This window comes from Copadichromis virginalis, linkage group LG13 (genome assembly GCF_057382275.1).
Source record: "Copadichromis virginalis isolate Kocher_CV1m ecotype Utaka linkage group LG13, C_Virginalis_male_GT1.1, whole genome shotgun sequence".
Taxonomy (NCBI): domain Eukaryota; kingdom Metazoa; phylum Chordata; class Actinopteri; order Cichliformes; family Cichlidae; genus Copadichromis; species Copadichromis virginalis.
Window position 1 is genome coordinate 29342085 of NC_140630.1, and position 72089 is coordinate 29414173.

The 72089-nt window shown below is 41.6% G+C and overlaps 1 long non-coding RNA gene across 3 annotated transcripts; it reads right to left on the reverse strand.

Annotated features, from left to right (window-relative positions):
• Positions 1 to 21550: 21550 nt before the first annotated feature.
• LOC146695920 (uncharacterized) lies at positions 21551 to 49681 on the reverse strand. Of its 3 annotated transcripts, none has more exons than XR_014923473.1 (5): positions 49615 to 49681; positions 40614 to 40674; positions 26421 to 26498; positions 25925 to 25995; positions 21551 to 21860 (listed from the first exon to the last, which is right to left on the reverse strand). It is a non-coding gene; the product is annotated as an uncharacterized LOC146695920 (long non-coding RNA). The 3 variants fall into 3 exon arrangements; XR_014923472.1 differs by having other exon boundaries at positions 25925 to 25998; XR_014923474.1 differs by lacking the exon at positions 21551 to 21860 and adding an exon at positions 25061 to 25773 and having other exon boundaries at positions 25925 to 25998.
• Positions 49682 to 72089: the final 22408 nt, after the last annotated feature.

Here is a 72089-nt window from a genome sequence, read left to right on the forward strand (position 1 = left end):
GCATTTTGTAACATCAAGACAAAATGCATCAATTATCTGTCCACATGGCAACACAGAACAATTTAAATAAGCATAATGGAGTCTTGAATTCCTTCTCATTTGAGGGTTTCCTTTTGTTCTCAGTGGTCAGAGGTTTTTTATTGTTGGAGGAGGCCGACCACTTGAGATGCAAATAGGGACGAAAACAACATTTGAGGGAGCTTTGTGTAAGTTTCACTGCTTAAACCCACAGAATAAACCGTTGTACAGTTTGGTCCAACTTGTCCACTAATTTCCTGATAATGAGTCAGACGTCAAGGTAGTGAGTCAGTGTATCGGCTAGTGTGTGGGTGGGTGGTACACGTGGGTGTACTGCTCCCACTCGGTTGGGTATGACTAAGGGGCATCTTATGTGTGTGTGTGCATGTGTGTGAGAAGACAGAGCAAGAGGAGGGCGTGTTTGAGATGGCAAAATGTGATTGGTCAGTTCCTTGCTGAGCCACAAACTATGCAGAGATTGGATATAGCACAATAAGATTATTTCATATCCATCATTTCAGCCTTTATGTGAAATGTGGGAAACTGTTTTGGTGGTCATTCAAGGAAATATTTGGGGAAACACAGAAAGCAAAAGTTAGAAAAAAACAGTGTGTGCTGCTGTCATGTTTGTGTGTTAGCAAGACGGCTATTAGAAAGGAACAGCTCAAGGCAACCTTAATAAAGAGAGCAGGGAGAAATAATTCAACTGTGTTGAACTTATTTTTTGTTGAGAGCAGAAGCTACCCCCAGAAAAAAAACACAGCCACCAAGTTTCTAACACTGTCTGTAGGCAGAGTTTATTACTTTTTAACAAATTAGACTAGCATCCTCGCCCCTGATTTGTTTTTATGCTAAGCTAATCGTCTTTTGGCTTAAGAATTTTGATTGCAAAAAGCAAAAATGGAGCTACAGCCATGCGACTGTGGCAGTATTTGCTGTCAGAGTTGCTATCTCAGAGTGAATTGTTAACTGAATATACAGGTATTTGGAATAAATGACAGAGTTTTGGAGAATTATTAAGCTAAGAATAATATGGGTAACTGTGAGGTGCAAGCTATCCATGTGCAGCAGTTTCAGTGAGTAAAATTTCTGTATTCTGTTTGCATTAATTAACAGGCATGTTTGTCTGTTTCACTCATAGGCTTTATGGCTGCATTGCTAACCAAGCATGCTAACTTTAGCTCTCTCTCAGCACTTTACGTTCTTGTCCAAATGCAATAGCATATCATTAGCCAAAACACTGTCTTCCAGTTACCTCTGAATTTGGAATAATGCCTTTTATAATAGTTTTTTTTTTTTTTTTTTTTGCACTTAGTAATATGCCGCTGCACATTCACGAATAGAGCCTGGTCAGTATGTATGTATATGTATCTATGTATGGCTTATTTAGTGAGTCCAAAATACATGACTGTGGCAGGACAGATGAAGGGTTTTACAGTTTATTACTGTTTACTTTCACTGTCACTATCTTGGATTGTTCACCTGGGCTGGGTGGGGCTGCTCCAACTTTGCAAGAAGGACTGGTTCCTGAATCTGTCTGATTACTTCCAACTTAATCTCGAAAACACCATAATGTTGAGACATCAGCAAGTTGCGTCAGGATACCAGTAAATGATATCGTGGTGGCTGCATACATCTTTTTATATATAGTCTATATCAGGGGTCCCCAATACCAGTCCACGAGGGCCGGTGTCCCTGCAGGTTTTAGATCTCACCCTGGGTCAACACTCCTGAATCACATGATTAAGTCATTACCAGGCCTTCTGGAGAACTTCAAGACATGTTGAGAAGGTAATTTATCCATTCAAATCAGCTGCGATGGATCAAGGACACATCTAAAACCTGCAGGGACACCGGTCCTCGTGGACTGGGATTGGGGACCCCTGGTCTATATCTAGAGCCTGAACTGGTAAAGTTCTCCTAGTGGCGGAAAAAAGGCTTTCTTACCTTCCTTGTCATTACACCAGAATGAAGGATTGAAAACAAAACATATTTTTTCACATACTGAGGACATTTTATGAATTTGAAACCTCTACAAATGATATACTAATCATGAAAAAGGTATAAATCCATTTTATTTATGGTACTTTGTGTCTTCACAGACATTTTATTAATTTTTAAAGTCTCTGTGAGAAATAATGGACAATGGGCAACTGGACATTTAGGGGTGACTGTAAATAATTGGCAGCAGCCTGAGCGGCAGTGCTTTACTGAAATATATACACAAACCAAAAAACTAAACAAAAAAACAATTAAAATAAACTTAAAAAAAGCTATAGACTAGCATGTCGTTAGCCAAAACACTGTCCTCCAGTTACCGCTAAAACTAAACTGCTATGTGTCAGTAACTAGGCAGCTCTTCTGAAAACCTTTTCTACCTGTTTTCCTCGTGTAATCTTGTTTTCCCTGTGTTCACAGACTCACCTGGAGCCTCATTTTCTCTCTCCACCAGAACACGTCTTGCCTCCTTGCCTGCTTGCTTGACTTCCTCCGTGATCCAGTTGCCTAAGGGCCATCCTTCCCTGCTCCAGTCGCCAATTCCCCGTTGCCGTATCAAACCCGAATCACATTCCCTAATATTTTCTGCTGCTTAATAAAGACTCTTGTAAATAGTTAGACTACGCGTTTTGGTGTCTGCATTTTGGTGTCCACTCCTTGTGCGAACCTTGGGTTCATGACAGCTGTGCTCTGATGTCCCTCAAGAACACACAGAGCAAAAATACAGTGTTTTGTTAAGTGCTTAAAAGGCAGATACACACAGGAGAAAACTTGACCATGATTCGTGCACTTATTTGATCTCAGTTAAAGTTGCAGTGTAGTATTCACTGAGTCATGGAACAAACTGTATTTTAGCTCAAGTGTTTCTGTTGCGACGGAAAATCGGACAACAGCATTCTGGCATGAATCAGCAGCTGCCTGCTGATGCTGCCAGTCTAGTGGGGCCTGCAGACTTCAGTGACCTGTAAACACACAGACATGCATACACACACACACACACACACACACACACACACACACACACACACACACACACACACACACACACACACACCAGCAACAACAGCAGCCAGAATGATTAGTCACGGGGTCCGTTCCCTCTCTGTGTTTATCAATTAACACTGAGAACGTGGGAAAAGGAGGCAGAAAAAGTCCAAGAGGATTAAAAGACAGACTGACAGCAACACATGTTTCTTGACTCCTTCCACCTCTCTGTCTCTTTCCTGTCTCCTTGCTCTTTATCCATTTTTTCTTCTCTTTCTGTATCATCTCTCTCTGCACACCAGTGCAAATCTGTCACTGCCATCTCTGTCTTCCTTTTCATTGATTTCAGCCAATCTACCGCGGGTGGATAAAGTTTGTTTTGTCCAACTTCTCCTGGCAGTTTGGAAAAGCTATCTCACATGAGACCCCATAAAGATTACTAGAAAGCGTCAGAGGCACTCATTGGAAAACAACGGTATGGTGTGAATGACAACTGCAACCACATAAACATAAGATTTGCAACACAAGGAGAGAGACACGGACAGTTTTACAGCGCACACGCTGTCACCGCTGGATTAAGCAGAACGGGGTTTGGCTCCACTAAGACATCTTTGTTTCCAAAAGTATTTCGAAATAAAATTATTAAGTGAGAATAAATGTGTGCTGATGGACTTGTCTAAACCCAAATGAGGTTAAAATTAACAGAAGTGGGAATATATTTGGAGCGCAAAAGGATCCCTGAACATTAGATCATTTTGGAAGTGCTGGACAATCATGGATAAGAGCACAGTTCTCAATCAGCTTGTGCTTTGTGTTTTTCAACTTGTGTGCGAAATGTCCATTAGGATATATTATATAAGAAGGTAAGTACTTAAAATGAACATGTGGCATAATCTTTTAGTATGGTTCGCATAAAGTATTGGCATTAACTTTGTAGCTGGATAAATTAAATTTTTGCATGATTATGGTGTGAGATGAAAACATGAACTTTCATGTCAACACAAATGCCAAATAGCCAAACTACAATCTGTCCACCAATCGTCCTGACAGCTCCGCCATGGGAAACCGCTTCACCCATTTAGGAACAGAATAACATCTCCGTGTTTACATTTCAAATATCCAACTTTGGGTCGACTGAGCTACGTCTGTGGGAGAGGAATGTGTAGGGTAGTTTTGCTGTCGCTACCGGTCAGCCATTTTGGATCTGTAAGCCCCCACATGTAAGCCAGCTGTTTCTTCAAGCCCAACTAAGCTCCTTGGTATTGGAGCTAATTTGACCCATGGAAGGCCAATTGAGACCAAGCTGGGAATTTGAGCTTAGATCAGTAGAGCGAACCACTGGCCAGTAGTGAGAGCGTAGGCCATGAGGGTAATACAATTAATTCTTTCTTTTTTACATTTTGATACAATTTGTTTCACTATAATTTACATCACAATTTTTTCTCCAAAGGTACTTGGGTTGCTGAAAATTAATTTCCACATAACATTCATCACCCAGTTTTTAAATTTTTCTGCAGTATGACTCTCTCTTTCCTATTCTCATTCTCTCCTCACAAAGACTAACACCAGCAGCATAGCAGCCAGCAAGCATGTTCTGCTCCAAGGGATGACGGTGGCTCAGAGGCCTGTTGTCTTGGTTGCTAGTGTCAGGGAGATGGAGGGTCATGCATACTGATGGTGTTTGAACTTCTCCTAAAGTGATTATTTATGCACAGCCGGACTCGCTTGGTCAAGTCGGAATTAACTTCATGAAAATGCAAAAGGGCACACAGGCAGGCACACACAAATGCACGTATGCACACACACACACGCACAGTGTCGTGCTTTCATGGCCCAGTGCCTAGCTTTTGCCTACAGTCCCAGCCTCAGCAGTTTGAGGACAGGGCCCTGCTAACCCCCACAGAGCCTGCACACTAAAGTCTCCATGGAGATTCTAAAGAGATTAGCACACTGTGTTCTTGAGTGTACGTGTGAGTGTGTGCATTTGTGTCACACGTGATGCAAGCATTTGCAAACCTGCACAAATACTTCAACTTTTCCAAATATATTTTTTTCTTCTTTTTTTCAAAAGAGCAGAAATGAAGAAAACAGAAAATCACGTGTCCCCAAAGAGTCTCTTTATCTCAGAGTAATCTCTCTCTAACTGACTCATATACTAAATGAGGTGCACCTGTACTGTGGATAGAGCATTAACACTGCTTGCGGTTACAATCCTACCCACTGTTACAAGTGCTAAATATGTGTGTTCAGATCCCCATAACGTAGTGGTTAGTAAATTAACTGGCACTATGAGGCAAACAGAAATAAACAGATGAATGACTGAGCCTTGGGTGCACACTGTTAGTCAAATAAGGCTTACTAAGTTCTTTATATTACCCAAATGTTGTTTCTGTGTGCTGCAGTAATATAGCATAACCTTTTTTTTTTTTTTTTTTTTTAGAAGGAAGTCAGGCTCATTTTCAGTGTGACTCGTCACTTTTCAAAAACTTCAGGGTTCATCCTCTTCAGGACCTGATACTGTATCTTTTAGTTCTAATGGACAAAGTGGTTTTGCTGTTCTTAACAATGTGACTAATAATGTGACTTTCAGAGACCAGTGGAACTAGAAAATATTTAATCTCTTTACAGCTGTAAGGGTTAGAAGGTCATTGGGGTTAGCTTTAGGGAGCCACTGCAAGAAAAGGATAAGTCTCTGCTGTTAGTCTATCACTGGATCTGAATGGAAAGAAAAATGTTGCATCATTTATTTAACTCTCAATACATTCATTATTTTTTTAACCTTAAAATATCTGAATTTAGTCAGTAACACCTCTTCGACTAGCCAAAAGGACGAACTCCACTGTTCGAGTATGACATACTTGCGAGTTTTCTTATCCCTATCAGAAAGAATATGCGATACTTGGGAAAATGTCCATTTCAAAATTCTTGCTTACTTGTAACAATGTCTTAATAACACACATAACATTTGCTGTGTGTGTTCTAAAAACTGCAACCCTTCCAAAGTTGAAGAAATCAAAATGAAGCACAGCAATGCTAGTCATAGTGCCAAGTTACTTCCTCAATTAATGTGCCATCCTTAGGAATCTCGACATGCTGCTGGTTTCATCTTTTGGATTTGAACAGCAACATCTAGGCTGAAACAGATTAACCCTCTGAGGTCTACATCGTCATGTAACAATCATAACCATAACTCCTAACCCTACACCCTACCCTTATCCTAAGGGGTAGGGTGTAGGGTTTGGCGTTATGCTTTCAAAAAAGAATAAAGGACTTTTCTGTGCCAAAAAAGGTTTTGTTGGTTGTTCCTGATTGCAGACTTGGGAGAACAGCAATGAAAAGAAATATGCATATATTTACCCAAAGTGCTGAGTTAGGGACATCCCCAGTGATTACTTAGAAAAAAGTCAGAAAACCTAGCAATTTACCTACTCTCACTCAGCCCTTTTACTCTATATGTGTCATCTATAACACAAACCAGAGTATCTTATCTATGGACAATTTGAGCCACATACTAAACCACCAAACATCTGATTGGTGAACTACCGATATACCTACTGAAACACAGCCACCCAGAGAGATCTGAAGACTGCTGTGTTGTCATATCTAAAAATGCTGAGATGTGGTAGGTCACGGTTCTGAAGCCTATTTTAAGTCTTCCAAGAAAGTCCATCTGTAAGCATAAACCAAGAACATAGTGATGTAGCCAAATACATGGCTAGGGAGAAGAATGTCAAGGATATGTTTTTTACCCTGTTATTCCTTCACCTCTACTCATATTAAAGTGGATGAGAATAGTGATTGCACCAATAAATCATTTACAGTCATGCCATATTAGATGTACTTTGTTTTTCTCCTTTTGCTGTTGGTATGCATGGCTTTGTACTAATGCTTGTTAAGTGTGGTTTCAAACCTCTTAAGTTCAGGAGCCTCAGGAAAGAACAATGAAGGCACCAAAGCATAAAAGCAGGAAAATATTTAAAAATACTTTCCCACCACAAACGCACCCTCCTGTCCTTCCACGTCTGTACCGCCTGTCCTCTGAAAACACAACATTCTGTAACACTCAGCTTCTTACCCTCCATCTCCAGAGGGTTCAAGGGCAACAGTTTTGTCCTCTCTCAAGACTCAGACAGTGTTTCCTGAAGAGGCGTTAAGACTGTACACACACATACAATCAGTTTGGGTAAAACAGGCAGCAAATCGCATGAGTTTTAAGGCAGCTAAGTTATTATTGTAACCCCAGGGAGGCCTTCCTCTTTGCACTCCCTTCCCAGCTCACCTCAGGGTGCTTTGAAATGAGAGAGGGAGTGTTAGCATAGATAAACAAGAGATGAAGATTATGAGCCGGATTAAGGTAGAGAGTGGAAGGTGGGCCGTGAACAGCATGCAGCCTCCCATACTGAAGAGGTCTCCTACTTCCCCTCACAGAATGAAAACAAAGCAGGGAGAGGGAAAATAAAGGACAGGATACAGAAGAGGGGAAAACAAGGCATATTGGGGGGGGGTTGCAGGACACTTTAAATTTAAATTTTATACCGTTTCAAGATTATTAGCCCTGTGGCCAATGAGCCGTAAAAGGAAAAACATGATCACATAACATTACATAAATCAGATACCAAATGCTCTATTTGAACAAAGCTACTTAGCTCTAAGCTGGGCTCAATGTATCCCATGGTCCAGTCCTGCTTTACAGGTGAAAATAGAGCAACAGGAACGCTGAGTCTTTGACTTTATTTATTTTCTGCTGTGTTTTACTTGCATCTATTTGAAAGAGTGAGTGTAAACACAAAAAATATTTTATTTTATGTGCTGGAATGTGCAGAGAATAGGTTTAAATATTAAACAAATTTCTTCCAGTGAGAGAATGTTGCATATATTAAAGTTTTTGCTTGATGCATAAAGTTAAAAGATTAAAACTGATAAAACAAGTTAAAAAAAAAGAGACTTTTCCATTTGATTACATTGTGTATGATGGATTATGTAGAAAAAGTAGAATTGGGCTGAAAGATCTATCGCTTTATCGCCTCTTCAGGTTGTAAATCGTGTTTTTAAAAAGTAACTAAGTAACTAAGTAATTAATTACTTTTGAAAATAAGTAATCAGTAAAGTAACAGGATTACTTTTTTGGGGAAGTAATCAGTAATTAGTTACTGATTACTTTTTTCAAGTAACTTGACCAACACTGTTTATAATTCTTGAGTTGTTGTTTTATTACGTTAGTTCACCTTTTGTGCCCAGTCTATATTAGTCTAATCTGTGTTCTGGCTTCAGTGTCTATGTGTTTGTTTTCCTCGGGTCTTGTCTGGTCTGTTTGTGTTCTGTATCCATGGTTGTCTGCGTATATATATATATATATATATATATATATATATATATATATATATATATATACATATATATATATATATATATATAAAAACACCCAGCACGCCCCTGCGGGCGGTTTATCCTTCAAGCTCGGGTCCTCTACCAGAGGCCTGGGAGCTTGAGGGTCCTGCGCAGTATCTTAGCTGTTCCCAGGACTGCGCTCTTCTGGACAGATATCTCCGATGTTATTCCCGGGATCTGCTGGAGCCACTCGCCTAGCTTGGGAGTCACCGCACCTAGTGCTCCGATTACCACGGGGACCACCGTTACCTTCACCCTCCACATCCTCTCGAGCTCTTCTCTGAGCCCTTGGTATTTCTCCAGCTTCTCGTGTTCCTTCTTCCTGATATTGCTGTCATTCGGAACCGCTACATCGATCACTACGGCCGTCTTCTTCTGTTTGTCTACCACCACTATGTCCGGTTGGTTAGCCACCACCATTTTGTCCGTCTGTATCTGGAAGTCCCACAGGATCTTAGCTCGGTCATTCTCCACCACCCTTGGGGGCATCTCCCATTTTGACCTCGGGACTTCCAGGTTATACTCGGCACAGATGTTCCTGTACACTATGCCGGCCACTTGGTTATGGCGTTCCATGTATGCCTTGCCTGCTAGCATCTTGCACCCTGCTGTTATGTGCTGGGTTGTCTCTGGGGCATCTTTACACAGCCTGCACCTGGGGTCTTGCCTGGTGTGATAGACCCCAGCCTCTATGGATCTTGTACTCAGAGCTTGTTCTTGTGCTGCCATGATTAGTGCCTCTGTGCTGTCTTTCAGTCCAGCTTTGTCCAGCCACTGGTAGGATTTCTGGATATCAGCCACCTCCTCTATCTGCCGGTGGTACATACTGTGCAGAGGCCTGTCCTTCCATGATGGTTCCTCGTCTCCCTCCTCTTTCTTGGGTTTCTGCTGCCTGAGGTATTCACTGAGCACTCGGTCAGTTGGGGCCATCTTCCCAATGTATATCTATCTATATATATATATATATATATATTAGGGGTGCAACGATATTCGTATCGATATTGAACCGTTCGATACAGTGCTTTCGGTTCGGTACGCATATGTATCGAACAATACAACATTTGTAATTTATTTTATCAACTTTCCTTCCGACGATGCTGTCTGTGTTGAGCGCTCAGTGAATCTGCGTTCGACTACTCCGCCTAGACTGCACTGTCGAGCGCAGATCCACTGAGCGCTCAACACAGACAGCATAGTCAGAAGGAAGAGCGCAGGGCAAGCTAGCAAGACACATGGACCTCCCCCACCCTCATTCAGATCTGGCGTCTGGAATTATTTTGGTTTTCATGTGACGTATGACCCTGAAGGTAAGCGAGTCATGGACTAAAGTAAAACAGTATGTTGGATGTGCCATGCAATGCTCAATTACATGGGTGGGAACTAGTGTGTTAGCGCAGTTAGCTCGTTAACGTGTTGGCCGTCTAGCCCCACACACGGGGCGATCGGCAGTAGCTCGTTAACGGAGATTTGCCGTGTTGTGGCGTTAAGGTCATTTCAACGAGATTAACCTGAAAGCACTAGTGGGAACACAACGAATATGACTGCACATTTACGCCGACATCATCCTAGTGCAAAGACAAAAACAACAAGCATGCTACTAACTTTAGCCGAGTCATTTAGACAGCTGTTAGCACATGATTCTCCTTATGCTGCTGAGAATATAGCCCAGAAGAAGCGGATAGTATAGCTTTTATTTTGGAAAGAGACATTTCTCTGTAATAAACTCTCTTTTCCAAAGATGAGTGATTCCTCAATCAGATACAGGGCTCGCAATATCGCTAGCCCGACGTCCTGGAACTAGCGATTTTTTTCAGTCGGGCTACCAAACTCTATCTCTGCCCTGCCCGTCGGGCTATTGTAGGAAAAATATATGTCAATGCTTTTGCATTCTTTCAGAAATGTAGCTGGGTAATTATGTCATTGGCATCGGTGAGCCACTGTCAATATGTGACATATTGAAATCGCGTTTGAATTTGCGCTTGTTTTTTTGCTTTCACTTTGCAATCGTGCGAACTGTGTATAGAGAGCGACAGCACTGATCTGTGAGTGATGATAATTTGTGCACCAATTCCTCTGACATCGTCTTATTAATCGTTAGCTTACTATGCAAACATGACAAGTGAAATCTCCCGCAGCTTACACATGTGAGAGGTTGATGCGCAGAGAATCGCTGAGCTTATGTGTGTGTGTGTAAAAGCAGCAGGATATATATTTTAGTTCTGCTGAGCCAAATAAGACAGGTCAGGGTGAAGAAGTGACAGCCAAAGAAAAGCTTACCACAAAACGGAGAAGTTATGACAAATCAGACTATAAGGCAAAAAGAAAGTGCAGCTTTATGGTTTCATGGACAAAATAATTTCTGTGGCTGCAATATGACGAGCTAAATAACCAGGGCTGCACATAAGTGGTCCGCAGGTGCGCATTCACTGTCAAAATAAAAAACACGCACAAGGGTTAGGGTTACATTTAAAAACTGTACTTTTGAGTTAAAATATATATTTATAATTTTAATAAATGACAAATTAAAAAGGCATGAACATTTTTTTTGTATCGAAAAAATATCGAACCGTGACACCAAAGTATCGAACCGAACCGTGAATTTTGTGTATCGTTGCACCCCTAATATATATATATATATATATATATATATATATATATATATATATATATATATATATATATATGAAGGCTACATCAGCATAAACTGTCATTTAAGCACTTGAGAGGAGTAAATATGTCAGCTTTTTTCTGCTTAGGCCGGAGGACCTAAGCAGAAAAAAGCTATATATATATATATATATATATATATATATATATATATATATATATATATATATATATATATATATATATATATATATGAAGGCTACATCAGCATACATCAGCATAAACTGTCATTTAAGCACTTGAGAGGAGTAAATATGTCAGCTTTTTTCTGCTTAGGCCGGAGGACCTAAGGCTGCAAACCAAGAGCCCTGTTGTACAAGCAATGCTAATGTTAGCAACACTTGGCAAACTAATGTGATACTGTGTAAAGCACAAAGGGCCTCATACTTTCAGCAGCATTGAAAATGTGTTTTGGAGCAAAATGAATAACACTTTAAAATAGCTCTTAATCACTTAAATAATTAGTTCAATTTTTAAACGCTTCATGCTCAGTTGTGACTGTTTTAGTGAGTATTTTTTTTTACTTTTATACCAAAAACAGACATCAATTAAAACAGACCAAACATATCTACTGTTGTCTTAAACACTGATGTGTCATGGTCCTGGGTCGTGTGACCCAGTGTGTTATGCTTAGCCTATTTTGATGTTTATCATTTGTTTAGGTTCTCTAAGGTAGTCCAGCCATTTGTATATATCACCCCTGCATTACGTCTCCGTTGCCCTTCGTGTGTTTATGTCTGTGTGTCTTGTACTGTCAAGTTCATGCTGTCAGTTATGTCACCTCCCCCTGTACTACGTCTCCCCGGTTCATGTCTCATGTTTCCTGTTTTACTTTGAAGGCCTGCATTCACTGTCAGTGTATTCAGTTTTACTCCTCCTGTCCTGTCGTTCATGTGTGTCAGCTGCGTTCCCATGTGTGGTCACTTCCCCTGATCATCCCTCATGTGTATTTAGTCTCTGTGTTTCATACAGTCTGCGTCGCGTCGTCTGTGTTCCCACCCTCCGTGTTTCCATGCCTGGTCTGTTGTCTTCCAAGCCATAGCCTCACCATCGTTTGTTCCCAGTTCAGGTTTCTGTTTAGCCACGTTATCCCTGCTGTATTTGTACACCTTGTTTTCAGCCATATTAAAGGCTCACCTTCTGTTAAAGCTCACTCCCGTCTGCTCACTCGTGTACGCACCTGGGTCCATTACACGCATTCTCCACTCGGTCCGTCACAGCGGACCGTGACATGATGATGCAAACCGTGTTTATTTGCATCCATCCTTTAAATCACTGCAAGTTGAACAGATAGACCAATGTACGCCAATGCTTTTAGATTAACATCTCTCAAAGTTTAACTCACTGTTTTACTAATACACCAACTTCATTTTTCATTAAGAATCAATGTTTAATCCCACCTTGGATATTGGCAATTAATTGTACAGTGCAGCCTTTTATTTTGTTTCTGAGCTGATTAAAAGATGTTGTGGTCTTTACAGGATGATTTTACTGAATATGATGCATTAATGTAGAAGTGTTTAATAGTCAACCTTAAATGTCTGCAGCAGAAATATTAATCCATATGAAAGTGATGGGAAATAGTTAAATTTTATTTTTAATATTTTATATAGACTTTGACAATAGCAATAGTTCTAAAAGACATTCCTCTACCACTCATTCTCAGCAAATAGTAAATAGTAGATACTTTTCAAAAGGATGATCTTTACTGGGTCAGAGGATACATGGAAGCAGTTAAAGAAGAGTTGAAAGTGAAAATTACAGACAAAAGAGGAAAGCTGAGAAAACAGGACGAATGAGAAGAAAGAAAGTGAAGAAAAATAAGAAATGACAACCAGAAGAGAAGATGAGAGAGCAGGTGGTGGTGGGCGGTTGTTGTTGTTCTTTCCTGTGTGTTGATAAAGCAGGACAGGAAGGAAGCATCCCAGTGAGCAACAGTAAACTCCACACACCGTGCCAGAACCATTACCGCTGCATTGTTCTCCATCAGCCTCTGTCGCTCGCTCTTGTCTTCATTATCTCACCGCTATTGTCTCACAACCCCTTAGGTGATGAGCCCAATGACCTGACGACTACCGCAGACACACACATCCTCCTGCACACACACACACACAGATACTTGCACAGGGAGGCAGAAGACACTGAAAATAGGAAGAATGGCAATTACCTTATTTTTGTGTCTTTGTCTTTGTATGTGTTCGTGGTTACTACCTTTCATCGAGCTACAGCAGAAAAACCAAAGCAGGACAGATGGCCACTGTCAAGTCCGTCTTTTCCTGATGTAAATCTTGTTTCCTTTTATGTCTCCTTGGGGCCTAACTCCTTCTATCTCTGTAAATCTCCTTTAGGGTCAGAGGAGAACTTGCAAAATACACCACTAGTCAATAATTTGGACACACCTTCTCATTTAATGATTTTTTTTTCTACGTTCTACAAAGTAGATAGATACTAAAGACATCAAATACCTGAAGCCAGATATATGGAAATATGTAGCAAAGAGAAAAGTGATAAATTAAACATGTCTTATATTTTGGATGAAAGTAGCCACCCTTTGCTTTGTTGATGGTGCTGTAAACCCTTGGACTTCTGTCATTGAGCTTCATGTCACCTGAAATGGTTTTCAGGTGTGCCTTGTCAGGGTTCATTTGTGGAATTTCTTGCCTTTTGTCAGGTTGGTACACTGCTGAAAGCCCTTTTTAACAACTGTTAGAATTCATATTATGGCAAGAAGTAAAGAGAAACAACAGTCCATCATTACTTTAAGAACTGAAGGTCAGTCCGTCCGGAAAATTGCTAAAGCTTTGAATGGGTCCTCAATTGCAGTCGCAAAAACCATCAAGCGCTTTGATGAAACTGGCTCTAATGAGGACCGCCCCAGGAAAGAAAGAACAGGAGTCACCTCTGCTGCTGAGGATAAACTCATCCGAGTCACCAGCCTCAGAAATCACAATTTAACAGCACCTCAGATTAGAGCCCAGATAAATGCCACACAGAGCTCCAGTAGCAGACACATCTCTACATCAACTGTTCAGAGCAGACTGTGTGAATCAGGCCTTTATGGTCAAATAGAAACCACAACTAAGGAAAAGCAACAAGCAGAAGAGATTTGTTTGGACCAAGAAACACAAGTGGAAATCTGTGCTTTGGTCAGATGACTCCAGATTTGAGATCTTTGGTTCCACTCTGTGTGTCTTCATGTGACGCAGAAAAGATGAATGGATGGTCTCTACGTGCATGGTTCCCACAGTGAAGAATTGAGTGCTTCATGGTGTGCTGCGCCAGACAGCCTGGCCTCATTGAGATGGTTTGGGATGAGATGGACCGCAGAGTTAAGGCAAAAGTGCCAACAAGTGCTCAAGTGCATCTCTGGGAACTTCTTCAAGACTGTTGGAAAACCATTTCAGGTGATGACCTCATGAAGCTGATCGAGAGAATGCCAAGAGTGTGCAAAGCAGTAATCAAAGCAAAGGGCGGCTATTTTTTGCTTCTTTTTTGTTTACTTCATAATTCCATATGTGTTCATTCATAGATTTGATGCCTTCAGAGAGAATCTATAATCTAAATAGTCATGAAAATGAGAAAATTGTTTAAAAAAAACCCCCAGTGTGTCCAAACTTCTGACTGGTAGTTTATACGCCATCTTCATAGAAAGAGCTGAAATGCAAATTTTTTACTTTCATTGATTCTATAATTCCAAAGTTGGAAGAAGGACTGAAAAAAGCATATTATATATATATTTTTTGTTTAGCTCTGTGTGTCGATTTGGTATTGATTTAATGTTTTAAACATTACTTTTTGGCTTGGATTTTTTCATCTCATTTTTCATGCTCATTACAGCTGCTTATCATACTGCAGAATGTCAGGTAGGTAAACACAGATTCTTTAATTGTCACAGATCCCTGTGAGCTATGTTCATGCAGATAGTTAGTGTGTTGCAACAACCCTGATGAACTGTTACTAAAGAAGAAACTGGATTTGGTCTGGGGAACCACAGCATGCGTCATCTGGCACTTGACCCTGGTATGGACAGTGTTGGGAAGGTTACTTTTAAAATGTATTCCACTACAGATTACAGATTACATGCCCTGAAATGTATTCTGTAACGTATTCCGCTACGTTACTCAATGAGATTAACGTATTCTGAATACTTTGGATTACTTAATATATTATCATACTTTTTATAACTACATGAATGTACTATTTCTGTGTGATTTATTACTATTACTGAAGGTTACTTGACATAGCAATACCAACTAGATATTTAAATCTTAATATAAATGAGTAACAGTAGGGTGGACATTAGGTAATGCTGCACTTTTTGCAGCGATCTATAGAAAACTATTCTGCGCGTATATAAAACAGGTCTGCTGCTCCGAACCGTAGCAAAGGGACCTCTGGTTAATATGTCGGGTTCGTGTCGGGCTCGTAGCTGAAAACTAGCTTTACTTTGTGTCTGGGTGAACTTTGCTAGCGAGAGACAGAGAGAGGCGTTGAAAGGCTGCTCCAACGGAACTTATTGTTTTGGAGGAAAACATGAACACAGTGTACAGTCGAGTCTTAATAGCTCACTTACAACTGGGCTACACTGCCCATGAGGCTACATTCTTTAGGCTATGCTTGCAACACTCTGCCTATTGCCTTCATATTAAAAAATTTTTTGAACAATAATTTAAAAAAATATTTCTTCATGTCATTATGCGGCCGCAAGTAGAGGTTTTGTTGGGGTTTCCACCGGCGTGGAATTACCAAAAATAGAGAGGAGACAGCCTAACATATGAAACAGGAAAAGACTGCTGGGTAATCCCTTTATTTTAACAAAGTAACTGTATTGTGAATACCACCTTTAAACGGTAACTGTAACAGAATACAGTTACTCATATTTTGTATTTTAAATAGGTAACGCCAGTACATGTACTCTGTCACTCCCCAACACTGAATATGGATAAAGGACTGCAGCACCAGATACAAAAGAGAGGATATTTTATCGTACTTACTGGACTTCTTTTGTCCAAAGATTACAAACAGCTTATCTTTCTAGTTTAGCCTTAGATGAGGTAGCTGCAACAGGACTCACATAAGCTACTAAGATAATTTCTCAACATGTGAGTGCACAGACGGAAGAACTAATCACGTGCTTCATTTTTGCAGTGTTATGAATAATTGCATCAAAATTGGTCATATTTATGCCAGGAATAAAAGAGCACTAACTTTAGCAATAATTTATTTCTTTGAATCAGGTTACAGTCATAATTTTTTTCTGTTCTGTGAATTCTTACACATCAACTTCCTCATGAGTCCGACCTCCATCCCAGCTGTGAGGAAAACTGACTTTCCTTCAGTCAGTCCATCCATCCATTTTCTTAAATGCTTATCTGATTTAAGGCTAACCACCTCACCACTAAGCAGTCCCTGTTTTAGCCCTCCTTACATTTAAAGTCAGTATTTAGAGTAGATAATATAATACATTTGCGTGCACAGAGTGTGACCTCTCTAAGCATTAGTAAATAACATGGCAGCCTGGGAATTCATTTATTTTGGGGTGTCATTATTGTGTTGTGGGACGTCGGGCTCCGACATGTGGTGCCGCTCTCCCTGAGATGTTAAAAGGACAATTCATCCAAATGACTAGAGCTGTTCTTGTCTCCCTGCTTAAGTTTACATTGACCAGAGAAAAATGCACTCAAGTAGCCAACTAATATAATATAACATGAAGCCAGGGGGTGGCTTTGTGCTTGTCCTCCTCAGCTTTTCACCACTGGAACAAACACAGTTGCACGGTTGCCTAACACCGTGACTGCAGAGACACTGCACAGGAAACAGATTATAGTTAATGTTAAAAATATCAGAAACGGATATGTAAGAAAATGAAACCCACAGAGTTCAATGTGTATGTGTGAGTCAGCCCATGACTTAATGTGCACCAAACAACAAAATGGCCCTGTGCCTTTTAGCAGGCAAACAGCATGCCATTAGTTTCTGTGGTCTAAATCAAAACCACTTCTTGTCACAATACCCCACTGTTGTACTGTTTTGCTCTCACATGGCTTTCCTTTACTGGTTCAGTTTGTGGCTGACACAGTTTGACTGTTTAAAATCTCCCTGTTTTGTTTCCTTTTTCAGTGAAAGTTTGAGGACCCCCTCCTCTGAGAGCCTTTGAAATTAAGTTGTTGGGACAGGAAGTAGAGAGAACCAGAACTGCTTTTAGAGATCATTTCGCCCTCTCCCCTCCCTCGCTATATCCATATTTCCGTCAGCGAGGGAGCAGAACGGACAGGAAAGGAGGTAGAGCAGGGATTTGGGTTGTGATGTTTTCCCCGCAGCCATAAATAAGTCTCATGCTCATGCTTTATGGAATCCAGAGCCTCTTTATCCCTTCCATGTGTTCTCTATGAACTAGGGCTCTGACCTCTGACCCCGGGGCTTTTGACTCAGTTATCTCAGGTCTAAGACAGCCAGTGTGTGTATGTGTTTGCGAGTGGAGTTGATCAGGGGTTGATTATCTCATGACCTCGTTGCCCCTTCTTCTCTGCGTCACCTTACCCCCATCTTCATTTCACAGGCTATAAAGCGCACAAATACTCAGACACACACACTCCAGGTGGAATGATTCAGCTGTCACTCCAGAGATCACCTCCAGGCCAGGCTGACCTCAACCATTTCACACATATTTCTACATGTCATTTTAGATACACACACACACTGTTCTCATATTTTTGCATTTTGAGTGTCAAAATATGTTTGTCATATTCTGCTTATTCTGCTGTCAATGCAAAAAAAACAAAAACCCCTTGTGATTATTTTAAGCAACTCTGCAGCTCTGATGCCATTTTTAGACAGCTTACATGCCGAATATTTGTGGCTGGAGCTAATGCAGTGAACATGGATGCCGGCTCCAACTGATGACCGTTCAAAAGCAAACAGCAACCTCTGGGACTGAAAAATAAACGTGAAAGTTCCTCCAGTGTCCACTTGAGGCTGGTCCCAAGACACAATCCTTGAAGACTCTTATGTTAATGCCCAGCTTCAGCCATAAAAAATAACATTTATGCAACCTGGTGCAAAAAAATCCTTTGTGTCAATATAGCTAAGAGCTTACCTCTTCATAACAGCTCTATAGCAGGTGATTTATTTTACTATTAAACAGTTTGAATTTTGTTAAGGTATGAGGCTCACAGGTTTATCCACTTAGGCTTCACACCTGGTAACTCGAGTTACTAAACTCACATTAATACAGTTACAGTTTTTGCACAGTTTCTTTGAATAAGGCTTTTTCTAGTATTTTATTATGCTGTATTTCATCTTTACATTAAAGTGAATGCACAGGTTCTAACTAATTGGAGAGGTTGCTAGCATTAGCTAGCATTAGCTTATACTGTCCTCCACTCTGCCATCCAAATATTCAACTGAATTGTATTTTATACCACCAAATCCAATGTTGGGTAATCACATTGCATTTTTCCAGTAATGCAGTAATGTAATGCATTACAGTCACAATTATTCATTAATTACTAGGGTTAGAAAAGCTCTTCAGTTATCTGCACGTAGAAAAAAAATCAGAGAAATATCCTTTTGCCTTCCTGAACACTGAACACACTACAGTCAGGGGAGGGGATATGGACATTTCTTTTTAGTGCACAAAGGAAAGCACTAAAAAACTGGTTGCTTCACAAACTGGAAGCACAAGCATCCAGGACAGAAACTACTACATTATACTGCTAACAGAACTTTGGGACTTAGCATGCTGTCTGTGCAGATGTTTGCTAACACAAAGCGAGCTAACTAGCTAGCTAGTTATGATAACTTTTACTGTTAGTGATCCCAGCCCAGTTGGTATGAAGGTAAGCTGTTAGCCAGATCATGAACTTGAACAGGTAACAGTGTAACAAACTGCCTTCTCTGGTGAGTAATCAAGTAAAGTACTGCATCAAGAAAAGTAACAAGAAATGTGTAATACATTACTTTTTTGAGTACCAACCCAAACCCAAATTGCAACAATCCCCTCTAAAGGGAAAAAGAAGAAAGAAAAACCCCAACAATCAAAATGACCCCTATAACCAAGCACTTGGTGACAGTTGAAAGGAAAAACTTCATTTTAACAGGAGCGTGTGGTGAGCGGCTTGCTGACGTCAACGTTGTGGATCATGGTGGCGGTGGGGTTCTGGTATGGGCAGGCGTATATTACGGACAACAAACACAGGTGCATTTTATTGATGGCATTTTGAATGCACGGAGGTACCGTGATGAGATCCTGAGGCCCATTGTTTGACATTCATCCACGACCATCACCTCATGTTACAGCATGATAACGCACGGCTCCACATTACAAGGATCTGTACACAATTCCTGGAATCTGAATACATCTCAGTACTTGCATGGCCAGCATACTCAACAGGCATGTCTCCCATTGAGCATGTTTGGGATGCTCTGGATCGGCGTATACGACAGCGTGTTCCAGTTCCTGCCAATATTCAGCAACTTCACACAGCTGTTGAAGAGGAGTGGACCAACATTCCACAGGCCGCAGTCAACAACCTGATCAACTCTCTGCAACGGAGATGTGTTGCCCTGCGTGAGGCAAATGGTGGCCACACCAGATACAGACTGGTTTTCTGCCCCTCTGCCCCCCCCATAAAGCAAAATTGTGCACATTTCAAAGTGGCCTTTTATTGTGGGCAGTCTGAGGCACACCTGTACAATATTCATGATGTCTAATCAGCCCCTTGATACGCCACACCTGTGAGGTGGGACGGATTATCTTGGTAAAGGAGAAGTGCTCACTAACACAGATTTAGACAGATGTGAGAACATTTGCGAGTCGTGGGTCTTTTGTGTATGTAGACATTTTTTTAGATGTTTGAGTTCAGCTCATGAAAAATGGGAGCCAAAACAAAAGTGTTGCATTTATATTTTTGTTCGGTGTAATTATATAGTTGTTTTTTAAAATGTTTTTCTACCGGTAAGGTACAGTGTCCACTCCAGAGAAGCCGCTTCCATGTAATTTGTTTTTATAGATATCATTCTAATATTATTAGCTTGACCACAAAAATAATAGACTAATACATTTGATACTGTGACAGGCCATATTGGCGTCACCCTTAGTCAAGCATATTAAGCAATCTACAATGACAGAAGATTTTAGGAGTGGCTGTTACAAGTGAGCAGGTGGGTTTGTAAAACTGCAGTTGAAACGTTTCTGCGGTTGTGCAACAAGGACCACACATTTTCTAACCCAATAAAGCTTAGACGGAGAATTTATGGAGGACTAAAATCACACAACATGAATCTGATTTATTTGTACTGCAGACAGACCACACAGAGTGAGTCATTGAACATTTCTTTTGTGCTCGGTAGTAAAACTATTTGCATCACAAGGTCTAAATTCTGCCTAAATTTTGTCAATATGATGAATATCTTTCAGATCTACTTTCCCCCCCCCCCCTATCCAGCTCCTCTGATGTTGTTGTCCGTTCAGTCATTCGTCTACAGCACATGTTCCCAGAGAATTTGTGCACTGATTGCATTTATATAATCCCACTGGCCGTATCCCCACATATTCCCTTTTTTTCATGTCATTTATATTCCCTGATGCAATAATACAATTTCCCAACTCGAATCATTAAAATTTATCTTACCCCAGTGTAAGCATTATGTCCCGTGGTGCACTTGATGTTTGACATACTTGCCTTGCCAAGAATAAGAAAGGGGAGGGGGGAGGGCATGCGATTGTTGTTAAAACTAGCCAAATGTCGATGTACTGGGACGCAGTTTCTGCAGTGAGACGTGTCAGCCTTCAGAATACTTTCTGGGCTTTTACGCTTGCGATTTTGAACATTGAAAAGTCCTGATTGCATGGCGCTGTATTAACAACACATGGGAACTCTCTAAAAGAATGATCCTGTAAACGTTCTCTTATGAGAGGGAGACTTGGTTAGCATACACGACCATACACGAGTGTAGAAGGGTGTGTGAGCTCTGTCCTAAGAGTTAAAGCAGCAGGGAGGCCAAGCCTGCTCTATGTCAAAAGGACACAATCACAACTCATCCACCTATGTACCAACACACACACACACACACACACACACACACACACACACACACAGCAGTCTGGTTATTTTATTGCTGCTTCCCAGGTTTCTCACATCTAAGGAGGAAGGGGCTAAAGCTCAAAGGTGAAAGGTCATCTTTACAAGGACTGCTCTCCTTTTCCATGTAGTTCCTAATAAAGCTTTAATCAAGCCAATTAAGGTTCATTAACTGGTCTTTTGGGGGCTGGGACTGTTTAACCCAGTACACAGCTGACCCTATTTGGAATCTATAGGAAAGCACCAGAGTCGGGGGTTGATGGACTGAGTAGGAGAGAACAAATCTGTCGTTTTTCTGACCCAGGTGAGTGTTTCTTACATAACACTCCAAAGCAAGATTGTGTTAAACATACATGCATATGTGGACGTGCAACAGCTGCAATAAAGCAAATATAGCAAACATGAATGGGTGTATTTTTTTTTTATTGTTATAGAAAATCACTGTTTCCGTTTCAGTTCAATTCAATTTTATTTATACAGCGCCAAATCACAACAACAGTCGCCTCAAGGTGCTTTATATTGTAAGGTAGATCCTACAATAATACATACAGAGAAAAAAATAACAATCATATGACCCCCTATGAACAAGCACTTTGGCGACAGTGGGAAGGAAAAACTCCCTTTTAACAGGAAGAAACCTCCAGCAGAACCAGGCGCAGGAAGGGGCGGGGCCATCTGCTGCAACCGGTTGGGTTGAGAGAAGGAAGACAGGATAAAGACATGCTGTGGAAGAGAGACAGAGATTAATTGTGTGATTCCATGCAGGGAGGTCTATTAACACATAGTGAGTGAGAAACTGGTGACTGGAAAGGAAAAACTCAATGCATCATGGGAATCCCTGGCAGCCTACGTCTATTGCAGCATAACTAAGGGAGGATTCAGGGTCACCTGGTCCAGCCCTAACTATATGCTTTAGCAAAAAGGAAAGTTTGAAGCCTAAAGTAGAGATAGTGTCTGTCTCCCAAATCCAAACTGTCTGTGTGTCCTGGTGTGTGTGTGTTCGCTGTCCGTTTTATGTGTGTGTCAACCTCACTTCTGAAATCTGACATCCTCAGTGCAAATCCCGGGCCGCCGCAGACCTGCGGTCCACAGAATGGCCTCTTTGTATCAGTATGGGACCGACTGACCACTTCTGCACTCTTGGCTCCCCCTCAAGCCCTGGCTGACCTCCAGATCCCAGAACCAGGGCAGGCCTTGCATCTCTGTAGTCCACCCCAGACAAAGAGGCCTCTACACAGGGCTGACTCTTCTCTCAACTCCCTCCCCCCCAGTATTTCCTCCCCTTCATCACAAACTGGGTTACAACAGTCAGGTTAGCCATTAATGTTGACATCAATACCTTCCATTGATCCAAATGAAATTTTCCCCCAACTAATGCATGATTTCCTATTGAATTATGTCATTTGCTTGTAAGCTCATGAGAGAATACGGCTCTTAATGATTTATTCGAGACACGTTGCTGCGTGTTCGCGCTTTGCTTTTCTTGGAAATACACTTTTCTTAAACACATTTTTGAAAAGAAACCCATAATCTTCAAATTTAAAGGAGACTTTTGAATGTTTCCAGCAACTGGAAACTACATTTTCATTTAAATTAGCTCCAGAATGTGTTTGTGAATTTAATGCAGATACATGCTACACAGATTTAGAAAGCTGCACAGGTGCACGTTAGTATCATGTCATTTTTGGAACTATATTTAATAAGCAGTGAGGCTTGCCATGCTGACCACAGAGAGCTGGACACCTGGGGACAGAGGGGACAGCTCAGGGTCCTCTTCTTGCACTGAGGCATCAGATGTTCCAATCACTGTAAACATCCTTATTAACTGAGCTATTTAACAGAGGTACTGTGTTATGGGTCAGGGAGTAAGTGTGTGTACTACTAGTGCCTGCTGTTTTGTTCAAATTCAAAAAAATTTACAAAAGTGTTGTACAAGAGTCAGATTACAGTGTTTTGGAATATGTTTTAAGGATTTCCTAGAATTTTTTCTAATTTTCTCAGAACCCCAGAGAAGCATCCAAAACTATTTTTTTCTCTCCAAAAATAACTTTGCATCAGTGAGAAAAACAACTGTTTGTATGTGAGGTCCAGTTGGTGCAGCACAATCTGTTAAGGGTTTACATTTAGCCATCATAACCCTACCCAGTCTCCCAGGTGAAATAATTTTACTCTTATATTAAGTTTAGCTTTGATCCATTATCAGTGATGCAACTGTATTTCTTTATTCCATGCAAATTCAGACCAAACTACAACCTTTGTTTCAAATTTTGCATTTTGCCACATTTGCACATCTGGACTGAAGCACAGCTGGTTCAGTACAAGTTGGTTGGAGTGCTTGCTGTAGCACGCACTTGCATTTACAGGGTGGATTTCCCCTCTTCGAGTGCATGTCGAGCCCCCCTTCCCCCTGCCAGACGAAATCAGCCTGCTGGTGGTTTTACCGCAAATTGTTCCACCTCAATTATCCGAATCCCAACCAGTAATTACTGCACCATTCACTTTTTCGTTTGCACGGATTCACCTCTCAGGTGTGGAAGCCTTGTTTCCCGCATGGGCACCATCCTTGGCTTCATTAGGCCGCGGCGCTCTCCACCAGGCTTTTGGCTTCAGTTTTCGGCACACGTATATTTTACACAAACTGACAAAAAAGCTTATAGATACATTCAGATTACATGAACCTGAGGATCCTGATGACGTGCCTTTGAGAGAAAGGAAGTGCTATAACCACGTCTCTGTGCAAAGGTTTTGCAACAGTGAGTGGCAGACGCATTAAATCTACCCGCAGTTGGCAGGACACTGTGCTTCCTAACACTGATCCTTAGGAATGTTGAGGAATTCAGGGACACATATAGAGATAGATAGCAGAGGAAAGCTCAGGAGAGTCTCCTGGGGAAATCATTTTATTACACCCTCTTCTTTTTCCAACAGAAAATTTTGATCCCTCTTTAACCCCTTAGTGTGGCTTTCTCTGTGCAGGCAACACATGCTGTGTGTGTGTGTGTGTGTGTGTGTGTGTGAGGGGGTGAGGGGTTTCCCCACAACTGCATAGCAGTTATCTATACATGTGGTTTGTATATGCTGTTGTAGTATATCAAATCATACATTAAATCATAAGTGCAGACACATGCAGGCTTTCTCACAAGTTTTCTGAAGGCACATGTGCACAGGCCTCCGGCTCATGCACGGGGAGTGTGAAGGCATGGAAAATTCCCCCCTCACAATGGCAATTCTGCACCTTTTCTGTTGTTGTCAGGCCCATCAGACACGGCTGTCTATGGATATGGGCAGGGCTGGGGTTGGTTATGCTGCATTGTATAGAGGATAGGGGCATAAGCTACGCCCGCACATCCATTCTCCGTTTCACCGAACAGGTTCTCTCATCTGTCACATCATCCCTTTCAACAAGGAGGCCTCCCCTGTCTCCTAAGATCCCTTTTCAGGGACAAAAACAGCTCTAAAAGGAGCTGTGGAGGGTGTGTGTGTGTGTGTGTGTGTGACAGAGAGAAATGGATTTAAGTTAAACACAAACCAAATCACTACCACCCACTTCCGGTCCTGAAACAAACACTGGCCTCACTGTGAGAGAACGAGTGAGCCTTACTGGCTCTGCTAAAAATAGGACATCTGGTTGGCATTTATTACTTAATAACCACAGTTACATATGCACCAGCACACATGCAAGGACGAATCAAAACATCCAGGGCGATACTACTAACAGAGTTTACTGTAAAGCCTTCAGTGTGTCCACTGAAATTCAACCTGATAAGATTCTTTTAAGACTTGTCATTTACACATGCGTAAATGACAAATACAATAACGACGCACCAGATATCTAAAAATACAGTTTTATTGAAGTGTGTGCACGATTTCCCAGCTCCTACCAACCCACACTCACACAAAGAGGAAAAAGAGACAGAGCCCAGTTGGTTTCACTTATTAACCCAGATGAAGTGGGATTGTGTTACCAGAAATGGTAAGAACAGCAGGCTTTGCTTAGAGTTTGGCACATACAGCAAGGACGCTGGAGAAAAATGGCTCGAAACAGACCTTGACTCAGTCAATGAGCTAACCAGAGAGCAGTGTGTCACAACTCATACACTCCATTTCATCAGAATCCATACGGCCGTACAGGGTAATTGACAAAAAAAGTGGCATTCAACTGTGTGTGTTTAGGTTGGTTTATTTTTCCAAGAAAGAGAAGAGATCATACCTGACAGTAACAGGGTGAAAACCAGTTTAAGTCATAATGTGTCAGACTTTTGTGTCACTGATTGAACCAGCTGACAAAGCTTAGGTTAGAAGGCTGATAACTGACACTCCAGGTGAGTGTGTTAATGCAGCTGCTCTGTAGATGCAAAAATAAATAAACAAAATGCAGGATTAGACCCTGAAATTGCCACTCTTTCCATGCAGCGAGAAGGCTCTGGGTTCAAATGTCAAATGTCAGCAGGGGTCTTTCTGAGGAGTTTTGTGCTCTCTCACAATCCCATGAGACACTTGTTAGGATACGCCTAAAAACACAATGGTGTAGACTTGAGAATGTGGTTTTCCATCTGTTGTGAAAGACTGATGGCCTGTTCAGGTGGACCTCGCCTCTCTCCCTGTGATAGCTGAGATAGACTTCAGCCATGTGAACCTATGAGCAGAACAAGCTTTCGTTCACAGAAATGATTCACAGATGATCTGAAATTCCCCCGTTTACAATGTCGGAGATTTGATGATCACGTCCGGTGATTGTGTTGTTATCATATGTTAACCTCTGCTTGCAGTCAGAGTAACTAGCATACCTGTTCTTTAACTTCTGCTTTCTTCATCTTCTCCTGTTAGACTCAGGGCAGACTGGACACCATGCAAACTGCTACTGCAAGAAAAACTCAGTTTAGAAGGCAGTTACCATTAGCACATTAGCACATTTCATTAGCACAGGGGTTTACACTGGGTATAAACCTGCACAGGTAACCAGTCTGTCACAGATAATCATTCGTACTCAACTTTAAGCAACACAAATGTTTGTCTGGACTATTTCTGCAGTTACTGACTTAAAGGCACATGAATGCTCTGGAAATGTGGGTTTTATAGCAGGACTGATGACAATTCCATCGTGAAGTCACACTTATTATGTTTCAGCAACCGTAACAATAGCATATCTGATTATACACAGTAATTAAAACGTGATTGAGATATTTTATGTTAGTATACATTTCTAGGTCAGCACGAATAAATCACTCAAACATGAAATGTTTGATGAAACGATGAAACGATGAAATGAAACTAAGAGTTTACCTCCTCAAGCCCTCCACATGTGGAAGGTAAGACCACAGTCCTCGTCACCTGGCCGGTGTAATAAACACGTCCTATAAGCTAAGGCAAAGATAAAAGATGATCATTTTTAAAACGCTACATTATTTTGTAATCTTGACATTTAACAAGGTAATTAAGGTGGATTAACTAGATTTCTACATTTCTTACTTTAGAAATTTGTTTATTTTTAGAAGGAAATTTCTTGAATTTAAATGTAATTCAAAGAAATGAGTGTTAAAAATTTATATGAAGGCCTAGATTTGTTTTGAACATCACACCCATCTTCCCAACAAAATGCTGTAACTGCAGCTCACTCGAACATCAGCTAACTTATTTTGTCCCACGAGACTAATATCAAAGCTAAAGAGTCAAAATTGATCCAGAGACCAACATAAATCCCTTTGAAGGCTCATCAGGATGGACATCAGGCGTAAAAATCAACCACACTGGAAGCAGCTAAAAGTAGCTAGAGCCAAAGAGCAAAAACAGTTATTTGCATCTTGTGTCTTGACTTAAAGCTCGCATTTTAATGTTTTATATTTTATTGTCTTTCAAAATTGCTGTAACAGTTGCATTTCAAAACAGAAATACAAATACATTTTTATCTTTTCTTTGTTTAGGGAAGCTCATTTTGTCCAGAAAATGTTAACATTCTGCTAATGCATGACGATTGGCTACTTAAGGATTTACAACATGATACAGTCTCATAATGGCATGTTTTCCAATGGTAATGACACGTTAGAGGTGTAGTCAAACACTACAGAAACTTGTAGACCATCAAGTGGTTCTTAATACAACTGAAACCTAATAATGGGGCTATGTCTGTTGTATTAATCCCTTCTACCAAAAACACAATGAAAACTGCAAATAGAAAAATGTTTTCATTCATTCATTCATTCAATGGAGCCCCAGTTCTTGATCTTATTAAAAGTCCTTCTTATACATTTGCAAATAAAGTTACCAGTATTGACTTTGTTTTGATTCTCCATATGTTTCCTAGCTCCCAATGCACAACATGATCTTATTAGCTAACTCACCATCCAATAAAGGATAATTCCTGTTTATTTCAAAACAGGCATATTTCCCTTTATTATGGCTGTTTTGGCCTTAAGGATGCAGTTAACGGTGCCACCCGATTTTGTAAGTCACATTTCCAAAGTAGCTAGTTGTTTCTAAATGCTTTATTCATGGATTCCTGAATGGTGTAACCCAGTCCAGGTGTTCCTTTCTGCCGTTTCCTGTAACTTCCACCGAACAGGGAAAGCTGATTAAACTGACTAGCACAGCCAAGTGCACTATAGCGCTTAATGGCTTTTCGATGAGAGAACTGAAACAAATCAGCGGTTGTGGTGGGTGAGAGTTATGGGATTGCTGGAAATGACGCTATAGAAGTCATTGTGTTTGTCTTACACGCACTCTTATGTTCAAGAACAAGCTCTCCGAGGCGTACTTCTGCTCATAATTTTTATTTATGTCTTTCCCTTGAGTGTGCTTTCTACAGTCCTTGCATGCATAATTATACTCCTGCATGACCCTTCATGTCTTTCTTTTTAATGGCTTCTATGCAGATGTGTGTATGTTCCAAGTCAAACGAGGGTTCAGGGGTGGGTGTGGCTGCCCCCACCTTTTCTCTGGGTCACCTGCTTTACTGGGTAACATTCCCTCATATTCCCTCGTTTGGAGACCATTAGAGAGGAAATGGGGCTGCCATCTATCTGACCTTCCTCCCCCCTCTCCTCCCCGATCTTTCCCCAAACTCCCCCCAAGCTTTCAGAATTCCCATCATCGCCCAGCGTCCACCCTCCTTCCCTCTGTGTTTTCACAGTGTTAACAATCAAGCCGTGGCCCTGAGTGTTCCGGGGGCCTAATTGGGTTGACTGTTGGCGTTGATTGTGATGGATGGAGGGGGGCTGGAGCCAGAGCCCAGTGTGGACGCTCCTTTCATCTGCCTGCTCCAGCCTGTTGTGCAAGAAGAGCATGGAGAAGTACTGCTGAGTGCGCAGTAGCGACAGACTATAGGCCTGTGACGTTTGGACTGTGCTGGGGACAAGTATCTATTCTTCAGCTGATCCCCACTCATTGGGCAAAATCATTATAATTTGTCTGAATTTCAAAAGTCAGCAGATACTTTCGGCCAAGTTTTTAAGGTAAAAACTTGCACTTCTTCTACATTTTAAGGTGCAGTACCGGTTAAAAAAAAAGAAAGAAATTATTTTTTCTCTTAAAATTTAAGGTTTCACTTGCTGACAAGTTTAATGCTGCATATGTCCTTTATATCGGCTCTACAATGGTGCCGAGATCAGCAGCACTGGTGCCCTACCAAAGCAAAGCAAGGTCGGTCTAATGCTAAAGCTAGCCATAAGTCAAGATAATATCTTCTATTTGTCTGTTTAATAGGAGGCCACATGAACACTCGATGCTGGATGAGTGTACCTAAAGGGGGAAACTGTGCAAGTGTATACAGCCTCTCAAGCCAACAGTGGCACCAGTACCAGTACTGGCACCCGCTACAATACGGTACTTTTCATATGAATCCACTTGTTCAGCTCCATATCCTGAGAATGTTCCAAACACTCAATGCTAAACTGAAGTTTGGAACTCTAAGTTCGCTCGTCGTATGGTTGACTGACTAAAGGAAAAACCAACATTGTAGTGGGGCGATCGTGGCTCAAGAGTTGGGAGTTCGCCTTGTAATCGGAAGGTTGCCGGTTCGAGCCCCAGCTTGGACAGTCTCGGTCGTTGTGTCCTTGGGCAAGACACTTCACCCGTTGCCTACTGGTGGTGGTCAGAGGGCCCGGTGGCGCCAGTGTCCGGCAGCCTCGCCTCTGTCAGTGCGCCCCAGGGTGGCTGTGGCTACAATGTAGCTTGCCATCACCAGTGTGTGAATGTGTGTGTGTGAATGTGTGGGTGGATGACTGGATATGTAAAGCGCTTTGGGGTCCTTAGGGACTAGTAAGGCGCTATATAAATACAGGCCATTTACCATTTTTTCACGTCCATGGAGCTCTGCTAGCGAGATGACAACCATTCTTCCAAAATACATGATTAGAGCTCTTTCCTACTGCTCTTTTTTAGGGCCATTTCCACTCCTGTTAACATCTGGCCTTGTAATCCTCCCTCCAGACTCCAGTCTTGTGACAGAGCTTGTCAGAGGCTTTGAATCATCATATGTTAATCATGCCCGCATCCCTTGACTGTCGATACACTACCTGTATTGTACTGTACTGTCAGTTTGCGTCAGACCCAAGTACACTTTGGCTTCTTAACCTCCTCATCTCTGCTCAGTAACTCTGGCGCATCTTTTTGGCAGCACATCCAGAAAATTTCATTTTAAGTCCATCTTATTATACGTCAGGGTGCGTCATCGCCGACGGCGTCACAGATACACTGCTGAAAACAGACCCACTGATTTGATCTGACCTTGCGCTTCTAGATCAAGAGATGAAAGGGGCCCAGCATACTGCCATCTTTATTATATGTATATGTTTTTGTTTTGTCGAGGCTGTGGTTAGGTAATGAAGACTTTTGAAATGAGGCCAGCATTACCTGTGTTTGTACAGCACTTAGAGCCATTGGTGGCTTACAGACCATTTGCTTATCTTTGGGGTGAGTAATGGGAGTTTGTATGTGTCTGTGGTTAAAGCCTGGTTCTGGCTGAAGTCATCAATCAACACTACCATGGGGCTGATTGACTCACGTGACCTCTGGGGGTGGTTGGGTGGGTAGACTTATTAAGAGAAAGAGAGTGCATGTTAGAGAGAGAGAGAGGGAGAGAGGTGTGTTTTTAGATTGAGCCTGTGTACGGATCTGGGTTAAAGAGGCTACGTCAGAGTCATTCTCATTTGTTTAGTCAAAGTTGTGGTCAAACTCTCTGCTATGTGATCAGATCAGCCATGGTTTGCATAATGCAACTGCTGACAACAGCAACATTGTGCAGTGTGTTTACAAGAACACGTAAACAGAGCAGACAGCAGGGCCTCTACGTACACCTGGATCTGGTGATACTGCTTGCTACATTTTCCACATGCTTTCAATAGGCCTGCAGCTTCTCATCTGTCTGTCTTTAACGTGGAAGCACAAGGCTGGAGTCTGCCGAGCAGATTTTTATACGTTTTTCCATACTGATGTAGAAATTGTGGCCTTTCATCTTCCATCTTAAAATATCCCCTCCAGACATGAAGATGTGACGGTGGTTAAAAATATTCTGCTTTGAATAATAATTTGTATCTGACAAAGATTAAAAGGTTCAATTACCTGGTTAGAAATAACCTAGCTTTCCCATGCCACTGACGGTCCATTCTCTGTGTCTGAAGTTTGCGTCTCACTCCCTGTAAATTGCTTGTTAGACCAGGGTTTACTTACAAATGACTTGTGATGTCCTAAATCATGCCAAACAAAACTTTTAGGAAACAGCGTTTTGACACTGGGAAGAATAAGGCTAAGTATATGGAGCACAAATAATGGCTGAGTTTCCGGTTCCATGCATCCGCCATGCTACATGAACCTCTCGTCTTTTAAATGTACTTTATTTCTTTGTCTATTATTTACTGAATACACATGGTCCACACCTAAACTATCCAGTTGTTAGCGTACGCCTCTACATTTTTTCATCACTATGCATGGTTAGTGTGTCTTTAATGTGACACCAGAGACTTTAATCCATAAAAAAATAACCATTTCAAACATTCTCTTGGCCGAAATTCTGCCTGATTTTGCTGTTTAGTTTAATTCAGTTCAGCTTAACTTATATAGCACAATAACAGTCAGCTCAACAATCAGACAACCCTATGACCAAACACTTGGTGACAGCGGGAACGAAGAACTCCCTTTTAACAAGACTACCCTCCAGCAGAACCGGGCTCAGGGAGGGGCAGCCATCTGTCTGTTTGTGATGTCTTCTTCCTGCTACATGGTAGCATTTGTTTCAGCTAATTAGCAACCCTCAACATGTACAGATGAATTCCCTTTGCTAATGTGTTTATAATAACCTAATAATAATGCTTGCCCAACTTCTCTACGCCTTTAAATCAAACATATTTAAGTCTGAACATAGTCTATCACCTTTAAATGCCAACTAACTGGACAAGTTTGTGCTAGTGTCTTTGCTAAATTGTTGCTATAAAATTGATCGCATTAAATATTCGCCTGCTAAATATTTGATATATTAATAATGTAAATGTGTTAACAATACAGCCTTGCAGTCCTACTTGCTTGGCTGTAGAGTATTTGCAGGAATTCTGACAAAAGAATTATAAAGTGTTTGCACTGGTGGGGCTATGTTGTTTCTGTTGCTAGTTAGATAATCAAATCCAAGCAACTTGGTGTAACAAATTAATGCATTTGAAAGCCAAAAAAAAAAAATACACCAAAATACCTATTTTGCTTTTTTTTAAGTATTATTCATACCTGAATTGCATCATAGTTTATACAGCAGCAATAAACATTCCCCACAGTCATGTCTAATGTTTTAAGTAACAAATCAAAAACACATGCTCTGTATTTAAGTTTCATTTAGATTACATAAAAAAGTATCCTTCCAAGTCATCTTTGATTCATGAGCTTTTTTCTCTAGATGGGTTATGTAATGAAATATACACTAACGGTTTTTACTCCCATGACTGGAGCTGGCTGTGTTCTGTAAAATGACCTGCACTCATAACAATGGGTTAGACACTGGATGACACTGCACAGGTGAGTATTACCAGTTATTGTCTCTTTTTGCTACATGATAAATGTGGTGTCTAAGCCCTCAGCTGTGTCATTACCACAAGGACAAAGTGGTATTCATTTTTTCTTGATTATTTGAAATGTTAACACAAGTTCTCTGAAGTTATAGAGTAGCATCATTATAATACACTAAAAGGTGACCTATACAAAAATGGTGATAAATGGAAAAATGAACACCTTGGTTGTTTAGTTTATTCTGTTGCTTTACCACATTAAGACCACTGGCTATCTCTGGCTCTCTTCCACAGCATGTCTTTATCCTGTCTTCCTTCTCTCACCCCAACCGGTCGCGACAGATGGCTCCGCCCCTCACTGAGCCTGGTTCTGCCAGAGGTTTCTTCCTGTTCAAAGGGAGTTTTTCCTTCCCACTGTCACCAAAGTGCTTGCTCATAGGGCCTCATATTATTGTAGGGTCTACCTTACAATATGAAGTGCCTGTTGTTGTGATTTGGTGCTGTATAAATAAAACTGAATAGAATTTAAATGGAATTGGTTACAGCGATGGGAAAAAATTAACCTCAAACCAGTCTGGTCAGCCCTGGAAGCTTTTTTGTTGTTTTTATGACTGACAGTCATATGCAAAAGAAAGCTTTAACAGGCAGTCATGTGAAAACTCTTTTCCATAAAAATAGTAGGGTAATAGGGTAAGTAGCAGCCTGGTGCTGTGAATCACTTGCACTTGATTAACTGATTATCAGTAAGTGTGAGCACCTCTACAATGTTCAGAGAATCTGCAAAAAACCCAAGAGCTCAAATGTCAAAGTTCATGACAGTATGTCTGAACAAGCCACAACATTTTTGGAACAGTGTCTTTTGGATAATGCACAGCTCCACATTTGGCAAAAAACCAAACACAGCACACCAGCACAAACACCTCATACCAACTGCCAAGCACGGTGGTGGAGGGGTAATGATTTGGGCTTGTTCTGTAGTCACAGGGCCTGGGCAACTTGCAATCAATAAATCAGCTGTGGAGGAGTTTCGCTTTATATGAAAGTAATCTAGGCCATCCGTCTGAGAACTAAAGCTTGGTTCAATATGGGTATTGCAACAGGACAATGATGCCAGGCACCGCAGCAAATCTACAAAAGACTAACTAAAAAAGAAAAGAGTCAATGTGTCACAAGGCCAGACCAGGACTAAAATCCTCCATAACGATGAGAGAGACTGATAAAGTCTCAGAAAATGAATATTTCAAGTTATTGCTGTTAAAGGTGATTCTACAAGCTACAAAATCATGGGGTAACTGTTTTCACAAGACGGCACAGAATTCTGTGAAAACTCTGATTCACATGAACTTAATTCCACACCAAAGAGCCCCCAATATTGTCATCCTGACTCCGGCCATGGTAAAGGTTGCTGAACCACCTTTAACTGTCCATTTCAGAGCTGAAAACCAAGTAATAGATATATAGTAATTAATACCATGATATAGTAATAGACCAATAACTGTAGAAAAAAATATTTACTTCCTGTTTGAACGCTGGCAGTGGACCTGTCGCTGTTGAGGTCACAAAATATGGAGTTGCATTTGTGGAATGGGCACGATTAAAAGTTTAGACAGTAAACAAAATCTAGACTCCCATATTAGTCAGATGTTTTGTTCACCCATACAGATGTCCAATCAGCATCTCACAAAGGGAGGAGGTCGTAAGGTGACATAGATACATCTTGTTACCTTACTTCCTTTTTCATTCTCATTATAACTAATAAGCCCAGTTGAAATGTGTCTAACCTTTATCCAGGACACTGGAGTTTAAACATTTTATGCGGCCAATTATGATTTTCAGTTTATCTTGCTATTTGGTTAGGTTTGGCACAATAAATACTTGGTTGGGAAAGAAAATAATGATCTTGGTTAAAACACACCCTTTTCTAGCATACCGGTATGCTCCATTATTTTTTAGGTGACCAGGGTGACAAACTCTAAAGTATCAACGTAATAACTGCTTGCAAAAATAACCCGTGGGCTGAGACAGGGTCTCCAGAAAATCAACTCGTAAAAGAAAATTGTTCATCTGGCAGCAGAAACCATAGTTCCACCAAAACCATGCGCAACGATGTAAAGTCCAGTCTCAGTTGCAGTGTTTTTATACTACACTGTAATACGACACACAAGTGTTGATGTTTCTGTGTGACATGTTCCTGAAACTGGATCTGGCTAATTTAAATTAAGATTAAACTCTACAACAGCTTTTTGTTGCAGCTTGGAATATACAGCTCCACGTCTAGCAGCATGCCTTTGCATCTGTTTCATAGGAGTATGAAAACATTTGACAGTTCCCTTAACTCTGCTTCCTTCCCCAGGCGTGCCAAGCTCCTCTGCTGTCTTTTGTGCTGTATCAGAGCCATGTAAACTCTGGGATCTGCATGAAAATAAACAGCCAGCCAGGGAAGCAGACACGCTGACGTCAAGGAAGAGGACAGAATCTGATCAAAAACACATCGAGGCGAGGGTGTCCGTGACAGTCAGTCGGGATTTTATTGATGGAAACCCATGGTTAAAGATTAAAGATTATCTCGTTGCAGATTAGATTTGTAGCCAGTGCTGATGTCCTGAGCTAGGCACTTATTCCTGCAGCGCTTCCTGTGAAGCAGCAGGCCTGTGCGGGGTGTTTCCCAGGTGTGAGCATGTGTGTTTGAATGTAACCCGAGGGGAGCAGCCCTGCTGACGTCAGGGAGGAGAAGAGGATCTAATCAGAAGCACACAACAGCTGAAGAGGATAAAGACCTGGAACGGGAGCTGATTTATATTCTGATTTGGAAATCATATCTGAGGGTGAAAAGTTCCAGGTTAAATCTGGGCCGAGGTGAAGAGAGAAGCAAAGTAAATTTTGACGCTTGATCGGTGGCGGGATAAAAACACTGTGCACTATTATGTGCGTGCATGTGTGTGAGTGTGTGTGTGCGTGATACTATCCAGACGCCTGAATACTCAACACTCAGCCTATGGTGTTGATAGGGGAGGGGCGGGGCCTGCAGGTTGGAGTGACAGGTCAGCCACTTGCAGGGATCTGACAGCAGGCCAGTGGTTATCTCACTGACCTGCTGACAGCGATGCACAGACCGAAACACACATACACATACCACGTGTATTCCCTGCTGCAAAGTTTATCTTTCAGAAAGCTCCTTGATGAGCCAAAACATCAGGGCTGACTAATGTGCTGTTTGTCTTAAGTGCATGACCAAAACAGCTTAGCTTGGAGTACTGGAGCTTGAGCTGTCCTATGGCATGCGGCATCTAGATCTTTTTTGTTTTTTTAATCATTCTTCGAAGACTTGGCAGTCAGGGGAAAAGAATATAATCTTACACGCATCAAGAACTAATGACCTCTCCAAAAAAGTGCTTTAGGAGCGAGACTGGAACGACTTGGTAAAACTAAAAATTGACTGAATTTAACACTTCATAACGTCTCATTACATTGAGAACTTTTAAACATAGCCTGGTGTAAAGACTGAGCATTGAGTATACAGAGACAGGTTATGCATACTGCACCCACGGCGAGGCCTTTTGGCTTTCATTTTAAATCCAGGTTCCTCCGTAGGAAACACAGGCAGGGAGGCTGAGTTCTCAAAAGGTCCCCGTTCATGCTTAAGTCCCACAACGAAATGTGAAAAGATTGACAAGTGAAAAACTGACCGCAGTCAATCCAACACCCCCCCGTCCCTTCCCAAAAAGCACACATATTCAAACATCAAACAACACCTTGTACTGGCTGAACTCTCTCCCTTTACCCTGTGGTTTACCCTTTGACCCAGTCCAAACCTTCCCCTACAGCAAACACTCCCACTGCTCACCCCTGACCCCCCACGCACACTCAGCAGACTGCAAAACATGAGCTGGGAATTCCAGCGTTGCAACCCTGATGTGCTGCTCCTCTGGAGGTTTTCTTATCATTTTGACCATTTCCATAATGAACAACAACAACAACAAAAAAAACACAGAGAAGCACCCAAATAATAATACTATAGGGCTTTGGAGCGTGATGTCACTGGGTGGGCGTGGAAAGGATTTTGGCCTGATGCGCCATTTTCCGGGTCCAAACAAAGCGCAAGCAAAAAAGGAGCGAAGGCACACACAACAGCCATCGTTCGTACTTGCTGTGTGGTTGGCTGCAATGTTCGATCGCACGACCGGCACGACCGGCACAGGAATAAACTGCAGCTGACTTACCTTGGTTTGAATGACGACGTACTCACAGGTTGAAAATAGCCAAATCTTGGACCCAGTCGTTAGTAAATTGGATGTGCGCCTCCAGCGACTTGTAATTACGAAACTGGTTCGCAGTGTAAGCGCTTACTCCACAAACAAGATACGTAAAGATATCGGGGTAGGACAGTGGCGGTAAGTCGTCTGGGTCTTTACTCCACTGCCGTATTTCATATGGGTCCACATTTGCGATCCACTCTATTTTTTTCAAGTACCACTGCTTCGCCTCTGGACGCAATCGGTCTCTATACCGTCCGTTTTCTTTTGAGCTGCTTTTAAACATGTTTCTTGTGGTCGTCGTTCCAACACAGTGTGTTTGTTTTGATTTGTGGACCCGGAAAATGGCGTCGCGCTCCCACAAAACATTGCGGAGTGACATCAACTCCAAAGCCCTATAGTAATTCCAGGCATTTGGATGGCTGAATGTTATTCAAGCTGGTTGCAAATATGAGTTCTACATCACTGACATCATTCAGCTATCTTACAAAATGATAAAACATATGACAGCATGGTGGCATGCTGTTGCGTCACAGCAAGAAGGTCCAGAGTTCAACTCCACACAAAGAACCTACGCAAAAGTTTGCGTAGGTCCTCACACAGTCCAAAGGCATGCAGTTAGTGGGGTTAGATTAACTGGTGATTCTAAATTGTCATTAAGTGTTAATAGTTGTCTGACTCTCAGCATTACCCCTGCGACAGACTGGCTGGGTCTGTCCAGGGTGTGTCTGGCCTCTTGGCCCACTGTAGCTGGGACAGGCTCCAACCCCCACCACCTGCCTCTGCAACCCTGATAAGGATAACTGGAAGAGCACTGATGGATGGATGGATGGACAAAACATATCTCAGGAAACGAAGGTAAGGGCTAAATGTAGTTCTTGCACTCATCACTTGTGAAAAAGGTTAAATCCAGTACTCAACACACAGATCAGACTTTGCAACACGGGATAAATGACTACAGCCAACAATTTTGTATAAAAAGTCAAGTAAAAATTAGTTTCATCCTGTGTTGCAAACACCTGTAAGCTGAGATTCTCCTGTAGTCCGTGGAATGACAACAAATGCTGACAATCAGAAATGGAGGACATGCTGTCTTTTGCTATTTTAAGGGCTGCCAGAATTGTGTATTTCTATGGTTTTGTAGAGACAGAACTGCCAGTTCCACTAACAGACATTCGATCCTGGCTACAAAAGCAAGTCAGCTTAGAGTAGAGTTAAAGTTAGGAGTGTTGATACTTTGACAGCTGTGCAAGGAGGTGTAGACATTGCCTGTGTGCTTTGTCTAACCACTAACTGCAGCTTTCTATTTGTGATATTAATGTCGCCCAGAGCATTTTTATTGGTGTAAACATTTAAAATTCTACTGTTTTATTACTATGTTACTTAGCATTAATTAGCAGATATGTCTGTGTATGCGTTGTGCCCATATATTTTATAAATGCAGCTTGCTGACTAAGCTTGCTAGCATTAGCCGATAACTTGTAGCACTTTACCTTCTAGTCTAAATTTGGTTGCTTTGGGCTTCTTTAGCAGTTTGTACACCTTTTTAATGGTGCATTTAACAGAGAGACAAGTACTGCAGAATGCAAACTGTAAAGGCATTATTTATACAAATTTTCATACAACTTAGCTTTAGATGACTCTGACACTGATGCAGGGGACAACCAATCTCTGCATTCTGTCTATACACTACGTGTGTGCCACACACAGAAGCAACCACCCACACATGCCCACGTACATATCCATTGTTGACCTGAGCCACATGACAGCAAGAGCATTACACACGGCGCACCACATCCCTATCATAAAGTGTCCTCAAGACACCCAAGATGCTTCTAGCCTGTCATTGGCTCTTACAGCTGACCGCTTTTCAACAGCAGTGACACAACACCTCTCTAATTAGCCTCTTTTCAAAGTTACTAATCTGAGTAAAGACAACTCTCAGTGACACACACAAACAATAGCCCCCTACTCTCACCCTCTGTCCCAGGGTTGCCTGTTTGGAGCGGCGCTGCAGGATCCCACACACGCGTGTAAACCGGAGAGTGTGTATTTTTATGTATTTTATCTGTGTGGCGTTCAAGTGTGAAGACAGTGACCATGAAGGAAGATCGACTAAATGAGAGTGAGGGAAGACATTTCTAAAGATTTGGTAGTAATAGCAAAAGTGTTTCTGATATTTTGTGTTTGTCACAGCAGATGTCCCTGTTGTTTGTTTGTGTGTGTTTCTGAGTCTGTCTGTCACTCAGTAGTTTTGGTTGGCTTTGCTCGGGAAGGCCTGTGATCACACAACCTTAAGGACTGTGATTAGGAGGACCACTTAGAGTACGCGCACACAGCAAACGGCAAATCCCACAGTGCACTCATGCATGTGTACCAAAATACTGAAACCACTTACCAGCAGTAGCTTTGCTCACAGGCACACGGTCGCACAAACAGAAGCAAACCACTACGCACACACTTGTTCCTACGCTTGGACTGTGAAATGACACGCACGTCTCTGGATGCTCTCTAATTTCCTGCGGCCGAGCTCTGAGCTTGTGAGGTAACTCATGATGAGTGATGGTTCATCACGCTTGGTGGAGATTATACAGGGAACTTCATCCCAGCACACTCATTCCTGAGCAGATGTGTCATACGCACAAGGTCAGGAGAGTTGAACTCAAAATGGGAATGTGTGGCACATTTGCAAAACACACTGTAATCTTGTAACATAATGTCTTCATTACTCAGGTTTATTTACATGCTGTGTACAAGCTGTATTGAGCTGTTTTTACTGCGTCCAAGTCAAGTCAAAACAAGCCCGAGCCAAATCTCCGGACGATTTACAGTTCAAATCAAGTGTTAAGTGTTGTCATAGTTTTGAGATGATTAAGTCCAATTCGTGTCTTAAGGTAAGTCCAAGTCACGCCTCATATCTGATCAAAGCAAATCAAAGCCAAGGAACAGTGAAACAATCAGGACGAATGGAAGTCAAGTCTCAGCAGAATAACAAGCCCGAGCCTAATGTTACATCTTGAAGTTAGTCTACCTCAAGTCTCAAGGCCTTCAGGACAGAACTCAAAGCCAGGATAAGTGTGGGTCACTCAGAGTAAGTCTAATTAATTTTCTCACGACAATTCCAAGTCAAAATGTAATCGAAGGATTTCTAAGTTGAGTCTCAAGATAATTGAAACTTGAAGGATGTTCGAATAGGTCTTCATCTCATCCAATGAGATTTCTCACAGTTTTAAACAAAGTGATCCAGATCAGTCTTTTGCCCATTTTGTGAAATTTTATGTTAAATGTGGGTAGATGAACTGCATGAACCAGGTAGACTTGATACAATTAAATCAAGTCTCAGTTTGACTAATATAATTTCTATCAAGTGGTTTGATAAAGAGGTTTGTCACATGGATGCCACATGATGTTTGGTCCAGAGACAAGAGAACATTGCCCACCTAATTAGGTTTTTCTTCGGTGCTGAATGACAAAAAATAAGTCTGGGGATGAAGAGGAAATTTGTTGAAATTATTAGTGTTTCAGACACTTTAGCATGGAGTCTCGGGGTGTTTCCAAACCTGCTGTTTTAGTCTGTTCAAATCCAACTGTGGTTCTGGTTCGTTTTGGATGTGGACCAGCTGCCTGAGAACCCTTTGGAGGGGGTGATCTTGAGCTGACTCAGCTACGACGTTTATGTTGCTTGTTATGTTGTTCTGTTAAGTTTTAGCTAAAAACTTACCGTAGCCGTGGGTGGTTTGCATTAGTCGTGGCAGTCATGGCTGCTCCTCCCTGAGCCTGGTTCTGCTGGAGGTTTCTTTCTGTTAAAGGACAGATTTTCCTTCCCACTGTCGCAAAGAACTTGTTCATATGGAGTGGTCTAATTTTCAGGGTTTTCTCTGTATTATTATAGGGTCTTTACCTTACAAGACAAATCCTTAAGGTGACTGATGTTGTTATTTGACTTTATATAAATAAAACTGAATTAAATGTCATTGAATTCTGGGATCTAGGACAGTAAAGAACACACCACATTCCTCCTGTATTCACTCTTATTGCTTCTGCCCCAAACACATCTGGTGAACAAGCAGACTGTACATTCTCACGTAGTTTATAAAGACACATTTTGATTTTCTTGGAGTCTACTTGGATTTTTCTCTGTTTTCTCTGGTTTTTCTCTGTCTCAAAAAGGTGCAAGTTCACAAATTAACTAACAGATTCGCACCAGAAAAAATGAATTCTAGGCGTAAAAACGCTCTTACATTCATGCACTTGAAAAGGAGTTTGTCGTTGTGTCACACTGTGTCAGAATCCCTCTGTGACCTGCAAGAGAACAAACACACAAATAGATGAATGAAATTCGGAACTATAGTTGCACACTCACTGCATGCAGAAGTACATGCATTTTTTTTTTTTAAAAAGCATAAAAAGTACCTAATTGCCCATTGTTTTGTAAGTGATTACAATTGCTAGTTTTGTTGTAATTCGGACTTATGTACTCTTTTGCTCCATGGTCCTGAACATTCCCCACAGCTTGGAAGAACTCCCGCATAGTTTGTGGCTGAGTCACACTCATAGCAGGTTTGCAAAGCTATCTATTTTGAGTGAGCCCATATCAAATGTGGCATCTCCTAGTTCAAAATTTCGGACTATGAGTTATTATGAAACCCGTCAGTGACAAATGTCTCCTCTGGGTGCTTCCAGCAGAAAAAGTCTTGTAACAAAATCAGATAGTAAAGCACGGTGTGCAGCTTTATGATGCAAACTGGGTTTGATATTTACATTTACAAGTCTTACAATCCAAGCCAGCTCTGCAAAGGTCTGCAGGGCGCCAAAATGGCCGACCTCCTGTTCCCAGGAACTCTAACTACAGGCTTTAGCAGAAAATGACCATTTTAAGCCTGCCTCGACCGCCCTGCATGGCGACAAGCACGGTGATTGGCGGGCTGGTGACAGATGCATGCCATGATTGGTGGGGGCCGTAATTCAGGCTGTAATTTGCAAAGTGGAAATGTAGGTGACTGAATATTTTGTCTGTGTTTGTGTGTGTGTGTGTATGACAGAGAGAGAGAGAGAGAGAGAGAGAAGAAGAAGAAACATTTCTGGCAGACATGCTCAAATTGCAGCAAAGGTCTTAGTTACAGTTTTGCCTCTTCCTGTTTTTTACCACTCCCCCGTCATGTGCTTTTTCCTCTATTGCCACAATGGAAGAAAGACACTAAGTAATGATTTCATTTCCTCTTTCATTCCTTTCAGCTTCCTGTGGTCAGGGAGTTGAAAATGTCTTCCCACATGATCTGCTGATGGCATGACTGTTTCAGTTCACAGGTCAAAAGAAAACGTTCATTCATGTGTCATCACACCAAGACGTGTGATAGCATAATATGTCATTGCCATTATCATTTAGGTTATGTATAGCTGTGTGTAGATCTAATTGTGTAGTTGAATTTGTGTGAGTGAGTGCCAGAGGTGAAATGGCACCAAAGAGGGTTTTTCTCTCAGAGGAAACAGTGGTTAGCAAAGAGGAAGTGTCTCCTCTTTGCCAGGAGATAGCTGCCCAGCTGCAGTGCTGAAAGATGGGTGACTGAAAACACACGCACGCATTCCCATGCACACACACAAATCTTCCCACCTGTTACTCAGTTACGATCGATAGTTCCTTTGATGCTTGGATGTGTGGGGATGATGGTAGGGGGCTTGGGGTTGGGTACAGGGCTACATGGCCCATGGGATCCATGGGTGTCAGGGGCACTTTGATCCTTGTTACAGCCTTACATGCAAAGCACTGTTCTCTAGAGGGGGTACCACATCCCCTCCGTCACCCCTCCTCACAGCACCTTTCCTCTAGACTATTCCCCCTTACCCCTCGCCTCTGCCCCAGCTCATGTGCTGATCCCTGGGGACAGGTGAACCACCTACAGAGCACGGGGAAACACTCATGGTGGAATAGCACTGAACAGTTAAATGGCATTTAATACTGCAGACTCAAACACTGACACTTATTTATAGTCCTTTAAACAAAGTCCAAACTCACCACTGACTTGCTCATTTTTAATTTTTTTGCTAATGTCACCGTGACCCCAGCACACATGCACACACGTTAAAATCTCCTCTGCTGTATCCTGTTACTGAGATATTTTCATGTGTGCGCAAAGACGTACGAGCACCCACGTACATTTTACATACACATGTAAAGGTAATTCAGTAACATCAGCCTTAGCATAACGAGATTTATGACTTGTGTGGTTCATACAGAGTTGAAATGTATTCAGTTTGAAACTAAAGAGCCCTGACACCCTAACCACAGCGCAGAAGAAAAGAAACTGACACAAAGGAGTGTAAGAAAAAAGTGAGAGATGGAGGGTAAGACAAAAAAAAAGAGCAGGGTTGTGGGCTTGTGGTTTCAACGACAGTCAAGGCCAATGTTTCACAAGATAAAGAGGAAGAAGAGGGGGCATAGAGAGAGACACACACACAGAGTGAGAAGGGAAGGGAGAAAGAGAAACACAGTCCAGCACGAAGAGGACAGCAGGCCGAACAGTGCATCCATTGTCCATGTGGCCTGGTTAACATTTTAATGAAGGAGCCACATCCACAGTCCTGCCACAAACTGCACACTGACTCACACAATGATTAACACTCTGCTAATACACTGAGACAATATCGCGGCTTACTGCAGGCTCATTGACATGAGCACATATGGACATACCGTACTGTGGACCCTGCCAATCAAATGCACACAGAGGGACACTCATTCACAGAAACTCACACATACAAACATGTGCAAGGGTTCATTTTCATGACTAGACGATATGTTTTCCTAGTTCTGGTCATCACGTAAACTCTTCTTTTTATTTGGCTTCATAAGTAACTCATCATACACAATGTAGATGCCATTTATGATGCTTTGATTTCTGGCTAGCCACATATATTGTGTATGTGTCTTTGTTTTTCTGTGGTACGTGCAAATCAGCATTTGCCCTATATTCAAGTTGCAGAGGTCGGTGGCAATGGACCCGAAGCTAGCTGCCAAAAATACTAAAAGAATACAAGCACTTATGTAATAAGAACAATCAGCTAACAATTGCCCATAAACTCAATACAAACCCATGCCATGACTTGCATGAATGCATCAACAGAGCACACTCGGTACTCTTGTGTTTTTTTTAAATAGCTTGAGCTGCTTATTGCGAAATGGCCCAGAGTGATAGATGCTGTCGATTCGTCAAAACCAGTGGTGTTTCATAATGTGTGACCCAGTACTGACAGAAGATCAGTACTGGGGACAGTGGGATAGGAGTGTGTTGTGTGTGTCGCATTAAAATGGAGGAGAATGTTATTGTTAAAAAAAAAGAAAAAGACATTTCCAACAAATGCTAACTAAGCTACACTCCTGGCTACACTGTGCCAGTTACATCATATAGTGGAGGTGATCAGGCTAAGTCAAGAAAAAAGCTAATGATTCCACAAGACGCACCAGAGAGCATTTTTATAATAATAATAATGGTTTGTATTTATATAGCGCTTTTCGAAACCCTCAAAGAGCTTTACAATTCCACTATTCATTCACTCTCACATTCACACACTGGTGGAGGCAGCTACAGTTGTAGCCACAGCTGCCCCGGGGCAGACTGACAGAAGCGAGGTTGCCATATCGCGCCATCAGCCCCTCTGACTATCACCAGTAGGCGGCAGGTGAAGTGTCTTGCCCAAGGACACAACGACCAAAACTGTCCGAGCCGGGTCTCGAACCGGCAACCTTCCAATTACAAGACGAACTGCCAACTCTTGAGCCACGATCGCCCCGGACGATACGCTGGTCTATTTTCTACTGAACCAAAGAGTCAGAAAGTCGGGATCAGGAATATCATCGTCACAGCTGAAGCTGTGTGTGGACAAAACCCGCTGACACACGCCTGGTATGACTCTTGTGTAATGCATACACCGATCAGCTACAACATTGTGACCACTGACAGGTGAAGTGAATAACACTGATTATGTCTTCATCATGGCACCTGTTGGTAGGTGGGATATATTAGGGAGCATGTAAACATTTTTTACCTTAAAACTGATATGCTACGAGCAGAAAAACTGGTTTCAAAACTACAGTTCTTCTGAGGTGTTCCCTGTCTGCAGTGGTCAGCATCTATCAAGTGTTCCAAGGAAGAACAGTAATGATGCTTTTGGCCAGTTTTCTGCTACTCAACATTGCCACGTACCAGCCACCTAAGCATTCCTGCAGACCATATACACCCTTTGATGGAAACAGTATTCCTCAGCCACAGTTGAACTAGCGCTGGAGTTTGAGGTGTTGACTTGAGCTTCATATTTCCCAAATCTCAATCCAATTGAACATCTGTGGGACAAAGAAGTCCAATCCATGGTGGCTCAACTCACAACTTACAGGACTTAAATGATCTGTTACTAATATCTTGGTGCCAGATACCGCAGAACACCTTCAGGGGTCTAGTGGAGTCTTGATGGGTCACTGCTTTTTTTGAATACAAAGGGAAACAACATGATCAGGCAGGTAGTTACAATATTATGCCTGGTTGGTATATATGTGCATCCAGAAGAGGTGGATGAATTTATAGCTTTTCAGCACCTAATTAGAATCCGAAGGGGTTGAATCAGGTTTCAAACTCTTCTTTTTCTTGCTTTCAGCTGCACCTAGTCTTTGTGATTTTATTGAACTTTCCAGTATACCTCACAAAGATGAAAAATATTACATTTTATTGTTCAAAGACAGACAGTATATTTAGCCATTCAGAAAGAAGAATCTTTCCTCAAAAACCTTCATCCCACACTACATAATAATTAAAAAAAACTTTGGGTTGTTCATTAGTTGCTTCATGACATGGAAACACTTATATAATGACGCAAATGACACAATGATAGTTTTACTGCAAGCAACACGGGGTTGTGGTCAGAAATTTGCATTTCTGGGAACAAGCAGAGATTATCACCTCACTAAATGCATCAGGACTGATGGAAGCCCCTTCAGAGGGGGCAAAGTACATATCCAAGCATTTCACTACATATCGTACTGTGTATGACTGTGTACGTGACAAATAAAATTTGAATTTGAAGTCATTGCAGCGCCAAAATCTGCTCGACTGTAAGAACATGTGAGATCATGAAAACATTAACCAACAAACTTTTTCTCAGGGGTTTTTGGCATGAATTAAAACCAAGTTGTCCAGCTTTCCTGACCACAATAATGTAGATGATTTGAGGAGAGAGCTTTGATTCTGACGGGGTAGAACTAATACAGCCGACTTCAACATTTCAAACACAATGACAAGTGAACATGAAAAGATTTATGCTCGTCCAAGAAATGCATGATTTAAATTTGTGGGTGAAATGACCCTTCAGATTTGCGGTGAAATAACCATAAAGACTAGCACTGGGCTTGAATCAGCCCACCACCTGTACTGCTCAATGCACAGGAAGGGAAGGATCGGTCAAATGTTCATATGCATAGGAAGGACTGTCCTTTTGAACGAGCACAAAAGGACCCTCCATCCTCTTTATTCTCCCCCATCCCCACAGACACACACACAATTACACATTACCCAAGTGATGTAAATCTGGCGGACATATGTTGAAGAGGCTATATAGGGGTTGTTTTCAAACCAGATCCAAATGTTTTTGAGAGCAGACTGCAGCAACACGTTCGTATGTGTCAGCAAAAGTTCAAGGTGCCTTATCCTGCCACTGTGTCGAATGCTGTTTCTCCTTGCCTCTCACACTCTTTCCATTAATTCTTTGTGTCCTCGCGACTTTTTAAAAATCTTTTCTTGCAAACCCCCCAAAACACACACACAATAATGTAATGTGTTCTGCAGCTGTCTCTCTGGGGGAGGCAGCGTAAGGGTGATATGATGAAGAGGGTAAAGAAAGGAAAGAAGAAGAAGAAGAGGCGCATGAGGAGGAGAGGGAGGAGGAGAAAGAGGGAGAGTAAATCTTGGGGGTCACTGCCACTGGAGTTGGATTCCTTCACACCAGCTGCTGATAGCTTCTGCCTGGGAACATGTGAGTGTGACAGCCCTTACTAATGCTTCTGTACTGAAATGGTCTTGACCAGGTCCTCGTTCTGACAACAACTTGACAGGAAAACGTGAAGGTGAGGAGAACTGCAGGAATTTCTTTAATCTGAAAGAGATACAGCAGCAAGGGAATGGTGGGATTTTCCAAAGTGCGCACCTCACTGAAGACAAAGAAGCCACTGGACTTAAATGCTCTCCTAATTCCTCCAGCCCTGGAACCAGGGCGCCTTATTAAGAGTTTGCCCCCATTGCATTTAGCCAATCCCCTTCTGCTATGACTAGTTAAATTAATGATTCTCATAGGGCTTTAAAAGCTCATTTTACCACTAGATAACCGAGGCTACAATTTCAAAACAAGGCAGCAAGGAGGGGTACAGAGGTTAGAAGGTGTAATGCAAGCCTGGAGCCAGTAGCAATCCTATTAGTCCCTGAGAATAACAGGGTGCTCTCATGGACATGGGCATTCTGGTTACAGGGCTTTTTTTAAACCTGGGATATCATGTTTATACAGAACACAGAGGAACTGTTGGCATACCCATGTAGACAATGATAAGGTATCATGTAGGTGCCTGTGTGTAGTTTTGTTGTAGTTAATCTGCCACTTCAACTCAGTCTCACTACTAGGTCATCACATATTGACACTTTGTATGTCAATATGTGCTGACCTGGGAGAAACATCCAAAGCAGTCTGTGAGAATGCAGTTAAGTGCGCTTTGCTGGTGTCGTCACTGCTGTGGGACAATGAAGGCTGTACTTCTGACAGAGCAGAGATGCTTTGGTGTCTTTGGTATCTGCTGTTGTATCTTTTGGCTGCTCCCTATAGGAGCTGCCACAGCATCCGTGTAGATTCATTCTATGTCCAGCATCCACTTCTTTCACAACAACCCTCTGCATCTCCTCCTTCCCTACATCCATGAATCTTCTCTGTTGTCTTCCACTTTTCCTCCCGTCTGGCATCTCCATCCCTCCATCCCTCTGAACCTTCTCAGCCTTTCCTCTCTAACTTTGCCTTCAAAGCGCTCAGAGTTGCCCCTGTGATGTATTCATTTCTAATTTTGTCCATCCTGGTCACTCCCAATAAAGATGTTAACCTCTTCAGCTCGGCCTCCTACCTTTTTGTCAGTGCCACCATCTCCGGATCACAGCAGGGACACTCCTCTCCGTCCACTCCACCCTGCATTCACTGTCTTATTCACCACTCTTGCATCTGTTGCTTTGGATGGATGATCCCAGGTATTTAAACTTATTACAATCACTTATTACTTCCATGTTTACCATTACACCTGTCTCCATCTCCTTCACACACACACATCCTGTCCTGCTTCTACTGACTTTCATTTTGGTGTTTTTTTTTATTGTTTTGCTTTTTAATTGAAAGAAAACTTGTGGCTCGACTTCTCCACCTCTGAGCTTAAAATCTGTCATTGGGATCAGTCACATCAGCCCCAACAAGAATTCATGTTGCAACACTGTGCAATATAGACACAATAAAAGTTTACCAACTAACCCACTTAGCAATTATTGGTTACAGGACCACTTTCCTCACATTCCTATTGAGTTATGAAGATATTCTTTTTGTTTTTTTGATGATCTACTGTAATATGTTTCATTAATGTTTTTAAAGGGAGAAAATCAGCTAAACTTTGAATTAACCAAGTACCAAGTTTTTAGGTAATACACATATGGTATGATAATCTTATAATATACTGCTTATGACAAAATATATAATGATTAGTTGGGACCGACTGACATTCCCAGAAGTCAGGTTTCCCAAAAAAGTTGATTCTGTTGATCTGGATGTAACGTTTTCAGTGGGAGAAACATTTTGTAACTCATCCAAGTGACGTCTTCAGTCTCTATCAGGGATCAGTTTCACCAAAGAAAAAATGACGATTTTGAATTCATGAATTCATTTAATGTATTTATGGTCTAAAAAGGTGCAACTCATCAAACAGTCTATCCATCTATCTATCTAAGGCAGGGGTGTCCAACTTTTGGAACTCCTTTGGAACCACTGGAATAAGCTACCTCCACATCCACAGGCAAAAAATACATTAAGGACATTTGAATTTTGTTTTTTCTAATTTGTCTCCTTTATGGCCATTTTTCATTTTCTAAAACAGTTATCCAATGTGTTTAAATATAAAGCCGTGTTGTCCTGTACAAACATCCACGTGCAGTGAGTTACAGTGAGAAGAGTTTCAACATCTTGTTGGGAATGTCACTGACTTCTGCAGTATGTTTGGGAATGATAACTGCAGAAACATTACAATCAGCACAGATTCATTTTCACAATAAGCATTTTCAACACATGCAGTCGTGCCTACGAGGTGAGAAGCTTGTGACTTGGCTGTTTCCTGCAGTCATGTGTGTCATCCATGGGTGTGGATAAACCATAGCTTAAAGTCTACCTGTTTTCTGATTCTTCTTCTGTTTTTTTTTTTGTTTGTTTGTTTGCTTTTTAAAGTCTTCAGGTCTATAATTACTTACGTTTGTGACTTGACTATAGCACAAGCACAAATTTGTACACACCATGGGAAAAAAACAGCACCTACACACTCTGTATGTGGCTAACCATAAATTAAACTGAATCACAGCTGGGTACCTGGCAAGTACTTCAACAAGTGTGAGCCACAATGACTAGAATGCAGCAGCAGATAACATAACATTCTTAACATTAAATATCTTGAAGATATTCAGCAACATTATGAGCTTAATGTCCTTTAAATGAGTTATGATGTAATACTGAGAAATGTAATCCTGCATTTGAGTCACTCCCACAGCACTGAGTGTACTCAAAGAACAAAATGTTCTAGCAATCCATAAAGCACACGTTTACCCAACACGTACTCTTATCAGCTGTCACAGTCATGTCCATTAGGCTCCATGCCTATATATTTCTACTCATCTGACACTTATTTGCACTACACATTCCCCAACCTTAACCATCATCACTAAATATCTAACCCCAACACTAACCCTAATCTTATTCTTAACCTTCAGACTACCCTTTGAAGGTCTGTCCCACAGTGCTGGGTCCTGCCTAAACATCCCCACTCTCCAATGCAAATACACTCAGACACACACTGCGTGCATATGTGTGTGTGTGTGACACATTTCCTGCCAGGGAATCGTTGATCACCGGCATACATCTTATCTCAAGCACACACAAATGCATGGCTATACACATACCGCAAGACCAACACAGGCTCACCTGCATGGAGTTTACACTGCACACCCACACACAGTTGAGTTAGCGCTGACAGGTACAGTACACAGAATACCGGTTGGTGCAAGCACACACACACACACACACACAGTGAGAGAGCATGGCTGGAGGTGCCTGGTGTTGTTTTCTGACTCATATTACAGCTCGCTGAAGCAGCTCCTTCTGCTGCGGCAGCGGCTCTCATTCCACTCAAGCCACATGAAGGAGAGCTGGCTTCCCTGTTAAACAGACGCTTTAGTGCAGCACCGCCGCTGGGTCCCACCAACCTAGAGAAAGAGCGAGGAGAGGAGAAGGACAGAAAGAGAGACCCTCCACCCTGCAGCAGTGCAGCCACACCACAGCCATTATGTGCAGATTCAATGGAATCTAATGTGGAGGATGTGGCTGGCTGTATCTCAGATGCTGTTTATGTAACTGTGGGGAAGCCGAGTGTGGAATATTGAACGGAGAATAGCGGAGGCCAAGGACAGAATAAAGCCATCCATTCTCCCCTTCTTTCTTTTTTTTGTCTGTCTGGGTGAGCGCTCCTCTGCAGGACTTGTTCCAACAGCTTAATGAGCTCTTAACAGAGCCATCGTAGACAAGAAATACAATTAAAACATGGTCGTGTGTTTCAAGCTATGGCAATTACAAACTGATGATCATCTGTATGAACAAAAAGAGGGTTGTTTGGCACAGATTTCAAAAAGCAACAGGTCTATGTGTGTTCCAGGACCATACATGCAACTGTCAGCTTGACTGGGAGTGAATCACAACCGCTGCATGCTCTCCCCATGTTTTGTATTAGACTGCCCCCTAGTGTTGGTATCAGGTGGGGCATAGTCTGTCCTGCAGCTTGCTCTCTCTTTGTCTTCGTGCTAACAGGTATTAGCTCTGGGGGAGTCTCAACTTGAGCGAAACTAGCAGATGTGGAGGTGATAATGACTCTCAAAGTCCTCTTGTCCTTGGCTCGGGGAGTTTTCCCAGACCTCATGTGCTCAGTCAGCTGAATTAGAAGAACAACAAGTGCTCTGGGAGTCGGAACATACAGTATGTGTGGATGGCGATGGAAAGATGGAAAGATGATGTGAGCCGTTTGATAAATCCCTCACGTCCAGCCGACGCGATGACCCAGACACCCCCAAGCACACAGATTCCCATTCAGACCGATTTCTTTCGCTCATTGTTCGCCTTCTGTTTTTGCCAACTTTTAATTGTCTCCTGTGTCAGTGCCTGTTTATGCTGTCAAGTCAGTTAATAAGTTTAACAAAGCGAAAGGAGACGCTGGAATCTGTTCAGTTTCTGTTTAACAGCTCCCCTGCACTGTTTATCCGAGCACAATCCCAGGCACTTCATTTTCAAGATGTTCAAACACTGAGAGCGAATTTTCTGGAGCATTGGAAACAGGTGGAGTTATCTCACCACACCGCCTTGAGTAATTCCATTTAGTGCGACTGGATACTTTTTTTCCGCTCCCCAACCAGATTCATCTGACAGCTGCAGTTTTGACTCTGCAGAGTCAAAACATTCACATGAAGGAATTCACATGAAGCGCTCTTACACCGTCAGGCTAACACTAATAAATATGATGTGGTGCAGGGGCAGCACATTTTCTCAACTGTCCAGTTTGATTTACATTGCTTATATCTTTTACTTGAGTATCTAAACTCCAGGAGAAAATAATCACAGTTGTTAGTTTTCCGAGGTTGTGCAATAAACAGGAGCTTTTTTTTCATTAGGTAGTTTACCATTTTTGCTATGACTTCTAATCCTGCTTAAATAACAGTTGTCAGTGTAGCTCTTAGAAGAGGCCTAGTGGGTCCTCAGAATAGTACGGCTCCTTTAATTTTCTAATTAAATGACACATATTGCACATTTTAAGAGAAAGGGTAGGATAAACTCCAGTGCTAAATATATATATTAAAATATTTCTTAGTGACTGAACTCTTTTCTCCTGGCTAAACTCTTACAGTTATATATTAATGGTAAATTACATATTTATAATGTTTGCTGAATACAGTTTCACCAGAGAGGCAACAGTGCAGAAGTACCTGCAACTTTATGTTGCCACAAGTCATTATATCCATTTAATGCAGGTTCAATTTAGTTAAATTAAATTCAGTTTTTTTATATAACACCACAGCAGTTGCCTCAAGGAGCTTTATATTGTAAGGTTAACCCTACAATATTACAGAGAAAACGCCAACAATCAGACCGCCCCCTATGAGCAAGCAGTTGGTGACAGTGGGAAGGAAAAACTCCCTTTTTATAAATAGAGACTTCAGGCAGAACCAGGCTCAGGGAGCAGCAGCCATCTGCTGTGACCGTTTGGGTGTGAGGACAGGAAGAGTGACAAAAGACACAATGTGGGGAAGAGTCAAAGATTAATAATAACTAATGATGAAATGCAGAGTGGTGTATAAACACATTCAGTCCACCATGGGAAGCCCCAGCAGCCTAGACCTATTACCACATGAGTAAGGGATCACCTGATCCAGCACTAACTATGAGATCTGTCTCTGAATCCAAACTGGAAGGTGGTTCCACGGCAGAGTGGCCTGATAGCTGAAGGCTCTGCCTCCCACACAGCTTTAAATACCATAGAAACCACAAGTCTGAAAGGAAATTGCTCTGTTTCTGTTTCTCTCTGATGTTTCCTTAATCATCTTTTCTGTCTGTGCTGTTGCAATTGTAGATGCTCAAATTAAACGATGTGGTCAAAGTATCTGCAAAGAAACCCCTGTAAGCCAAAAGCTTAAATTTCAGATCTAAAAGGTCAGTTTCAGGCAATTTTTTCTACTCTTTCTCTTATGATGTCAGAACAGATTTGCCTAATATGGTCAGCTCATCCACAGAAGTCTCACCCCAAACCTTCTGTTTACAAGAGGAAAGACAATGAGACGAACGTTGGGTTCCAAGGTGTGGGAAGCTAAAACTGAACTGAGAGACTCCAGTAAGGCCCACAATAAACACTGTGAACTCTGAATCATACCCAACTACTTAAAGAGAGTCCAAGCATGAAAATACAGAGCTTGGAATGTGCATAACAGCATATCTGTTTTAAAGAATAATGTGTTTGTGGTTGAGGAGTAACATTAGCAACACCCTTACGGGTTGCTAAGTTTGTACTTGATTGAAACCTGACATGTTAGCACAGTGTTGTTATAGTAGCTAACATTAGGCCATGTGTGGATGGTTGGTGTTCAGTGTGGGGTAGAGGTGTGTGTTTCTGTAATGTGAGAGCCTACACCCAGTGCCCGTTTTATCTAGTGTCTCACCTCAAGAAAGCTTGGCTCCAATCCAAGACGTCACATTTAACTACAACCCTGTTTTTATAAAGTCTGGTACTTTAAGCACTGTGAAGTTTGTCCTCTGCATTTTTACAGTGGTGAGGAGAAATGTTTGCAGTGAACAATTACTCTAGAAATACATTAAACACTTGATCATTTGTCTAGTGTGGATCTGAAACAGTGCTAACATGGCCTTGTTCCCTGTCAGAGGGAGTCTAAAGCACTTATTTATTAATTACTGATCATATATTGTGTATTTTTTCACAGATGGGACAGAAATCCTATTTTACCCCTTCAAAAACCCAATTAGACCACCTGCTCGTGTGTGCGTGAGGAAACTGGGTTTTTGGTTCATATCTCCTGATTTGCCTCACAAGACTATATGGCACTTTCCAAAAGTCATTCATCTCCCTGAGCAAGGCAGGTTTCAGTGCATGCCTCAGACACACACACACACACACACACACACACACACACACACACACACACAAAGACACGTATGCATTAACAGTAGAGTGTATGTTTAACTTAGCAGCAAGAATAGTCCCTCAGTGAGAGGTGTTGATGGATGGATGTCACGAGGCAATGACTGCCTGGGTCTCCTCTGTTTCACACAGCCACATTAACTGGGTCATCAATCAGTGTGTGTGTGTGTTTCAGAACATGCACAAACACCATGTGTTCAAACTGCAAAAGTATGACTCCGTATGAGCTGGCGATACACTTATTAATAGCAGTGAACAAGCCAATCAAGAGACCAAACAGCAGGCTGATTAGTCGTAGACTTGTGCAAATAAACTGCAAAACATCTGCGAGGAAGAGGAAGGTGTGGACAAGAGAGACTGGGTGAAACAGAGATGAGAGGTAGATGAGTTTAGCTTGAGGTAAGAGTTGTACAAGTTACCCACACAATGCCCCCTCTGCATCCACGTCAGAGTCCCCGTGGATACAGACACAAAAAGGGAACACACACATGCACAAAAGCAAGAACGCACATGAATTCACATACTTATTTTTCTTTCTTTGCACTCATATTTGTCTCTCAAGTGCACCCACTAATGGTAATGGTCCCTGCAAAGAAGATCCATCCAGAGTTGAGCAGTGCTGCAGCTCAGCGGTTGTGATGAATGAAGAAAATCAAAGCTGCAAATTTTATCTGGGGCTCCAATGTGTGTGTGTGTGTGTTTCCCTTCCAGCTGTGCTCCCTGCTGGAGCACAGCTTCACAGCCCAGTCCCCTCTGATACAACCTCTGTGGTTTATATAAGAGTTGGCAGACACAATTGCAGAGTGTGTGAGTAAATTACTACGTATTTTAGTATGTGTAGGGGCAGGTATCTGTGTGCGTGCGCGTGTGTGTGTGTGTGTGTGTGTGTGTGTGTGTGTGTGTGTGTGTGTGTGTGAAACACTGCTGTAGAACATAGAGGTTATCAGGAGTGAACATGCAGATGTTTATAGCAGAGATGAAAGAGCCTGCATTTACGCAGACAATCACATGCTCACACACACAGCTAGACATTAGCATACAGGACAGCATGCATGTACAGAGTCAAACACATCCCTGCCACGGTGACACACTCACACCAGTGTGAATGGCATTACACTAGCTAAGGAATCTGGCTGCTGGATGTTTCCGCCATTCCTCTGTCAACCATTCATCTCTCTGCTTCGAGGGAGGAGGGGAATGAGGGGCGAGAGAGGTGCACAGAGAGCCAGATTCAGAAAGAGAGAGAGAGAGAGCCCGTGTCTTCATTCAGCCACTGGCGATATGCCAAGAACATTCTGTACTGGTTTGTTTGGAGAGAATACGTTTCTATTCGTCATGAAGCTGACCTTCCTGTCTGCTTCTCTGCCCAGTTACTGTCTGCAGGAATCCCCTCCTGACTGCTAGCTCATCTGTCTATGCTAAAAGTCTTACGGGCTCATACTCTGGAAGAAAAACGTGATGACTGACAACAATAAATACGTCTGCCTTTATAGCTGTATGCATAAATGTTTGAGGACTGCACAGCTTTATAAGACAGTCATTGAGTTCTGCTTCTCCAAATGCCTGAATTAGGCTAGCTAGCCAAAACCCTTACAGATGCCTGGATCTGGCACAAATTCATAGAGTGACTGGTGTCAAACACAAAAAGTTTCTAAACAAGCTTTTCTCACAGACCAAAACCCAAACTTAGCAAAATCTGCCAACTAAATACAGCCAATGTTGTATTATGTAGCACATTGTCTATATTCATACAGGCAACATTTCCCTGCTCCACCCCAGCTGTCCCATAATTAGCAGCTTGTAGAACTACCTTTAGCAGCAATAACTTGAAGTTATCACTTTCTGTTTGAGTTTTTCAGTCTCTCTTGCTTCAGTTCATTGAAGGTTCAGTTCTTTGGCTTGTAGGCATTCATTTAGGCTCAGCTCTCACAGCATTTGGTCTCACAGCTCTCAAATCATTTCATAGAGTTGTATGTTTGCTGTGTTGGGGATCATTGTCTTGTTTCATGAACCAATGTGGGTGAATCTTTTTGTTGGACCTAAACCTTAACATTTAATTCTAGAAATGTTTGATGCTGCAAGGTACCAAGTCCTGTGTTTGCAGAATAATCCCAAATAAGCCCTCCACCACCGTGCTCAATATCTGATCAGATGCAACTTTGCAAACCTAAGGCGTGCCCTCATGTTGTTTTTACAGAGAAGAACCTTTCACCTGTCTTTTTCTAACTGTACTGTCATGACCTTTAACATGCTAACTGAGGCCTGCGGTGTCTGAGATGTAGCTCTTGGGATTCTTAGGGTGAATTTGGTGGGAAGATAGTGGTATTTGAGGAGCAGCACCAAGCCAGAACTTACCGTCAGAAGTTCAGTGGTTCAAGCTTTGGTTACTCTACATACCAAAGTAGAGTGTGAATGTTAGATATAGAAAAAGTGAAAGGGTGGAAAACACTAAAATTATATTAGTTATGAGCGCAGCAGATAAAAATAGCTGTGAATAGTGGGCAAATAAAGTAGAGTGGTCAAACATTTCCATTGAGGTAGTTACAGTTATGCGTTACTCCTTTCTACCATTAGGGGGCCCCAGACTTGAGAAAGTGTCCTATGTAGTTTAAAATTTAGTTGTACTAAATTGCGTGACATGTTAATGGATATGTTTAAAGTATATTTACCTGCCTGAGTGTCTCTTTGTCTGTAGTTTTTTTCCTGAACAGACCACAGTGCTACATATGACCAACAGTCTAAACACAACCAGCTGTGGCCTGGAGTGACTGGACTGCTGGGAGCGCCCATCCCAGCAGCTTTGCTTTCTGTTCACACATACAAGCCCAAATACATTTGGTATAATATGCAATTACATATTTCTTAATGTGGAGTTAATGTTTTTCTAAAGCAAATGCTATTCTTTCCCTCTTCCTCTACTTCTTTATTTTCTTAAAGGTTCGCTCCAGGGTCTGCATCTGTGTGAATTTTTATATGACCACGTCCTTTGCGTGTACATTTATGGGAGTACATGGTGCCCAAATGTCCACTTAGTCCAATAATCAATAAAAGCCTCTTTGTTTGAATTATATTAGAAGGAGTAGACCTCTCTATTGGCCTCGCTGCACCATAAACACCACTTATTAAACTGCATAAACTGGCATTATTCAGCACAGATCTGACAGTAAAAAAATATATTTTTGGTGTCGCCTCTGGCTGGGGTATATCAGTAACAGCTTCTATAGGTTATTAGTGAGGGTGTGTGGAAAGACTGATGACAGAGGAATATGTGCTGTACAGCACGGCTATAAACAGACCATGACTTGATGTGAATTGAAGAGTATTAGCATGCAGAGAGCAATTAGAGAAGGGAGTGGAGTTCATTTGTTTGCTGTGAGAGGAGGAAAGTCAGCCAGTGCTGACTGACAGTTCACGAGTGTCTGAGCTGGAACTGGGATGCAAGTAGTGATACGGGCAGAGGAACCCATGAGACAAAGAAAAAGAGGTGCACAGTTCTTACTTGCAAACTGTCAGTCAGTGTTAGCATATTAGTTTCATGCAGCATGTAAGTTACAAAAAATACTAATCACAACTTGTATCTCCAGAAAAGGAACTCATGGAGACCTAAGCTGAACTTTTAAGAGCTTACTAAAGCTTTGATAAAAGGTTCAGCAACAGTATATCACTTTTATTTACTGTTAGGTACACAGTGGTTGTTGGAAAGATGAAAATAGAGTGCTACTGACATTCTGTCATATTTAGGTTGGCTCTCTGACAATGCATTGAAACCCCAACCTCTCATATCAATGCTGGCCAGAATCTGTTTTTAAGGCCAAGAAATGTTCTCCATCGTTCTTTCTCTTTAAATCTGCTGTTCTGCCTGATGCAAGTTGTGGCTTTCATTGGTGAATTTGTTTTGTCAAAGTTGCAAAGTGATGGCACAGTACTGTTTCAAACCTGTGAAATAATGAGCCCAGAAAGTCCTTAAAATCAGTGCCAAGCACTGAAAACAGAAGCTGAAGCTGTGGCAATGGCTTGTGTTGTGACACGTGCACACACACACACACACACACACACACACACACACACACACACACACACACACACACACACACACACACACACACACAGTATCCTTTCACACATTCAGTACACATGAATTATTCAACTGTGCTGCATTCAATTTTGTTTTGTTAAATCTTCTTTAGTTCTGTTTTGGTCTCAATCAATTAATGAGAAAAAATATTGTTCTGTTTAATAGCCATATGTGGCGCTAACTGTAAATAACAAAGCTTCCTGTAAAGACATAGCTTCCTGTTGTCCAGCAGGGGGAGAAGCAGGGGGTTTCTAGATATGTCTAGTGTGGCTCTATGGAAAAAAACTGCTTCTGTTCCCTTATCTATGACCTCAGGATACCTGATAAGTTTGTGGTCTAAGGTCTTACAGACAAAAAGCAGGAAAAATGCTTCACCATGTGACTGACATAATAGCTAGCCAATGAGCATGTCCCCCAGATTCTCAGTCCGATCTACCTCACACTCCTTACATCAGATTTTGAAATACCACATGAACAACGAAAACTCTCAGTTTAAGGATGTCACTAACCAATAGGTGATGTCCCTATCTGGTCTTTAAGTCTGACATCATTAGCTGTTTCGGGGTCCAAACTCTGCTTCAGGTCCCAAAGTCAAATGAACACCGCGGCATCACTGAGAGTCACAAGCTGTCTAAATTCTTTCATCTTTAATAAAATGATCAGTGTGGCTGCTCTACCAGGATGCCTGCGTGTCAAATTAAGTTTAACATCCAGGCATCCATGAAAACAGAATTTATGAAGTTGAATGGAGTTCAAAGTTAACAGGGAGTTAGCGCGCTAGTTTCCACTTAAACATAATATACCATGTTCTGACTGAGGGATTTATGAAAAATTAACCTCCGACATAAACAAAGACAGAAAACTAAACAGCAGTGATGTTTGTAGGATTGCTGAAGTTGGGCTGGTGGTGGCTAGCTACACAGCTATGGTTAGCATAATGTAAACACATGAAGCTGGAGGATGAACGCTAACTTTTTTCACTCAATAAAAGCTAACGTGAGGGTTTGCGATGGTTCGAGACAAATACAACTGCATGGCAGGATGCTGTAAACGGACCAAACTTCAGTCAGGAGAACAACTGAGATAATCCATCCACAATATGAGGTTAGTCATTAATATACTGCTGCATGGGCTGGGCTGTAGTTACATCCTAAGGTTTTACAAACTGAGCTTTAAAATGAACAGCGGTAATAAAAACCGAGAGAGGCCGACAGTGATCACTGACTGTTTTTAGGGGCTTTTTGAGATTAAATAGAACAAGATATAAAGCATTAAAACATGTCAAAAACACAACAGCCTTATTAAACGCAGAGTAGTTTGGACCCGGAAGCAGGGTTCATACGTCATCACTTAACAACAGGATACCTGCATCCATGTTTTATATAAAGTCTATAGTTGCCAAGTTGTCTGTCTGCCAAATGTTTCTGGGATTTGTCACAGATTTTTTTTTACTTAAAATACTCCTTCTTACAGACAGGGAAGTTGTGTAATATAAAACCGAAACAATAAGCTAAAAAACACTAGAAAGCGGGGCAGACTTGGTGGTTCATTTGTCGTTTCACGTGACACAAACATAAATTATCCATGGTTGATATTTTTTAAAAAAGTACTGATTGGATCATGTTTAACTTGCTGCAGGGTAGAAGGGATGTAAGTGTCAGCAAAACCAAATGTGCATGAGACAACAGTAAAAAACATGTTTGTTTTCCTTTTGGCGGTGCCTCTTCAAACCAGTCTTCAGCAGCCTGGGGCTATCTGCGCTTTCACAGGTAGAGCGCTCATCAAAATGAATGACAGCTGCTTGGTTAGTTGGTGGACCAGCTGATGGGGGAGGAGAGCGTGACTAACAATACACTTTACGCCTGCAGGCATTAAGTTGCATGTTAATCTTTCAAGTTGTGTCTTGCAAAATGCTTTAAGCAGCTGACTTTAAAGCCTTTTTAAAGCCAATTCAGAAAACGTCCAACTGGTTTTAAAACTTCACAAACAGCCCTGCTTGGCCAAAAAGGTCATAATTATGCCATCAGTCTTGTTTCTATCCAGCACTCAACCATGGATTTATCCATGTATATACCTTTAAATCACAGCCAATCACACACACACATAAGAAGTAAGCTGTAACACTCTGCTGTTGACTTCATGTTGACTTAGCCATTAAAGGCTGTAAGACGTCTGAAATCAAAACCTGCGTAACTGTTTGGATTGGATTGAGCGTGCATTATAAGTGTACACTTGAGCTGTGTTAAACACTTGTACTTCTGACACACGCAGGTCGTCAGTGCAATTCATAAAGAGAAAAACAATTCATAATAGCGCGTTGCTCTCGCATACTCTCGCAAGAAAAAAGAGGTAAACAACAACAATGAACATAAGCAGTGAAAGTGAAACTCATATTTCAGCAAAACAAGAGCAGACTCGATGTTGTGTAGGCCTGTGCAAACGAGTGCAGATGGGTGATTAATTGCTCTGGCTCAGATGAAACAATAAACAGAGCGAGAGCTGGATTGTTCCCGTCAACCTAACGGTCATGTCAGCCTCTAACATCTTGACTTCAACATTCTTCCAGTCTCCACATTTCACTCGTGACTCACATGTTTGCTCTTTTTGAGTCAACATTTTGAAAAATAAAGACATTTGAAAGACAGATCCACATCCTTTTTTCGTCTTTTCTTTTCCAGTCTTGTTAGCGCCCTCTGAAAATCACACAGTCTCGCTGTGTAAGAGGTCTTCATGACACACTGACACACCTACAGTAAATGTGCACACAGCTTTAAGCTAAATTCCTGAAAAAAAGCAATCGCTACACCAAGTGAAACCTCAGACAGGTTGCATGAACCCACTTGTTTTTCCATTTTACGCTTTTTCTCGTTTTCTTCTTCCTCTACTTCTTTGCTTTGACATTATAAAGACATTTCGACAGATTGTTGAAACAACGCTTAAAGTCTTCCAGATGGACTGTCAATAGGTCCCCTTAAATGAAGTCCTTGTTTTATGGAATCAAAGCACAGTCAGACCGAATTACAGCTGAGAGTGACATGAAAGGAAAGGAAAATTTCCTTTTCCTACTGTAATGCAGCAGAACTTAATATTGCTCTTTTATGATTACTCTGTTGATAAAGTCAATTAGCCATTTGAAAATGTGTGATGGTGGCAAGATGAGAGCTGAAAATACCCCAAAAATCTAAAAGGTTTTTAGAGAAAAAGTCAAAATAAACTTCCCCTTTATTAAGTGTTCCTAGTGTAGAGTTAGAGAAATGCTCCCATGGTGTTGTTTAGTGGTGCTATAGTATGACATCATCAGTTTTCAGATGGATAGTAGTGCTATCTTTCCACGTTGAACTCGTGGGATCCATAAAATGTTCATGAGAGCTGCCACTGGCACAATTGCTGGACTTTCAGGACGCTGGAGACTGAGCATCTGTTGACCCCATTACTCGGTTAAACAGTCCGGTTGGGGTCCTGGGACCTGGAAATACTGAGGGCATGACTAACAGACAAACACGTGGGTGTGTTTATCTGTTTAGCCTGATATCGTGTTCCTTGATGGAGTTATTCAAATGTGCACACACACACAGATACATTTGTCCTGTCTTTACAAAGACATTTGTTGCAAAAATATAATGCTCATCTAAATGGTCGTCTTAACATTGTTTTCTCCCCTAAAACAACTGAAACACCCTTTTGCAGTTCAAAATGAGAACTTTGCCCTGTCAAAGATAGTACATAAATACAAACAGGTGTACTGCACCCTGAACAGGTCTACTCCCTAGCTTGGGATATTGGCATTTTTAAAGTCTTTATTAAACTGTGACGTGCCTAGGCCCAGTGGGTCACCATGTGTGTGCCAAAAACTCTCTGGAATATCCATAAAGATGTCATTAACAGACTTTGCTCTATGGGTGGCTTAAATGGCCTTAGCCTCATTCAGATGCAATTATCTTCATATATTCAATGAAAAAAACAAAACAGGTCCAGCTCCTCTGGCCATTTGTTCATGAAACTGGCCGGGATGATCTATGTGTACCAATGAGTGCTAGCATCAATTTAGCAAGTAGCCTACACTTACATGCCTCCCAGTTATGGATCTGGTTTTCTTGGCTAAATCAGAGCTTCATTTGGTTCCAAAGTGAAAGGGACATTTTTTTATGTTTGTTTTTTAAATACAAAGAACCAGGTTTACACATTCCAGCGCAAACTGGGTTTCGGTACTGTCTGTATTTATAAAGAGGGCACAGTGACGAGACTGTGTATAAGAGTGGGGAAATCAAAATGTTTTGCAACTTAGCTTGTGACGTACATTTCTGTTAGTTTCTTTCTCGAGGCGCAAAATATAAGGAAGAGAATCTTTAAATCAAAGCAAATGGGTTTACTTGTGTTTGTGACATGCTGTTTACCGACAACTGCACGGATATTCAACGGCAAAGAAAGGCGGGTCTAATTTTTTACGCTTGTTATGAAGTGAACCGACAGCACAGCTTAAGCTACTCACTGTTGCTCTTATTTGAGCATATAAAAACTGCTTAAAAACGTAGAGCGTAAAAAATTAGCCCTACTTGCACCAAAAAATGCGAAAATATTCAAACATCTACATTTCGGGACAAATTCTTGTATAAAACTGCCACAAATTCTAATGATAGTGACAAACCTTTACACACTGAGTCTTTTTATTCCAGTGAACATTCTACTTTCTGCACAAAAGACATTTTCTGTGGGTGGCTAACCTTGAGCTAACCCTAAATGTAACACAGCCTGACAGTAATATCACAATAGTTTATTTTCTTCCTGATCCATAGAATAATAAAATATGATTTCCCCAGCCTCTATTATCGTTCCACATGAAACGCCGTTTAGTTCCAGGAGAAACAACCCTGCTGTCATTCTGCTCGCCATTGTGCAGTTATCCACAAAATAATATTTTCTCTCTAAATTAGCATTATGGAGTTTGCACCAGTGCTGAAGGCTTCAACATAACAAGGTTGCAAATCACTGTACACACTCTTGTACTGTAAGCACACACAGTGCGTCAGCTGGCTAGTAATTGTGTAGAGCAGTGTAAACAGGAAACATGTCGCGGGACCTCGAGGTTCGTCATCAGACCTCCCAAAGCTTCAGTACACAGCATAACAATATGAGCATGACACTAAAAATACACACACATTTGTCAGCATATCTGAATTTACCTTCAGTGTGAGAGAGTGCATGTGGGCATTCGTGCATGCCTGCACATGAACAATTCTGTGCGAGTTTATCTACTGTATGCGTCTGTGTGCGTTCATGTGGATGTGTGTGTAGCTGTGTTGTTAAGGAGGCAGCAGTATAAACATACTTGTGGAGAATGGGGCAATTTCCTGGTACACACAGCTGGATAAAACCCTGGACAAGTTAAGACAGTAAAAGAGCGAGAGAGAGAGAGGAAAAGAATAAAAGGCAATGTTTTTCTTTTGCTTCTGCTCAATGCTTTACAGGAAATGGTGGAGGTTTTGTAGATTAAATAGGATCTCTTTCATTTGCAGTTTCGGGAGTTTTGGATGCATTAACACTTTGCTAGGCTTCACTTCCACTAATCAGAGCCACTGAACTGGACCTGTTTACCATGTTTGAGGTACACACCAGTCAAAAAGTTTGTGCTTTAGTTTTTTATAAGCCCAATTCTAATATTTTATTGGTCTGTTATTCAACCCTATGAGCAGATGTCTGTGCATTGCACCAGATTAGTTTTTGAAAGCAGCTTTTAAATCAAGCTTCCTGTTGCTAACTGATAGCTTGCTATCCCCTCTTCATTAAATATGGCTAAATTCTGGCTCCAAAGAGAAAACAGCATAGAGGCAACCAAGAAGCTTACACTGAACGGGTGACATCATGGTAACTGCCTCCATATCTATGTATGGGTATGGTAAACTTCTGTAGAAGGATGGATGTTATTACCTGCTTTATTTTGGACTCTTTTTTTTTTTGTTTTTCAGAAAATTAACTCTTCCGAAAATTAAAGCTGGCAGTTTGCTGTTTGTTTTCTCTGAATGCGATCTGACAAAGTTAAAAGTTGAACCTGTCTGCACATGCATATGCAGCTCCTACTGATGTAAACTGCATGGCAAAGAACAATGTTATCATTCTGTCATCTGCAGGACTCACACATGCACACACTCGCACACACAGACACACACACAGTGGGAGGATGAAAGCAGCACATTTCATGCATTGCTTTGGTTGTAGTAAACCTGCCATAAATTAATGGTGCGGTTCCTATATTTCGTTTGGAGCCAGGCCAAATGTTCTCACGGCTTGCTTGCATGTCTGACTAACTTTCTTCATAACTGTTTAAGCTTTAGGCCCAGGATCAGCTACACATGTCCACACACATACACATGCACATGTCATTAATGTGCGGCCCCCACTAAAACACTTAAACCCTTACAGATTACTTCGGGGGTAAGCCCTGTGATGATTTTCATTTGAAGTGTAAAGAGCCCGTTTCAGCACTGCACATTTAAAATATTTTTAAAGCTTAATTGACCACGAACATGACTTAAAATTTTTTCTCTTTATCTGTGCTCCACCGTGTTTTTCCATACAGAGACAAAGGAGGCCAGTGTGTCTGTAGAGTCTGAGGATTATGATTAACTCGTTGATTACCGAGGAAGCACTGGGGAAAGATGGAGGTGTGAGAATGAGAGAGGGAGCTGGAGAAACAATGCAAAAGATAAGGAGAAGGTGTGGGTGGGAGTCAGGGGAAAAGGTGACAAACATCTTAACAGCTAGTGATATGGTGTGTGTGTGTGTGTGTGTGTGTGTGTGTGTGTGTGTGTGTGTGTGTGTGTGTGTGTGTGTGTGTGTGTGTGAGAGAGAGAGAGAGAGAGAGAGAGAGATTGTAGCATAATGCCAAGCTATCTCACCTTCTTAGCAATCTGACACCCTTTTCTAATGTTATCTTTGTTTTCCATCAACTTTCAGCAATACAGTATGTATGTGACTGCGAGTGTGTGTGCATTACTCATGTTGTGGGGACATAAATCTGTTTACACTAGCACACTGTGGGGACTTCACTTCCTTATGGAGCCAAACAAACAAGTCCTCATGACATTACTCAATTTCATTCATCCTGAAATAATTGAGTCATTCAGATAAGCTCCACATTTTGAAGTGTGTGTTAGTATTTTGGCTGCCTGCTTGCCCAAAGTTCACTTATTTGGATGAGAGGGTGGAGCACAAAGTTATTAACTAACAGCAGTAAAAACTTTACAGATGCATAAAATGCATGTCTGCTAATGAGTGCTAAGTAGCAGACCAAAATTCTAGAAAATCTAGACACAGGCAATATTATGCGTCATGTAACTCAATTAAAAATGCTCCAAAAGCCACCAACAGCACAAATACTGTCTAAACGTCCCATTAGCCCCTTTTCTGTTAGGACCTTTTTGGATTCAGGGTTTTCCATTAAGCCATAGAACCTGGTACCAGGTACTTTTTTAGTACCTGCTCACCCAGGGTTCTTAGCGATCCAAGCAGGTACTAAAATTTCACCAGCCAATCAGGTATCAGCCAAAGTCCCTAACTGGCTGGTGAGTAGCGTCACTTGATGAGTCATGAGAGCGTCTTGTTCATGAAAATTAAAACTGTCATTTTTGAAACCCAGCAACGAGAGAGAAAGTCTGACAAAAAGCCAAAAACCAAGCAGCAGGTATATTTTTCCTTCGACATCTAACTTTGTTGTAGCGTTCGTGACGCATATTAATGATGTTGTGGGATGCGTCGCTATGATGACAACCATGCACGTTAGGTAGTGCCTGATTGTAGTGGAAAACCAGTTGGTCCAAGTGGAGTCGTGGTGATGCGTGGTGAATTGATCTGAGTAGGTACTAATGGAAAAGGGGCTGTTCTGTGACCCGAGTTTAACTGAGGTGAGTCCTAACTATACTGAGACAACTACTGGCTATAGTTACCTTCAATGGAGCACAATGACCTTCACAGAAATGCAAGCAGAAAACATGAATCTATAATAATGTATCAAAAGAAAATTTTAAAAAATTCAAATTGTTTGTAGCATGGCTGTTTTATGAAGATCACATATGTCTAACTATGGCCACATAAAGGCAGTAATGCAAAGGATGGTTGCAAATATGCAAACAGTTCTGTGATACAGAAAGAGAGGTTGTTTTCCTTTTGGTACATTTTAGTTTGTATCTATTTTTTGATATTACTGGGCAAGCACTGCTTGCCTTGCTTGTCCTAAGTGAAGGCCATTGTTGCCTGTATTGGAACACCTGTCAGGTGAAGCAGTTATACTCCTGATGTTAAGCCTTGTGAATAAATGAAAGAAGGGAAGTAATATCCAAACCCACGTTTTGTACCTGACTGTAAACATGTTTTTATGTTTTGCTGCAGAGTTGGATATTAAACTGTAGCAGTCTATGTAGCCTTGCTTTTGGAGCTGGTCTCAAGTTCGAGTTTAATGTTACAGTTGAGTCCAAGATTACATTTAAGTTGAGAACATTTTAGGATAAGCCCTTAAGATGGGAATATAATGGGTGTCTGTATGTAGCTTCTCAAGTTAACCCCGTTGTAACTGCTGAGGGGAGAACTGCACAAAGCATGCACACTTACTGTAAACCAGTACAGACGGCATTGTACAAAGCACATGGCAACTCCCTACACCATTAATAATTTTACTATAAGCATATGTCACAGTGCTTCTAGTGTTTGCAGGTACTAACGACAACATGCTGACACTATAATGTAAGGAAAATGTTTTTACACCTCACATCGCTGCCTGCTGCATCACTTTGAGTGATCTGACCTTCTGGAGTCAATCATGAGTCCAGCAAAACAGATATTGAAGTGAGTACAATCATTAATCCTGAATGTCAGTGTTCATGTGTGTTTGACTGATGAATAAATTCAAATTTCAAATATAGAATTTTCCTTTCTGTACAATTTGACATCATACTGCCAGAACTATAAGAATCTACACACGGTTAAAACAACTGAATCTGGCTTACAAGCAAACTAAGACGGATGAAGAGTAAAAATAAGCAACTGAAAGTATGTGCAAATACAGAAAGGATATCATACACAGAGAGATGTGATCCCAGTCTACTACTGCCAGCCAAAGATCTGTTCATCCAGAGTGTTATCAGTGTAGTGCCAAATTGATCACAGTCTTTCGTGGTTGTTTTTGCTTCACTGATGAGGTGTTATTTCATTTTTCTTTTCACATGCACCCTGTCCAGAGATTTGACTGCCTCACTCCCGCTGTAATGGAAGCAGCAGTTGGGAAACCACCTCAGCCATGGGGCTGACACATATGTGTAAAGTGAAAGTTTATTCTCTCATGCACTGATGGACCCACAGGATGTTATCACGTGGTTGCAGGTTACATCAACTGAATGGAGTATTTTAGCTTCTTGCAGCTCATTGTTGTGGTTTTCTGGACCCAAATGCTACTGTTTCACTCACCACTGTCATCACTCTTGTTTCCAGACAGAAAGCAGATCAAGTTAGTAACTCCCTGAAGCATTTAATGGCAAAAGTGTCAAAAAGAGTTTTATCAGATGGCTGTCTGACTGTAAAATAGGATCTGGAGCAGGTTGCTTCCTGTTAAAAGAGAGTTTTTCTTCCCCACAGTCACCACGGGGTCAAAAGTTTTCTCTCTAATATTACGACGCATTTACCTGCTCTGAGACCACTCTTGTTGTGTACTGGTGTTACAAAAACTTGACTTCATATACAGTTGTCCTATTACGCGGTTCACCTTTCGCGGCCTTGCTGCTTTGCAGATTTTTTTTGTGCAATTTTGCATGTTTTCTTTTTCTTTTTTTTACAGCGCATTGTGTTCTGCGTCCTGATTGGCTGTAGACCATTGTCAATCAATCTCCTCCGTGCCGTGTCTCCTGTCCAACAAACAACAATGTCGACAAAACGTTTTGCACCGTCAAAGTCACCCGCGGTATCACCCAAAAGGCAGAGGAAGATGCTAACCATTGCACAAAAAGTTGGACTTCCTGACATGCTAAAGGAAGGTAGAAATTACCATATTTTTTTAGACCATAAGGCACACCAGATTATAGCGCATTAAGCGAAACAAAACAGTCAGATAAATCAAACTTTACTGAACTTATTCTTCTTGCTTCCTCCACTTCCGTACCATTGAATCATTAATGCTGAATTCTCTGGCAGCTGCTCTCTTCCCATGTTGTTGACCTGAAAACAAGGTTTGATCTTTGGTTTCATTCTATAATACTGGACTTATTTTTCTACAAAGGTTTGAACTTTGAGAGTGTTTAAACAAGAGAAAAGTTGAAAGTGTTCATGCCTGTCTGAGAAAAGTGTACAAAGTGTGTAGTGAGGGGTTTTACAGCCTTAAAACACCTATAAAAATTGTAAAAAATAAAGTTGGCTACTTTGCGTATTTCACCTATCGGGGGTTAATTTTAGAACGTAACCTCCGTTATAAACGAGGGACCACTGTACAGCAACTGTTATTTATCAGTCTGTACAGGTTAACCCTACTTATTATTTCACTCCAAACAAAAATGAGGTGAAGTGAATTTGCTAGAAAAAGTAGCATGTAGTGGGGTAGAAACTAATATTTTAAAACTCAAACCAGAATTATCCACTATATCCGTCCCATATATGCTTATGTGATTTACAATTGGAACCAACCCTTTAACACTGTGCTTCATGGGCCACAACCAAGCAAAGAAACTTAAAGGCTTTTGCAGCAAAATGAGCCAAGCTCCCCCGATCCTGAGACAGACTTATGATTTATGAGTTCATATTGCCACCGAAACTCAGTGGTATTAGAGTACTCAGAGCAGGAGTGATGTATGCTGTGAGATGGATTCGACTCTCATAAATGTACAGATTTGTCTGATTCTTTTCTTGGCTCTGCCTTTGAACTGCGACTCGTGTAATAAACTCTGAATTCCAGCACAATTTCCTGTCCCACTGGAAGATGCTTTGATGAGATGAGATCAGAGTTAAACACGTACAGAAAGGCACATACAGGTCCACGGTACACAGCGTTTATCTCACACACATGCCTATGATTGCACACACAGCTAGGCACACTTAGCTATACAGACTGATTATATGCATCGCGGGCCCCGAGGGGAATCCAGATAAAGTTTAAGGGTGGAGGCAGAGGAGAGGATGAATAAAGCTCAAAGGCAGCCTGACACACCGGCTTACAGGACAAAAGGCTCCATAAATACAGGATGTGAAAAGCAGACAGTAAATACCATCCTTGTAACAATACTCCTGAACCTTATTTACTCTGTTTCATGACCGAATGTCTCTTCTCTTCTAATGTACAATAAGAAATAACCCGTTAAGGTAGGAAAATCTGTTCCATGTTTTATAGTATCACCCCATTACAAAAATTTGGAATTAGAAATGAGCCTGAGCATCTATATTTCTATTCTCTGTAATTTAAAGTGGTGTCTTGTCTTAATCAGCAGGTCTTACAACCTGGTATGAATCCTCTAAGCTACCGAACAAGACTCAACTGAAATCCCAAAGCATTCCTTGGCAGCAGAGTGCCTCTCTTTGTCTTATGCATCTAAAAGAGCACACTGATTTACATCAGAGTGGGTCTGGATCAGATGTGCCCGTTCTTCTCATTCTCACGTCATGCTACCGTGGCACCGTCACACTACGCCCACCTCGCAAACGTATCTCCCATCTTTTTTCCTCAAAGCATAACAAAATCAGCTTCGTATTTTTTTCTCTCCTGTATGTTTTTCTAAAATTTGCTGACTCTGCAGATTCCTTTTCCTTGAAAGTCTGAAGAATCGGTGACATCTGTTTAACACTTTTTCACTTCTTATTAGGTGCCAGAATTTATCCATCCATCCATCCATTCGCTTCCGCTTATCTTTTTTCAGGGTCGCGGGGGGCGCTGGAGCCTATCCCAGCTGTCATAGGGCGAGAGGCGGGGTACACCCTGGACAGGTCGCCAGTCTGTCGCAGGGCCAACACACAGGGACAAACAACCATTCGCACTCACATTCATTCGCACATTCACACCTAGTGACAATTTGAATTATCCAATTAACCTATCCCCACAAGCTGCATGTCTTTGGACGGTGGGAGGAAGCCGGAGTACCCGGAGGGAACCCACGCAAACGCGGGGAGAACATGCAAACTCCACACAGAAAGACCCCGGCCTGATGTTGGAATTGAACTCAGGACCTTCTTGCTGTGCGGCAACAGTGCTAACCACCATGCCACCGTGCTGCCTGCCAGAATTTATAATTTTGCATTTGTGATTATTTTTGAACAAAATGGTAAATGGTCTGTATTTGTATAGCGCTTTACTTGGTCCTAAGGACCCCAAAGCGCTTTACACTATACACAATCATCCACCCATTCACACACTGGTGATGGTAAGCTACAGTGTAGCCACAGCCGCCCTGGGGCGCACTGACAGAGGCGAGGCTGCCGGACACTGGCGCCACCGGGCCCTCTGACCACCACCAGTAGGCAATGGGTGAAGTGTCTTGCCCAAGGACACAACGACCAAGACTGTCCAAGCCGGGGCTCGAAGCGGCAACCTTCCGATTACAAGACAAACGCCCAACTCTTGAGCCACGATTGCAAACCCATTTGAATGAAAAGCAGATGGACATTTTCTTGCTGTACTTCAAATCGTTTAACCCTTTAAAGCCTGAACCATGAAATAATTCCTAAAAAAATGTTGAATGTTTTGAAAATGGAGGATTTATTGAACCATCTGAACCTGCACTGTTGTGTTTCACTGTGGCAGGTCATAACGTGAATTTCTTTCTGATGATAGGTTAACAAAGTAGTTTTTTCTTTGCTCACTGATTGCCAGGATTGAGAGTACGCTCAAGTCAAAATAAATTACACATTTTGATTTGTTAGGTTTAGAATTGTGATCATGACCAATGACAACTTACATGTGAATCATGAATACAGGACTGTGGTCGAGTATTTTACTCCAAGTACATTTAGTAAAGCAAATATGGCATTGCTGCTACTTCCAAAGAGGAGTCAGAAAAAAGAGAAACCACATATGGGTGAATCCACTGATTTACAAGTGGACTGTCACATAACTCTGCAAAATAAAAGCTAAACGACGGCCTCAGAGTTTCACTCTTCCAGTTTTGTCTCCCCTCTCATACACTCTTTGTCTCTTGTACTCTTTAGCCCCGGGACATTGATAAACACAGTTGATCCTGGGCCTGTGCACTGAGCACAGAGTGTTTGAAGGGCAGCCTTTCTACTCAGGACCTTGTTTATTCTGCCCGCTCCCTGTCAACTGTGTTTAATGTCACCAGCCTTTTCTCTCCCCTGAACACACACACACACACACACACACACACACACACACACACACACACACACACACACACACACACACACACACACACACAGTCTTTACACAAGTTACCAGATAAAAGAAAGAGAGAGGAGGAAGAAATAGATAGCAGCTCCATGTGCATCTGTGTGTGTGATAGGAACATGGAGGTAATGCATGAAATCAAATCAATCAAATCAAATCACTTTTTATTGTCACATCACATGTGCAGGCACACTGGCACAGCACATGCGAGTGAAATTCTTGTGTGCGAGCCCCACAAGCAACAGAGCAACAGAAATTCAGAGCTGCTGATTATATCTCTGTTGAATGTGTGTGTGTGTGTGTGTGTGTGTGTGTGTGTGTGTGTGTGTGTGTGTGTGTGTGTGTGTGTGTAGAAATATGGAGGGTAGTTTGCTGAGCAGGAACAGGCGTACGTCTTGGCACACGGGCAGGGGTTTGGCATTTTGTTGTTCCCATCCTGCATGTGTTTGTGTATGTGTGCATTATTAGACCTGTTGGAACAGTGAGGTATGTGTGCTGTCACATTCAGGTTAAGGTGTGTGATAGTGTGTGTGTAGTTAAGGTTAAAAGTGAACCCGCAGCGTAATCTCTGTGCTGACAGTCTAAATCCCCTGAGTGAAGTGGCTTTTGTGCAGTGAAAAAAAAGGCGTGCTACCTGTAAAGTTTGATTTCAGTCCTATTGCAACAGGAGAATACAGTGTTGCCAGCTTTATTTTTTACAATTACTGTATCTGTTTTAAGGCTGTAAAACTCCTCACTACACATTTTAGACAGTTTTCTCAGACAGGCATGAACATTTTCACACTTTTCTCTCTTGTTTAAACACTCTCAGAGCTCAAACCTGAGGTCCAGTATTATAGAATGAAACCAAAGATCAAACGCTGTTTTCAGGTCCACAACATGGGAATAGAGCAGCTGCAAGAGAATCAATGGTACAGAAGTAGAGGAAGCAAGAAGAATGAGTTGAGTAAAGTTTGACTTATCTGACTGTTTTGTTTAGTTTAATGCGCCTTATAATGAAAAAACTTGATAGATTTATGTAAATTTGACAAGCTGAACGCATTCTGTACTGGGCAGGAGAGACGGCATGGAGGACATTGATTGACCATGGTCTACAGCTGATCAGGATGCAGAACATAGTGCAATGTAAAAAGAAAAAAAAGCATCCAGAATTGCACAAAAAAAATCAGCGAAACAGCGAGGCCGCGAAAAGTGAACCGCGTTATAGCGAGGGACAACTGTACGTTCATGCACCTTTTCATGAAGTTTGCCTTTACAAACATTTGTGA